Genomic DNA, 60948 nt, shown 5'->3' with positions numbered 1-60948 from the left:
GGTAGCGCGATTGTGTTGCTGCTAGCTTTCCACTGGGAGGAAGCGACCCATTTCCCAGCAATGGAACAATAGAGTAATGAAAATGAAGAACAAGTCGCGTAAGGCGAAAATACAATATTTAGTCAAGTAGCTGTCGAACTCACAGAATGAAACTGAACGCAACGCAACGCAGCAAGACCGTATACTCGTAGCATCGTCACTCCACCGCCCGTGGCAAAGGCAGTGCACGTGGAATTGACAAGAAGAGCGGGGTATTCGTTGCGCTGAGAAGGATAGCACGCTTTTCTGTACCTCTCTTCGTTTTAACTTTCTGAGCGTGTTTTTAATCCAAACATATCATATCTATATATTTTTGGAATCAGGAACCGACAAGGAATAAGATGAAAGTGTTTTTAAATTGATTTCGAAAAAAAAAATTTGATAATAATTTTTATATATTTAATTTTCAGAGCTTGTTTTTAATTTGAATATAACATATTTATATGTTTTTGGAATCAGCAAATGATGGAGAATAAGATAAACGTAAATTTGGATCGTTTTATAAATTATTATTTTTTTTTACAATTTTCAGATTTTTAATGACCAAAGTCATTAATTAATTTTTAAGCCACCAAGCTGAAATGCAATACCGAACCCCGGGCTTCGTCGAAGAGTACTTGACCAAAATTTCAACCAATTTGGTTGAAAAATGAGGGCGTGACAGTGCCGCCTCAACTTTCACAAAAAGCCGGATATGACGTCATCAAAGACATTTATCAAAAAAATGAAAAAAACGTTCGGGGATTTCATACCCAGGAACTCTCATGTCAAATTTCATAAAGATCGGTCCAGTAGTTTAGTCTGAATCGCTCTACACACACACACACACACACACACACACACACGCACAGACACACATACACCACACCCTCGTTTCGATTCCCCCTCGATGTTAAAATATTTAGTCAAAACTTGACTAAATATAACAAGTCGCGTAAGGCGAAAATACAATATTTAGTCAAGTAGCTGTCGAACTCACAGAATGAAACTGAACGCAGCAAGACCGTATACTCGTAGCATCGTCACTCCACCGCCCGTGGCAAAGGCAGTGCCCGTGGAATTGACAAGAAGAGCGGGGTATTCGTTGCGCTAAGAAGGATAGCACGCTTTTCTGTACCTCTCTTCGTTTTAACTTTCTGAGCGTGTTTTTAATCCAAACATATCATATCTATATATTTTTGGAATCAGGAACCGACAAGGAATACGATGAAAGTGTTTTTAAATTGATTTCGAAAAAAAAAATTTGATAATAATTTTTATATATTTAATTTTCAGAGCTTGTTTTTAATCCAAATATAACATATTGATATGTTTTTGGAATCAGCAAATGATGGAGAATAAGATAAACGTAAATTTGGATCGTTTTATAAATTTTTAATTTTTTTTACAATTTTCAGATTTTTAATGACCAAAGTCATTAATTAATTTTTAAGCCACCAAGCTGAAATGCAATACCGAACCCCGGGCTTCGTCGAAGAGTACTTGACCAAAATTTCAACCAATTTGGTTGAAAAATGAGGGCGTGACAGTGCTGCCTCAACTTTCACGAAAAGCCGGATATGACGTCATCAAAGACATTTATCAAAAAAATGAAAAAAACGTTCGGGGATTTCATACCCAGGAACTCTCATGTCAAATTTCATAAAGATCGGTCCAGTAGTTTAGTCTGAATCGCTCTACACACACACACACACACACAGACACACACACAGACACACACACGCACACACGCACATACACCACGACCCTCGTTTCGATTCCCCCTCGATGTTAAAATATTTAGTCAAAACTTGACTAAATATAAAAAAGACAAGTCGCGTAAGGCGAAATTACTACATTTAGTCAAGCTGTGGAACTCACAGAATGAAACTGAACACACTGCATTTTTTCACAATGACCGTAGTCCGCCGCTAGTGCAAAAGGCAGTGAAAGTGACGAGCCTGTTCAGCGCGGTAGTGGTTTCGCTGTGCTGCATAGCACGCTTTTCTGTACCTCTCTTCGTTTGAACTTTCTGAGCGTGTTTTTAATCCAAACATATCATATCTATATATTTTTGGAATCAGGAACCGACAAGAAATAAGATGAAATTGCTTTTAAATCGATTTCGGAAATTTCATTTTTATCATAATTTTTATATTTGTAATTTTCAGAGCTTGTTTTTAATCCAAATATAACTTATTTATATGTTTTTGGAATCAGGAAATAATGTAGAATAAGATAAACGTAAATTTGGATCGTTTTATATACCAAAACAAAATTATTAGAATTTTCAGATTTTTAATGACTAAAGTCATGAATTAATTTTTAAGCCACCAAGCTGAAATGCAATACCGAAGTCCGGCCTTCGTCGAAGATTGCTTTACAAAAATGTCAATTAATTTGATTGAAAAATGAGGGTGTGACAGTGCCTCCTCAACTTTTACAAAAAGCCGGATATGACGTCATCAAAAGTATTCATCGAAAAAAAGAAAAAAAATGTCCGGGGATATCATTCCCTCCAAGCTGAAATGTAATACCAAAGTCCGACCTTCGTCGAAGATTGCTTTGCCAAAAATTCAATCAATTTGATTGAAAAATGAGGGTGTGACAGTGCCGCATCAACTTTTACAAAAAGCCGGATATGACGTCATCAAAGACATTAATCCAAAAAATGAAAAAAGTCTGGGGATATCATACCCAGAAACTCTCATGTCAAATTTCATAAATATCGGTCCAGTAGTTTACTCTGAATCGCTCTACACACACACACACACACACACACACACACACACACACACACACACACACACACATACACCACGACCCTCGTCTCGATTCCCCCTCTATGTTAAAACATTTAGTCAAAACTTGACTAAATTTAAAAATGAAGGGAAGGGTTTTCATATGCACTGAAGAAGGCTGTATGCACTTTCTCTCTTCCCGATCTTTCAACGTTCATGAAGTTTTAAGCATGCTGGGAGACTATAAAACTTTCAAAGAAGCAAAAAAGGGAAGTACTTCAAAGTTGTCAAACAACACAATTAATGTAAAAATAGAGAATTCAAGGTGCCATACTTCGCAGGCATGGGGTCAAACAGTTCATCCGTTGCAAACTGATAAGGCTTGCATAGACAATGTGGGTCTTGACCACTACTCGAGGCTACGTGCTTCAGTTTCAGTTTGTGTGTGTGTGTGTGTGTGTGTGCGTGTGCGCGTGTGTGCGTGTGTGTGTGTGTGTGTGTGTGGTGTGTGTGTGTGTGTGTGTGCGTGTGTGTGTGTGTGCGTGCGTGCGTTTGTGCGTTTGCGCGTGTGTTATGTTATGTTTAACTTCACTTTACTGAATTATTTGTGTGTGTTTAACTTCATATACGTGGCGCGACAAAAGCAAATGTAATGTTCATATATTGTGCACACTTTGTATTTTGGTTTTTGTGCATGAAATAATTAGTTTGGAATTTAAAAAAAAACAAAAATTCAAAAAGCCGTTTTAAATAAAGCGCGTGCCGCATCCGTCCAGGCGTGAGCAGACTTGACGTTATTGTTGCAACTTTTCGCCCCCAAACGGGTGTGGTTATTTGGGAAGTAATTACAGATAGTTATCGATGTTGAGGGCATGACCTGGTTACCTCAACAAAGGTGTGCTGTTGATCTGTATCTACGCGCGTCACCAAAAAAGTACCTGTGCCTGGTACTGTCATTAATGATCAGGTCCGTTCAATATCACCAATCTAAAAGAAAGTAAGTTAGAAAAAAAAGACAAAATGAAAAAAAATTAAGACAGAGAGAGAGAGAGAGAGAGAGAGAGAGAGAGAGAGAGAGAGAGAGAGAGAGAGAGGAAGACAGACGGACAGGCAGACGGACATAGAGAACAAGTACAGACAGACACAGAGGTAGGCAAAGAGATAGACAGATACACACCCACACCCACACACACACACACCCACACACACACACACACACACTCGCACACACACACACTCGCACACACACACACACACACATGCATAAGGTATTTAATTTATCTCAGTAACAAATACCGAAAGTAAATCAAAAAGTACTTAAAATATGTAAAACAGAATGAGGATGACAACACACGCGCAAACGCACAAACGCACGCACGCACGCACACACACACACACACACACACACACATATATATATATATATATACACATATATACACACACACACACACACACACATGCATAAGGTATCTAACCTATCTCAGTAACAAATAGTTTATTGTTCCAATAACTTAGCCTATACAGTATTGTCAACGTTGGTATCGTGAGTGTTACTGTCGGCAACTTTAAAATCGTAGTTAGTTTATGTTCTCGGCAGTTTGTAGGTGTCTTACTGATTGCTTTTTGAATTCTTTATTTTTTTATTTTTTTGTTTCTTTGCTTGTTTGTTTGCTTGGTTTGTCTGATTGTTTGTTTACATGTTTGTTTGTGTGTTTGCTTGCTTGCTTTTCTGTTTGTCATATGCATTTATTTATAATTGTATATCATTTGAATGGAAGGACAGGTTTTAAGAAAAGGTGTAGTGTTAAACCACTATCCTTGTTAAAAAAGGTTCCATCATCATCATCTCCCCTCCCCCCCCCCCCCCCCCCACCCTCCCCTTTTACTACCTGCACCCGTTCATGCGTGAGGCTCAGGCAACACACACAAATTTGGTTTAGGGTAACGTGACCAAAAAATTAGGGTCGGTAGGTAGGCTTTCTTTTTTATTTTATTTTTAATTTGCTTAATTTAGTCGAGTTTGAAGGAAGTTACTTCCCTTAGTCTCGGTATGGTTCGCAAAATGTGCCCAACGTTTTTAGTGGGTTTTTTTAAATAAAAAAAAAGGTTTTAGGGTCGGCGAAATAGAGCTATCTGGTGCATCCTGAGCCAATAAATTACCTCTTTTTTGGGGTGGTGGGGGGTGGGGGGTGGGTTACGTAACCCGTGTAGCCCCCCCCCCCCCCCCAGATCCGCCCTTGTTACACGGTGTGGATACTTGTTCAGTTGTTGAGACGAATGCATGGCGATTTGCATGCTCTAGTGACTTGGGTAAGTTCATAATATCTTATTAGAACTACTAGTATTTATTTTTAGTTTACTTCTTCCCTTTTAATTTCCCCCCTAGCTAGCATAAAGCCGAAATGTTATCTAACTTCCTAAATGATCGGCACCAAGCAGTTGTAGTTGATGGTCACCACTCCTCCCACGTCAACATCAGGTCAGGAGTACCTCACTGGCTCAGGGCTCTGTATTCCAAGTATTGGGCCTCTGTCTATTTCTGGCCTACATCAACGACCTTCCAGACTGACAAACTGACAGCAATGGCACGATTGTTTGCGGACGATACAGCAGTGTACAGGGTTGTAGCCAACAGAGAACAACAAGACCATGCAGCTACAGCAAGACCTCATCAGTATGGGACCCATACAACCAGAAGAGCATCGAGAAGCTGGAAGCCGTCCAGAGACGTGCCGCCCGCTTCGTACTCAACCGCTACCACAACACGTCAAGTGTGAGCCGGATGATTGACCAACTGGGCTGGCCGTCTCTCGAGCAGCGTAGAAGAATCACGCGCCTGGGGGTCCTCTACAAGATTCATCATGGACTAATTCAGTGCCCAGTCTTCAGGAGCAAGCTAGTCCCACCCCCATCACGACAGCGCCGTACCCACGATCAGCAGTTCTGCCTCATAAATACCAGAACTCAATACAGAGAGGGCTCATTTCTACCGAGAACTGTGAGGGACTGGAACCGCCTTCCCAATAAGACGGTGGAGGCGGCAACGGTTGATGCCTTTGTGTCGCGGGCCTACGCAAACTAAGTCACAGTTTTCTCAACAAAAAATAGGCTTCTACGGACATGGACTCTTTGCTATGATTTACGGACTATGACAATGATAATGATAACGACCAGAGTACGCAAATGGACTGTAACAAAGCACTGGTCCCTTTTCATGCCATAATGATCATTATCATGATCGTGGGCATCATTGGAAAGAAGAAGAAGAAGAATATATACCCAATCAGCCCTGAAAGTCCAACAAATGGTTAAGCTCTTATACTCGATTGTTTTTGGTTAGTGATTCTGAAATTGTGAAAATGTACTAGCCAGAGAGCAAACTTTACTACAAGCATTTGTTTCAGCAACTTTACTCGCATTTGGCGAGTAGATGAACATTTCTACTCGCCAGTTACATGTTTCTACTCGCCACTTTCACTTTTAGGCCTGTCACGAGTGTCAACTGTCATGCTGTGAGGATGCACTGAAGTTGATGTACCCAATATAACTCTATGTATATTATTACTGCAAGGGCAGTAAAAATACGGAATGTCAGATCAAAGATGTATTTTTTTAACAGTAGAGAATAACTGAGGCGTTTGCTTGATTGACAATGATAAGTGCATGTTGTTCAAGTGACAATGAAAAAGACAGAGGAATGACGTTCACAGTAAGACAATTAAATTAATGTATCCAACCTACTTTGCTAATATAATACACTGTAGGTGGAATTCCAAGGACATCTAAATCACACTTTTCTATGTTGTGTTTTTCCCTCAAGCAAACTAGTACATGTATACTTATTTTGAGGCATGATTTTCTCATAAACACCTCGCTTGTTACAGGTATGGAAGCCGAGAATCTAGACGACTCCCAACTGCAGACCACTTTGACCTCTGTGCTGTGGAGGATCGTCACCATTCAGTCGACAGAGAAGTCATGTTTGCAGAGATTTTACGCAAGGTATGCCATAATTCTGTCGAAGAAAAGTATAGTCTGGCGGGCATCAAGTCATCATAATCAGTAAATCACAGAATGCAACACCTATTGCAACAATCATTCGAGCAAAAACCAATTACGTATTTGTGATCAGTGCAACAAAGGGGTGTAAATGCCCTAAATACATGTAAGGACTGGGTGGCCGAGTGGTAACGCACTTGCGAGAGGTTGCGAGTTCGACCCTGGGTCAGGGCGTTAGCAATTTTCTCCCCCCTTTCCTAACCTAGGTGGTGGGTTCAAGTGCTGGTCTTTCGGATGAGACGAAAAACCGAGGTCCCTTCGTGTACACCACATTGGGGTGTGCACGTTAAAGATCCCACGAAAATATGCATCCTTGACAATTAGGTTTTAAGTTTTGCGCGCACGCGTGTGCAAAACAGACTTTAACAATTTATTCGCCCAATGACAAAATCAGACAGTTAAAATTAAAAAAAAAAACACACACACACACACAAGGCACGTTTAGATTTGAAATGTGTGCACACACAGCACAAGAGCTTTTCTGTGCCACGTCAACTTAATAGAACATCAAATATTTCTGATGTCTTGGCTCTGTCCCTGATGCCAATATTAGGAATATATATATGCGTTATATGGGGCATAACATTCACACAGCTAGGTGCGGCACTCGTTAATTAGTTCTCTTCTCAAATTGAATTGTGATTGCTTCATTGTCTTTGATACTAATAAATATGAGTATTGTTTGAGAAAATAACTGAATGATCAGCAGGTGGATACAAAACAATTGATTACGATAATATATTTTTTCCAGATTTTATGCAAGTGTGTGTGTGTGTGTGTATGTGTATGTGTGTGTGTGTGTGTTTCTTTCTTTCTTTATTTGGTGTTTAACGTCGTTTTCAACCATTCAAGATTACTATCGCGACGGGGAAAGGGGGGAGATTGGATAGGGGAAAGGGGGGAGATGGCATAGAGCCACTTGTTAATTGTTTCTTGTTCACAAAAGCACTAATCAAAAAATTGCTCCAGGGGCTTGCAACGTAGTACAATATATGACCTTACTGGGAGAATGCAAGTTTCCAGTACAAAGGACTTAACATTTCTTACATACTGCTTGACTAAAATCTTTACAAACATTGACTATATTCTATACAAGAAACACTTAACAAGGATAAAAGGAGAAACAGAACCGTTAGTCGCCTCTTACGACATGCTGGGTAGCATGGGGTAAATTCTTTCTCGTCCCAACCAATATGGGACTCCCCCTAACCCGCGGGGTGTGTGTGTGTGTGTGTGTGTGTGTATGTGTGTGTGTGTGTGTGTGTGTGTGTAAGTGTGTGTATGTGTGTGTGTGTGTGTGATGTGAAACACAAGTGCAAAAGTATGCAGCTTCAGATCAAAGTTGCACCATGCAGCTGTCTTACCTTTCTATTTTACCAGTTGCATTCCACTTTGCCGAGTGGGGTATTTCTGACCTTACTCTCACACATTCAAACCACAATAACAAATCACAGAAAATCTTGTGTTGGGAGAATACCTTATTTTTTAATACAAGCCCTGCTTAAGGTATCAGAAAGGACGACCTTAACAAAACTGCTATGCCAAATACATAGTACAGTGGTCGCCGCTTAATAAAGCCACTTCTGGACCGACGAAAAATGGCTTTAATAAACGGCGGATTTATTAACCGGCGGTCCAGGAATACGTCATTTTCGAAAGAAAGAAAAAAATCTTCTCTTTTGTTTACGTCACTCAGTCACTTTCTTTTGTCATTTACACTTGTTTGAATCTAAACAAAACTTCACGAAGGATGTGGAACTTTTGTTTTAATTATGTACATGTACGTGTACTTTGATCACTTCGGTACATCAATAATTTCACTGTCACCGTCACGAATCATTACTCGGCAGAGAAGAACGATTTTATGAGTGTTTGTTTGTTGGTCGTCTTCCACATCAGAACAAAATAATGTGAGTTTTAGTCACAAACTACGTGATTTCTCTGAGAAAACTGGCTTTAATAAGCGGCGGGTTGGTTTTATTAACCGGCTTTTTCTAATACATAAGATATAGTGAAAACTCCGGACCGTCTGAAATCGGCTTTTATAAGCGGCTGGCTCTATTAACCGCGGTTTTATTAAGCGGCGTCCACTGTAGTAGTGACTAGTAGTACTGACAACATTATTTTGTACATGTGAATGTCGCTGACAGGGCAACCACACAAATCCTCATCTACATTAAAACACTAAGTTCAGTCATGACTGCATGCAGTACATGTTGTATCTGACATAAATAGCCACAAGATCTATGAACATTTGTCTGCATAAACACCGGAAAAAGTGACTGTATATATAAATGTACATGCAGTTACAAAAACATTCAGTCATCTGCATATAAAAACTCGTCCAGCATTGACGATATAAATACATGCATATCAACAGACACTGTCCCGAACATATGCCATTTTAAGAACATTCATCTGCATAAAAGCACATAAAATGTTGACAATAAATGCGCAGGAAAACACACTGTCCGTTACACATGCAAGCACAAGATCAGCATTCATATGGGTAAGGAAAATAAAATAAAATCTAATTCTAAGTAAAGACAGTAGAACCCGCCTTGTAAGACCTCAAAAGTATCGGTAAATTAGGTCCTAAGGCCAACACAAAAAAAATAGGTGTGGTTAAGGTAACATAGCCAAAAAAATAGGGTAGGAAGGTAGGCAATCACTTTTTTTTTTTTAATTTTTTTTTTCTAATGTGTACAAATTAACCCTACTTGATAGGGAAATAAGTGTGCGACTCGGGCGCTTTCGCTTTCATTGCGTTTTCTGCACTCGTTTTCTTGTTTTTGTTGTTGTTGTGTGTCTGTGTTGGAGACAGAATACTTTGAATGTATGCATATGGATAGTCATTACAGGAGGTACATTTTCAGAATTTATGAAAAGACAATCTGAGAAAACAGGGTCTTCAAAGGGAGGGAATCTTAAAATGAAGGTAAATTTAGGGAGGTTATGAACAGGAAATCTGAGAAAACAGGGTCTCAAACGAGAGGGAGTCTTAACTTGGGGGTTTTAAAAGGAGAGTTCCACTGTAATGACTATCCATATGCATACATTCAAAGTATTCTGTCTCCAACACAGACACCTTCATCTGCTTAGTAAATTATATCTCCTTTTGAGACCCCCAATTTAAGACAAAACAGAGTAGTACACAGGATGGAAAGGTCTGTGAAAGAATGCACCATATTTGTTTTAACAGTTAACAGTAATTTTTTTCATTCAACCATTGTTTTTTATAATGTTTTTTTTTAAAGAACACACAAAAAGGAAACGAGATGATCACAATGATGAATCCATTTTTTCTGAAATCTTCCACTTGACACCATCTGATGATTCTGGAGAAAAAAAGACAAGTCATATTTTTTCATCATGGCATTCATAGCTACCGTAGTCCCCAATACAAAACAAAATGTGCAAGTAAAGCATAACTTCACACATATTCACGCACGCACATATGCATGCATGCACGCACACACACACACACACACGCACATTGTAATGCACACACCCATGCAGATACGTATACTTCAACATCAACACTGATTCTCTTTTCCTGTTGACTTTCTCTGTTAGGTCTGAGATATTGCTAAATACAACAACAATAACTAAACAAAACGCCTTACAAATTGACGTCAGCATATTCATGTGTCCCCAAAACCCGGCCATTTTTGAGTCACTTGAGAAAAAGTGACTCTATGTAATCGGTCAGTGTTAGTCTGTCCGGCCGGCCGTCCGTAGACACCACCTTAACGTTGGACTTTTCTCGGAAACTATCAAAGCGATCGGGCTCATATTTTGTTTAGTCGTGACCTCCAATGACCTCTACACTTTAACGATGGTTTCGTTGACCTTTGACCTTTTTCAAGGTCACAGGTCAGCGTCAAAGGAAAAATTAGACATTACTTTTCTCGGAAACTATCAAAGCGATCGGGCTCATATTTTGTTTAGTCGTGACCTCCAATGACCTCTACACTTTAACGATGGTTTCGTTGACCTTTGACCTTTTTCAAGGTCACAGGTCAGCGTCAAAGGAAAAATTAGACATTTTATATCTTTGACAAAGTTCATCGGATGTGATTGAAACTTTGTAGGATTATTCTTTACATCAAAGTATTTACATCTGTAGCCTTTTACGAACGTTATCAGAAAAACAAGGGAGATAACTAGCCTTTTCTGTTCGGCAACACACAACTTAACGTTGGGCTTTTCTCGGAAACTATAAAAGTGACCGGGCTCAAATTTTATGTGAACGTGACTCATTGTGTTGTGAATAGCAATTTCTTCCTGTCCATCTGATGCCTCATATAATATTCAGAACTGCGAAAGTGACTCGATCGAGCGTTTGCTCTTCTTGTTACTAAATGTATGTGAAGAATGAAGCAGTATACTTAGAGACGCAAATCAACAATCCTGCATACATTCTGTAATGACTCACCGACTTTCTTGTCTCTCTGAAGTTTCAGCAGATGTTGGTTCACATTGTTTGCTGCACTGAGGTGTAAATTCTCTGCCACACCCTGGTATAAAAAAACCAAATGTGTCAAATAAACTTTCTGTTTGTAATCTAAGTTCTTTCCCGATAGATTGTGAAATGAAAAATTATTACTTCATTCAGCAGTAAGTTTTAGTCTTCACTGAAATAGGATGCTTTTGACGTGATATGCAAAGTTTATTTTCACAGGGTCAGGTCAAGATAAACTTAGTCCCAACTTTTTGTAGCATATGGACACAAGACAGACAGACACCTGCCAGTCCGCACGCCTGCCCAACCACCTACACACACACACACACACATAAACACCTGCAATACATGTCTCACCACATGGACTTCTTCTTCTTCTGCGTTCGTGGGCTGAAACTCCCACGTACACTCGTGTTTTTGCACGAGTGGACTTTTACGTGCATGACCGTTTTTTACCCCGCCATTTAGGCAGCCATACGCCGTTTTCGGAGGAAGCATGCTGGGTATTTTCGTGTTTCTATAACCCACCGAACTCTGACATGGATTACAGGATCTTTTTCGTGTGCACTTGGTCTTGTGCTTGCGTGTACACACGGGGGTGTTCGGACACCGAGGAGAGTCTGCACACAAAGTTGACTCTGAGAAGTAAATCTCTCGCCGAACGTGGGGACGAACTCACGCTGACAGCGGCCAACTGGATACAAATCCAGCGCGCTACCGACTGAGCTACATCCCCGCCACACCACATGGACAAATTTGACAATCTGTATGGAACACACACACACACCTCAACCCATCCCCATCCACAACTCCAGCGCTGAAAGTCCACAAAGAGGGGTACTCGCCTTTGGCTAGTACTTCTCATAATTTACTAGCCAGAGAGCAAATTTTACTCACCAAACCAACGTTTGTTTCAGCAACTTTACTCGCATTTAGCGAGTAGATTAACCTTTTTAGTCGCCATTTAAATGTTTCTACTCGCCATTTTACTCGCCACTCGCAGGCCTGAACTCACCACATAGACAATTTTGACAATATCCATAGGCTCCATGGCCGTATCTTTGTTGGCTTTGAGACAGGCGAGGATCTGCTGTTCCCTCATATTGCGATGATTGATGTAGCCCTGAACTGTTTCCCCGGGGTTGTCAATCACATGGCCGTGACCAGGATAGATGGTAGAGGGACCGATGTTCAGAATGTCGTGCAGACTCTTCATATAGCTGTGAAGATCTTCCACAACCTGGCAGAAAGAATTTACAAAAAATTCTTTTACTATGGTGCATGTTTTATTGTTTTGTCAATGGTCACTTGTTTGTTTCTTGTGAATGCTTCGTTTTGTGGCTGATAAAAAGTTCCATAAATGTACCAGTCTTTTTATTTTATTTTGAGCTTTTCTTTACTTGTGTTGTTCTGGAGCATATACCATTAACTCTCCTGCACAATACAGTGTTCTAGATGATCGAACGTGTAGCAAAGACCTGTACGCGTACGTGTAGATATTGCGTCACCCATGACTCACTTTTTTTCTCCAATGTTCCAAATGCATACATTCTTTTGCTCAAGACTGCAGATCTTGGCAAACGCGTGACATAAAAATAGATTTGATGACGTTACCCGTACAGGTTCCCGTAGACGTGCTGAAAAGTTCCACATCTAGATCTGTCTAATGAGACATAGACAGCTGATGACACTTACATGCCTAATTTAGAAGGTTTTCGAGACGGCTTCACTTTCAGGATTGAATGAACATTCTCTCTTTTTAATTTTTATAGTATCTCTCCGGGCAACATCTCATCAAACAGTCATTACACTTATCCATCAGATCACATTCTCAAAACAAGTAAGGCCTTGTAAATCAACTTCATTTTGTCTAGATGGTGAATCAGTTTACACTATATACATCAGATTACATTCTCAAATTAGGTAGGGTCTTGTAAATTAATTTCATTTTTTAAATGGTGAATCCCACCGCGATCCTTCTGCAGGGACTCACATCCATGAGAGATGGCACAGGACAAATGTCATGGACAATGCAAAAGTGATAGGACATTTGTCCTGAACAAAAATAAATCAATAGCACTTTTTTTTTCTGACACCAATTTTCGTTTTGGCGGCATGTTGCTTTTTCGGAAAAAACGCGAAGGGAGACAACTGTCAAAACCGGCTTGGAGCATTCAGAGTTGCGACCCTTGGAAGCTCTTCTCTATAAAAATTTTGTAAAAAGCACATAAATTCTCCACAAGTTTCGTCTGCTTGGAGAGACACGTACATAGCTTCGCAAAACATTGATATAATAGTAAATCAAACTACTGTATATTGGAAAGTATACTGACAATGTCCGGATCAAATGAAAGCATAATCGGACAATGACCACTTTGTGACAAAAACAATAGGACATATGTCCTCTTGCATGAAAAATGTATAGGACATTTGGAAAAAATATCTGTGTATGTCCGATGTCCAATGTGAGCCCCTGCTTGGGTTCTGTCAACCGGTTCTGCTGCTTTAGGAAGAGATTCTCACCGTGGTTGTTCCTCCCAGTATAGTGTCACCACTGAACACTATGTTGTCTTCCAACAAATGCAGGATGAAGTGATCCTCCGTATGCCCTGGGTTGAAATGCACCCTGCAAGAGAATCACAAAGCTATCTTTAGCACACAGTGGAACCCCCAGTCTGTGCCCGAGTTCTTAAAAAGGAGGGAATCTTAAAATGGAGGTAACTTTAAAGAGGTTATGAAAAGAAAAAAGAAAAAAAAGCAAGGTCTTACATGGGAGGAAGTCTTAAATTGGGGGATCTTTAAAAGGGGTTCTTCGGGCGGGGATATAGCTCAGTTGGTAGCGCGCTGGATTTGTATTCAGTTGGCCGCTGTCAGCGTGAGTTCGATCCCAGGTTCGGCGGAAATTTATTTCACAGAGTCAACTTTGTGTGCACTCTCTTCGGTGTCCAGACCTCCCCCCGTGTACACTACATTGGGTGTGCACGTTAAAGATCCCACGATTGACAAAAGGGTCTTTCCTGGCAAAATTGCTTAGGCACAGTTAATAATTGTCTACCTATACCCGTGTGACTTGGAATAATAGGCCGTGAAAGGTAAATATGCGCCGAAATGGCTGCAATCTACTGGCCGTATAAAATTTCATCTCACACGGCATCACTGCAGAGCGCCTAGAACTGTACCCACGGAATATGCGCGATATAAGACTCATTGATTGATTGATACTATAGCTGCCCAGATTCTCTTTCTTCTACGTCAGAGTTTGACATAATGGTGTGAATACGTATCACCATACACATGCACAGTCTATTCTTAGAAGCTGCATGCTCAGTTTGTACCCCCTGCAGTACTGAGTAGTCATACATTCACTAACTCACTCTGCCATTTAACTATCAAATTCTGATTCCTCTTTTCTCAACATGCATTGTGGCGCATGTACAAAGATGAAGCTTGCTCAAAGTCACTTGAAAAACTGACAACTGTTCTTCCCTATATAAATATGCCAAATGATTTGAAACAACAATACTATATATCTACAGTGAAACATAATATAAGATAATAAGAAATATCGTCCTACTATCTTCCCCACCTGTCCCACAACAACTTTTAATAACAAGAACAATTCACAACAACAACAAAAACAATGATAAACAAACCTCCAAGAAACACAGGATCAGAAAACAATGCCTACTTTAATGTGGCCCCCTCAGTGTGGAAGGTATGTTGATCTTTGATGAAGGTATAGTCTGTTTCTTGGAGAGGAACATCAGGCACAGACAACCTTTTTATCTTGGACACTGCATATTCTGCAAAGAACAGCAGATACTTAGTTGAAGGATGGTAAGTTGACAGACAGACAGACAGACAGACAGACAGACACACACACATATTGTCATAGACACACACACACACACACACACACATACACACACACACACACACACACACACACGTTTGTTAGTTTGTTTGTTTGCTTAACGCCCAGCCGACCACGAAGGGCCATATCAGGGCGGTGCTGCTTTGACATATAACGTGCGCCACACACAAGACAGAAGTCGCAGCACAGACTTCATGTCTCACCCAGTCACATTATTCTGACACCGGACCAACCAGTCCTAGCACTAACCCCATAATGCCAGACGCCAGGCGGAGCAGCCACTAGATTGCCAATTTTAAAGTCTTAGGTATGACCCGGCCGGGGTTCGAACTCACGACCTCCCGATCACGGGGCGGGCGCCCTACCTCTAGGCCAACCGTGCTGGTCACACACACACATGTACACAAACACACACACATAAACACACACACACACACGTACATACAGTGTCTGGCCACACACACACACACACACACACACACACACACACACACACACACACACAAACACACCTGAATACCATGTTTTCTGTACATGTAACAACAAATTATCAACATTACAGTGGAACCTCTCTTTTGAGACCTGCACAAATCTTAGAAAATCAGGTCTTAAAAAGGAGAAGTCTTAAAATGATGGTAAATTTACAGAGGTTATGAACAGAATTTCTGAGAGAAAAAAAACAGGGTCTTAAAGGGGGGGGGGGGGTTCCACTGTACTAACTTTGTCCAAAAGCATGGCAGATGTCATCCACTCCCCCAACATGGTCTGGGTGCCAGTGTGTGATGACAATTTCTTGCAGCGAAACTGAGAACTGTTCCAGTGCCGACTTCAACTGGCTGATGTACTGAGGTATTCCAGAATCTCCTGTGTCTACCAAGATGCGTCTTTTTTCAAAGAAGAAGAAAAAAAAAGTCTTGGATTACGTACACAATTTTGTTTTCACAGTGGTGCAGATTGTGTGAATGAAATACTTGTTTCTAATCAAATCTTTTAATCGTTTTAATTTGATGTGTTTGTGCAATATTGTTTTGTGATTGTAGGCCTACAATTTCTGTTTTATTAAGACAGGCAATAAAGTATTTGTTCTCACTTCTTGTTCTTGTTCTTGTTCTTGTTGAGCGTACTAGAGAAAGATCGACAGACAAAAATGAGTGAGTGAGCAAGCAAGAGAGTGTGACAGAGAAACAATGTCTTGTTCACAAACTTTGTATGCGCTACCGTCAGTGTCAGTGTCAGTGCCATGTAGTGTTGTGTGTTTAGTGCTAAACGGATCTGTTCCAATGGAACTTCCATTGAATTAGAATTGAAGGGGCGATAAAATTAAACAAATCTTTTCCAAATCAAGGTTAATCATATAATCTAAATCTAAACGTTGTTATTAATACTAGTAGTATTAAATGTACCTGTTGGTAAGCATACTGTGCAAGTGTGTGTGTGGTGTGTGTGTGTGTGTGTGTGGGGGGGGGGGGGTTGTAGACGGAGTGTGCATGTGTGTGTGCGTGCGTGCCGCACGCGAATGTGTGTGTGTGTGTGTGAGTGTGTGTGTGTGTACATATGCGCATGTGATTGTCTTTAAGTGTGAGCATGTGCGTATGACAAATGAAGAGTGTACTACTACTAGGCGTTTGCCACAACTTTCACTTTCAGCAGTGTCATGCCAGAGGACAAAGTCCATGATCTTTTGATTTTTTACACAAAAAGTAACGAAAACAAAACTTAAATCATAGAAAAATATTGAGAAGTTACCTTTTACCCGTCCCTACCAAGTATGTATTTGTACCCTGCAATCGATGAGCTCCCGGATTACATCCCAGAATTCGTATAACACGTTGAGAGAGCTGCTCCAGCATTGGAAGCGCAGCTGCTGCGGCCATTTTTGTTTACCGAAAGTGTCGTCTGCTACAATCGATTTGACGAAAGTCCCTAAGATCAAGCATTTTGGTTTAGTATGAATTGGTAGCAAATGTGCTATGTTTTTGTCAATACAAACCATATCAATTGTCTTTTTCTTTTGGTTTAGATTTCTAATAGAAAAGTCTAATGAAATCTCGCGATATGTCGTCACTTCCGGTGCTTGACCGATACTTTGTCAGGATGTTTTCGCTTTCCTGACAGAATTTTTAACGTGTTCAGAGAGCTACAACAAACAAACAAAATGGAGAATCAGAGGTACAGTTTGTTTATGATATTCGGATTAAAGTATTGCATAAGGCGATGTATGGCGAGTTTTTAGATAGACGAAGAAGTTAACGCAAATAGTACGTTCTTGTCACAGGCCGACTCTTTTTCAATCAATACCTGCTGAAAACAGAATAGGTTGCACTACATCGTTTCTCGCTGCCTCATCAAGAATTTTAGGTAGCCTACGATGAAATTGATTATCTACTGCTTATTATGTAGAATTCGTACTTTACTTTGTCATCAAGTTTTAGTGCTTACAATGGTACTTCTTCCTTCCCGGAAACGTATATCTGGGTGCAAACATCAAAAGAAAGTTTCGAAATCAACTTTGTGCACACCCAACACAATAAAGTTAATTAAGTTGTGTACTCTTGCGGTTCGACTGTTTTGTCTATAGTATGTATATAAATACCGGTAATCTTGAACTTTAGCATGTTAAATTCATAGCTCAGAATTCAGAGGCATTTAAAGTCTTCAAATTTGTAGAACCTGCACTTGTATTGTAATCCTAACAAGTAATTTTAGATCCCTTTGAAGTTACAGAATGAACTCCGATGAACTGTACGAATGCATTTCGTTTACATGGGTCAAAGAAGGAATTATCCGTATGAGCGGACGAGGGAGATAACTCTTTCGTGTAAATGATGTCCCATGGTTGACCACGTACGCCATTTTTGGTGCATTTTTGTCGATTGAACAACCAAATTAATTAATTATGATTAAGTTTGGAGCTCAATCCGTCAATTAATTTCACGACAAATGTTCTTTGGCTTGCTTACATGGACTTGTATCATAAATAAGTAAAGAATGTCACTGGATTCTGAGCTATGAATTTAACACGCTAAAGTTCAAGATTACCGAAATACCTACCTTTTCTAAATAGCAAATTTAATTAAAGCTGCACTAGAGAGTAGAGGGGTGTCCCAGGCATGAGCAAGATCGGTCGCCCACTCCACAGGCGCCCAGAAATGAGAGTGGGCGAGTAGAAAGTCTTACAATGATCGCCCATTGGCGGTTTCCTTCTTTCTTCCATGTAGCGCTGGAACTGTTAACTGGTGTATCGGTACAGGTGCTTGCAAAGACCTGCTCGCCTTTCACCACATTTGAATGGATGGAATCGTTTTGTTCTTTGGTGACTCATTTTTGTGGGCGAGTGAATTTGTTTGTGGGCTAATCAATTTTGAAATTCACTAGCCCACAAGGCGAGTGAAAATGTTGGAACTTGCTCATGCCTGGTGTTCAGTGCGGACTAACCGAATTGAGGATAGTTACCCTGTACAGGGATTTCCTCACTAACTTGAAGAAGAAGAAGAAGAAGCGGTGCAGTCACACAATATGATGAATTTAATTGTAGTAGTAACTAGTAATAGTATTGTCCAAACCAATTGTTGTGGAGATCGCTAGATACCACTGGAATCGAATAGAAGGATATAGAACATTATAGAACTTACTTTGATTAAGTGCGCAGTCACTCATGACGTAAGCGTAGACGCTCATCGAACAGACTGAACTGTGTAGATCTAACCAGATTAGTGTCGATGTTTCCCGAATATTCTCGTATGTCCATTAACTATATAAGTAGGGCTGCGCACACGTATTGTTGTTCTTTACCAGTCTTGCACTTGTTCTTTCTTACACTGTGCTGAGAGATATTGTCACCGTTGTTCCAGCTGTTAATAAATCTACAGAACCTACACAAATCGTTGTGTCTCCTTTGCGACTGAGAGTGACGAAAGGAAAAACACGACAACTGGCGTCGCCGACAGTTACTTCCCTTGTCTATTCGGAGTGACTTATTACTGCAAAATGACGGAAACAGAGCAGCTGATAACGCTTCTAAGGGAGCAGTTGGAGCAACAGCAACGCCAGCACAAGGAAGATATGGAGCAACAAATGCACCAGATGGAGATGATGATGAAAGTGTTCAGTGGTGCCGCAGCTTCTGCCAGGGAGGAAAGCTACGACGATCCGAGTGCTTCGAATCTACGTTTTCCCATTACTACACAGGCAGCTGCAATCCCATCTTTTGTTGCGTTTGATGCAACATCGGAACTGTGGCCTGACTACTGGTCAAGATTTTGCACGTTTGTGGTCGCCAACTCCGTGCCGGAGCAGCGCAAGGCTCAAGTTTTCTTGACGAATCAGACTGCTACGGTCTACAAACAACTGGCAAATCTGGCTACTCAGCAAAATCCGCCCAAGGACATCAACAGTTTGACAATGGACGAAATTGTCAAATTCATGAAAGAACAGTTCGACCCGAAACTCTTCATAGTGCGAGAACGTTTCAAGTTCTGGAGTGACATGAAACGGAAGCCAGGCGAAACTCTCCAGGAGTTAGCAGCGCGCATACGCCAAGACGCCGCTACCTGTGACTTTCCTTCGATCAAAAACCCACAAGACGAAGCTCTGAGACAGAGATTCATATGTTCTGTCAACAATGAGGCTGTCTTAAAGGCTCTATTCAAGATCAAGGACACAGAGCTGGATTTCGCACGTGCTGTCCAAGTCGCGATTGAGACTGAAGACGCAGCGAAGGTTGCCAAGGAAACTGTCTACGGTTCCAAGACCATGCCAGTCAACAAGGTCCACCAGAACAAGACTACGGGTCCACGAAAGAACCACAAGCAGTCTAATTCCACAGACAGGAAGTGCTACCGATGTGGAAAGGCCCACAAAGCAACAGACTGCCCCTACAAAGAAGCCAAATGCCGATACTGTGACGTCACAGGACATTTGGAAGCTGTCTGTAGAAAAAAGCAACATCAGAATCGGGAACGACATTCCCAGGCTTCCGTGAAGAGAGTCACGAAAGCAGAGCTTGTCAACGCGATCCTCGGTGAAGTTTCCCAAGATACTCCTAGGTTGGATGTACCCATAACAATCCAGGACCGACAGTTCACCATGGAACTGGACACCGCAACTACGGGAAATTTTGTTTCTCTTCCGGTCTGGAGACAACTAGGAAAACCGAAGCTGGATGACGTCACACATCGTTACGAGTCTGCCAGCAAGCACGACCTGCCCGTGCTGGGAACTTTCATGGGCCAAACCAAGGATCCAGTGACTGGTAAGCAAAGCTCAATTCCGTACATCGTCACCAAGATCCCTCATCTGAATCTGTTAGGACGCAACGCAATCCAGACTCTGGGAATTTCTGTGGACAATGCTCTAGGACTGAGGAGCATAGAGAGTCACGCAAAGAGTGAGGGTGCAAAACCTACGCATCCAGCGAACTCCAACGCGCCTTATGCTGCCCTGCAACGAGATTGTCACAGACTGTCTGATAAATTCCCAAATCTCTTTAAACAAGAATTGGGATGTCTCAAGGACTTCGAACTGGACGTGAAGTTCAAGTCTGATGCGAAGCCGGTTTTTCACAAGGCACGTCCGGTACCTTTCGCTCTTCGTGATGACCTCGCCAAAGGCTACGAAGAAGGCATCGCCAAAGGAGTCTGGAAGCCAGTCCAGTTCAACGAATACGGAACGCCAGTGGTACCAATTCGTAAGGCACAAACCTCGGGCACCCTGAAGCCCAAGCTACGGATCTGTGGTGACTACTCAGTGGGCATCAATGATCAGCTTGAAGATCACCGTCATCCAATGCCACTCCCAGAGGAACTGATGCAGAAGCTAGGAGGTGGATTCGGATACACCAAGATCGATCTTGCTGATGCCTACAACCAGATCAAGCTGGCACCAGAGAGTCAACGCAGGCTAGCCCTCAGCACTCACCGTGGGGTACTCCTGCAGCAACGACTTCCTTTCGGGATAAAGTCAGCACCTGGTTACTTTCAAGAGATCATGGAAAACCTGACCTGTGATCTACCTGGTGTTGCCGTCTTCCAAGATGATATACTCGTCAGCGGGAAGGACGCCAACGACCACCTGAGCAATCTGGAACGTTTGCTCACTCGTCTGAACGACAAAGGACTCAGATGTCGTCGTGAAAAGTGCGAGTTCGCACAAGCCAGTGTGGAATACCTTGGACATACCTTATCGGCCGAAGGGATCTCCAAAGGATCGAAGGTCGAGGCAGTTTTGAAAATGCCAGCCCCTACGGACGTCTCAAGCTTGAAGTCTTTCTTGGGCTCAGTTCAGTTTTACGGGAAGTTCATCCCTAACCTGGCCAGCATGGCAGAGCCGCTCTACCGTCTGACGAAGAAGGCGAACCCCTGGAAGTGGGGAGATGAGGAACAGGCAGCATTTGAACAGTTGAAAAATGTGCTTTCCTCGGATCAAGTTCTGGTACACTTCGATCCAAACAAGACTTTGGGACTAGCTTGTGACGCGTCCAACGTTGGAATTGGAGCAGTCCTATTTCATCGCTATCCAGATGGAAGCGAGCGCCCAATCGCCAACGTGTCCAAGACTCTCACGGCTGCAGAAAGGAACTACAGCCAAATCCACAAGGAAGCCCTGGCCATCATCTTTGGCTTGCGGAAGTTCTACCAGTATCTCTACGGACGTCAGTTCATACTGGTGACAGATCATAAGCCGCTGACATCACTGTTCGGACCGAAGAAAGGGACCCCACTGCTCGCAGCTAACAGACTAGCTCGGTGGGCCCTGTGGCTGAACCAGTTTAACTACACCATCGAGTACCGGAAAACAGCGGATCATGGCAATGCAGATGCCCTTAGTCGCTTGCCATACGGAGATGACATCGACTTCGACAGGGAGGAAAGTGGTGAAGACATGGACATGGTGTGTGCCATCAAGGTTCTCAGTCTTCAAGTCCAGCCTGTGGATGCCAATATCCTCCGTCAAGAGTCAGGAAAAGATCCAGTGATATCTACTGTGATGCGCTACGTCCGTGAAGGCTGGCCACCAAAGAACGCTGAGATCAATGAAGATGTCAACAAGTTCCGGAAGTTGTCGGACTCTCTCAGTATCTGCCACGGATGCCTCGTCCATGGATCGAGAGTGGTGATTCCACAGAGCCTGCAGTCCAAGATCCTTGATCTGCTGCATCTCGGACACTTCGGCATGGAACGCATGAAACAGTTGGCAAGAACTGCTGTTTACTGGCCCGGTATCGATGCTGCTATTGAGATGGCTACTCGACGATGTGACTCGTGTGGTGAACATCAGAACAAGCCATCCAAGCCTCCAGTTCACCCATGGATGCTACCAGAAAAGCCGTGGAGCCGCTTACACCTGGACCATGCAATCAACTTCATGGGTAGAGACTGGCTGGTGATCACGGATGCTTACTCCAAGTATCCATGCATTCATCCTACGTCATCCACGTCCTCTAGAGCCACTCTAGACCTGCTGGAAGAAGATTTTGCTCATTTTGGATTGCCTCACACACTTGTCACTGACAACGCGCCGACCTTCACTTCTGAAGAATTTCAGAGCTGGTGCAAGGAACGGGGGATCACGCACCTGACAGGGGCACCATATCATCCTGCTACCAATGGAGCCGCCGAACGTTTGGTGCAGACATTCAAACAAGCACTGAGAAAATCTTCTTTGCCACCAAAGCGTGCTCTTCAAGAGTTCTTGATGCAGTACCGGAGAACGCCGACATCCTGTGGTTTCTCTCCGAGTGAACTCTTGAATTCCAGGCAGTTACGGACAAGGATCGACACTCTGCTGCCCTCGCCAGCCCACATCGCTCAGGGCAAGCAATCCAAGGAGGCATCCAAGTCTCAGATGACTCCAGACTTGAAAGCTGTCGTCAAGGTAACCAGACAGTACAAGGCCGGAGATCCTGTGTATGCTCTGTACCATGGACCTCGCCGAGACAAACAACCCCGATGGGTACCAGCAGTCATCAAGAAGTCTCTGGGTACTCGCTGCTTCAACGTCATGGTCATTCCTCATGGTCCAGTATGGAGACGACACTGGGAACAGCTACAGCCACGCTACACCACTGAGGAAGACAATGAACCTGGTGAGGAAGTGGACACTGTTTCTGAACTTGTAACAGATCACCCCATGGAGATCTTGGAAACTGTGCCACAAACTCGGAGACAGACCAAACCCAAAGGTACTCCATCCGTTCCAGAGTATGGACCAGACAATCCAAGACGGTCAAAGAGAACACGCAAACCCACAGAGAGACTTTGCTGTTGATGCTGGAGGAGTAGCATCAGTTTAGGTGGGGAGGTGTTGTGGAGATCGCTAGATACCACTGGAATCGAATAGAAGGATATAGAACATTATAGAACTTACTTTGATTAAGTGCGCAGTCACTCATGACGTAAGCGTAGACGCTCATCGAACAGACTGAACTGTGTAGATCTAACCAGATTAGTGTCGATGTTTCCCGAATATTCTCGTATGTCCATTAACTATATAAGTAGGGCTGCGCACACGTATTGTTGTTCTTTACCAGTCTTGCACTTGTTCTTTCTTACACTGTGCTGAGAGATATTGTCACCGTTGTTCCAGCTGTTAATAAATCTACAGAACCTACACAAATCGTTGTGTCTCCTTTGCGACTGAGAGTGACGAAAGGAAAAACACGACACCAATGTAGTGTAAGAATGAATCTGTTCCATGTGTGAGTCTGTGTGTGTCAACTATCATGTAAGATTAAACTATTTGCAAACTTTGACAAATGCATCAGTACAATTTGTTGTTTTTTGTTGAACAAATGAATGTCATAACTATGTCTGATGTTTCACAGTGAGCTTAAGAAGCTGAGCGACGAGAACTTGGCCAAGCAACCGGATGAAGTGTTTGACATTATTTGTAAAATAGGAAGAGGGTAAGGAAAGAAAATCGGACTGTGAACGGATACCTCGGCATTTGCCTGTGCATCGTGCAAGCTTTATTTTGGTTTCTCTTTTGTTTCAGTTTGGCTTCATGTAGATATATTGAAAAACCAGAAACAAAACATCAGTGTTGCATGTTAAGTGTTAATTTGTTGATATTAAACGGAGAGAAGAAGTTTGTTCAAAACGTGACATTTTTGGGATGGATATTTTCACAAAATTTACAAACGGGTCAAAACTATTTCTGTTGGGTTAGAAATTAAAAAACACAGTTCTCCAAATTATTGACATGTGACACTGCAGAGACATTAGTTGATCTGCAAGATGTTTATCTCCCAGTTTCTGGTTTTTCATTGTAACATTTTTGTGCTTGGTGAATGTTTTTGCAGCCTGGAGAGATAAGCATTTAGACAGAGCAGGATTCCAGTTTTGCTGAATGTTTTTCATTCTCCTGATAATTTCTGTCTTACTTTTCTTTGGAAATTCCACAAGCCGTGGAGATCATGTCTTGCACAGGGAATGTGGATTATAATTGTGTAAATCGTTAGTCTGAATCACAGTGATTGGACTTCTTCACAATTTCTGTAAAAAAAAACATGAAAATTCTGTGTGATGAAATTTGTGACCCCATCTTATAAAATGTACACATTAGAAATGTTCAGTCGTGAGACTGAGAGATTGAGACTAAACTCTTTGTTATTATTATTTCATGTGCTGAGAAAATAAGGACTAATTTCTATGAAAAAGTCATTTGTAAAAATTGTCATAATTGACAGTTATTATTACGTGATGTGTACATATTTGATGTTTCTCCTCTCTTTCTTTTAGTTTTATATTTTTTTGAGATATTTTTGTAACTTGTTAACTCATGGTAGAGTTTTACCTAGATTTACTAAGCAGATTTAGCTAGTTAAAAAGATTTTGCTTAGAAAGTTAGATCTCAACGGTAGATCTTGCTTACATTTTGATGAAGACCTGTAGATTTTGCTCAAGACTTTTTTTTAACTTCAGCAAGTTTGAGAAAGTAAATTCACATGTATAAAGAAATCCATCTTAAAATGTGAAACATGTTGCATAAACAGTTTTTAAGCAAGGGACCCTAGTTAAAGTTATACAAGCATTCTTTTCCTTCTGGGTATCCTTTTCATAGACAACAAATTGCAAAGAAGTCTATGTGATTTATTTGTTGTAATAAAGCGTTGATGTCTAAATTTATACATTGCTTTTTCAATTGTTGTAGCAATCAGATGTAGGTTATTGTTTGATTATACATAACAGCATATATTTAAATGCGACTGTGTGTATTTTGTAAGATGGAGTCAAAAGTTTTCTGCGCTTATTTTATTGCATCTTGCCCCCAGCTGAGAGTAGTGCCACCATTTTGATTCAGTATGTCTTGCATCATGGGAAGCATGGCATTTTTGGCAAAATTCCAGTGATTCCTGATCATCCATTCCTTTCTTTTTGTGGCCTTAATTTTGTGTGTTGCTTTGGAACCTGATTGGCAGCCATGTTCACATACAAAGGCAAGACACATTCTTTGTGTTCTTTCTGATTTGAGGGTTTATGGCAAAGGTTTTTGACATGAAAAAAATGTGGTAGAGGCATGGAGAATCTTCCATCGAGATTAAATAAATAAATGAACAAAACAAAAACAGTGAATGGTTATTTTTGAGTCACTTGAGAAAAAGTGACTCTATGTAATAGGTCAGTGTTAGTCTGTCCGGCCGGCCGTAGACACCACCTTAACGTTGGACTTTTCTCGGAAACTATCAAAGCGATCGGGCTCATATTTTGTTTAGTCGTGACCTCCAATGACCTCTACACTTTAACGATGGTTTCGTTGACCTTTGACCTTTTTCAAGGTCACAGGTCAGCGTCAAAGGAAAAATTAGACATTTTATATCTTTGACAAAGTTCATCGGATGTGATTGAAACTTTGTAGGATTATTCTTTACATCAAAGTATTTACATCTGTAGCCTTTTACGAACGTTATCAGAAAAACAAGGGAGATAACTAGCCTTTTCTGTTCGGCAACACACAACTTAACGTTGGGCTTTTCTCGAAAACTATAAAAGTGACCGGGCTCAAATTTTATGTGAACGTGACTCATTGTGTTGTGAATAGCAATTTCTTCCTGTCCATCTGATGCCTCATATAATATTCAGAACTGCGAAAGTGACTCGATCGAGCGTTTGCTCTTCTTGTTTCTACAGCATTTAATTTTAAACATGTTATACTCATATTCATTCTGAACTAGTCGCACATCAGTCAGTTTAAACAATTATACTAAATTGCACTTTGCAATGTCATAAAGACTTAACTGACAAGTAATGTAAAGACTAATCAGGCATGAAAATAGCGATTAGAAACATGTAAATGGCGAGTTGAAACATGAAAATGGCAAGTAGAAACATAAAAATGGCGAGTAGAAACATGAAAATGGCGAGTAGAAACATGAAAATGGCGAGTAAAAACATGTAAATGGCAAGTAGAAACATGTAAATGGCAAGTAGAAACATGTAAATGGCGAGTAGAAACGTGTAAATGGCGAGTAGAAACATGAAAATGGCGATGGCGAGTAGAAACATGTAAATGGCGAGTAGAAACATGTAAATGGCGAGTAGAAACATGACAAGTCGCGTAAGGCGAAAATACAACATTTAGTCAAGTAGCTGTCGAACTCACAGAATGAAACTGAACGCAATGCAACGCAGCAAGACCGTATACTCGTAGCATCGTCAGTCCACCGCTCATGGCAAAGGAATCGCTTGACAAGTGGCCCCCTTCATCCCCCCCTTCCTCGTCCTGATATGGCTCTGCGTAGTCGGCTGGACGTTAAGCAACAAATAAACAAACAAACAATCATGGCAAAGGCAGTGAAATTGACAAGAAGAGCGGGGTAGTAGTTGCGCTGAGAAGGATAGCACGCTTTTCTGTACCTCTCTTCGGTTTAACTTTCTGAGCGTGTTTTCAATCCAAACATATCATATCTATATATATATGTTTTTGGAATCAGGAACCGACAAGGAATAAGATGAAAGTGTTTTTAAATTGATTTCAACAATTTAATTTTGATAATTTTTATATATTTAATTTTCAGAGCTTGTTTTTAATCCAAATATAACATATTTATATGTTTTTTGAATCAGCAAATGATGGAGAATAAGATGAACGTAAATTTGGATAGTTTTATAAAAACAAAATTTTTTTTACAATTTTCAGATTTTTAATTACCAAAGTCATTAATTAAATTTTTTCCCCCGAAATCGGCGTATGCTGCCTAAATGGCGGGGTAAAAACGGTCATACACGTAAAAATCCACTCGTGCTAAAAACATGAGTGAACGTGGGAGTCTAAGCCCATGAACGAAGAAAGAAAGAAAGAAAGAAAGAATTAATTAAATTTTAAGCCACCTAGCTGAAATGCAATACCGAAGTCCGGGCTTCGTCGAACAAATGCTTGACCAAAATTTCAACCAATTTGGTTAAAAAATTAGGGCGTGACAGTGCCGCCTCAACTTTCACGAAAAGCCGGATATGGCGTCATCAAAGACATTTATCAAAAAAATGAAAAAAACGTATGGGGATATCATACCCAGGAACTCTCATGTCAAATTTCATAAAGATCGGTCCAGTAGTTTGGCCTGAATCGCTCTACACGCACGCACACACACACATACACACACACACACATACACCACGACCCTCGTCTCGATTCCCCCCTCTATGTTAAAACATTTAGTCATAACTTGACTAAATGTAAAAATGGCGAGTAGAAACATGAAAATGGCGAGTAGAAATGTTGATCCAGTCGCCAAATGCGAGTAAAGTTGCTGAAACAAATGGTTGGTTTGGCAAGTAAAAAGACTAAAATTTGCTCTCTGGCTGGTAAATTATGAGAAGTAGTAACCAAAGACTAGTGCCCCATTTTGTGGACTTTCAGCGCTGCTAATTAGTAATTATCCTTGAATATGCGTTGATAGATACTGCTTGGATTTATTTTTCTGTATGTATTGTATGACAGCAAATTGTCAGTCATCCAGCTGTGAACAAAAAAATAGGCATGTGATGAAACGTGAAATCTCAGGTTTCAAAGCAATTTTCCTTGTGTCTTTCGTTGCATCTCTGTGCATTTCGTTCATGTTTGTGTTGTGGACTGCTGGTTTGCCTGTATGTAGATGGCTACTTTATTTTTATTTTTGTCTCCCTTTTTATGTCTGCTTGTGATCATGGGCATGCTTTTTGAGATGGTCTGCTTCCGTTTGTTTGTTTTCCTGTGCTAGAAGTGACAATGAGATTTGGCGCCTCAGTGAGGAAAGCTTAACACGGCCCCCAGAGGAGGTCTTCGACATTTTGGGGAAGTTGGGCGAAGGGTAAGAACGTCACAGTGCTCATGGCGAGTTGTGCACCTGTCAAAGTCTGAGAACTTGTTGTACTGAACTGTATTTGTATTGGTGTTGTCAACATACCCACGCATGCCTTTCTGTTGTACCGGTATTAATCACGGTGTATTTAAATTGAAATCAGTTGTTTGATGGATGATTGTCTGGTGCTTGTAAATTATGCACCAAATGTGTAGCTTATGAAAATCTAAGCCGTACAAGTTTAAAAGCATTAATTTATAATGATTATTCATTTTTGAGGCATCAATTACCAAAAGCCTATGTTATCATTCAGCTGGCAGTTTGGTTTATCATTGAAGTCTTTGACAGTCAGCCTCTTGTGTTTCAGTTTATGACCAACTTTAGAATTAGATATCAGACTAATATTCAATCATTTGTAAACTTCAAGTTCAAATTACCTCTGATGACATTGACATTGATTCTAAGCTATAGATTTAAATTACTGTATCAGAAGAGATGAAGAAGCTGCAAATTTGTCATACAATCACTTGTTATTGTTAGTACTTGTTTTGGGTTATTGACAATCATAAGGCCAACAACAAAAAAATAGTCTGTTTACGGTATCCCGACCGACCCTATTTTTTCGCGCGACCCTAGACTTTTTTTTGGCATTTGGGGAGGGGGGTAGGCTGGTTTTTTTGCAAAATAACTTAAAAATATGTTTTTTGGGGAATAAAAAAAAATACCGACCTACCGACCCAATTTTTTTTGCCTATGTTACCGTAAACAGACTATTTTGTTGTTGTTGGCCTAACTGAACATTCAGGGGTTTGGAAGCAGGGTTGAAGGAATGGTTAAAGATATGGACACAGTGTAGTTAAAGTAACAGTGCTTGTTTATTGGGTGGATATGCCATGTATCATGCTGAATGATATGACAGTTTGAAGTTAACAATATTAACATGATGATTGAACTGTCCACTGTTTTTTCTTATTCATATGACAGTAGTGTATACATGGGAAATTGCCTTAATTGCACTCATACATTGAAGGGATCATAATCCTGCAAGACCACATCCAGCCAAATTAGTTTAAACTTACCAGTAGATACTAGATAAGACCGAAATTATAGAGGTTTTTTTTCTCAACTTGAAGCATGCATTGACTGATGCAGGTGAAATGTTTTGTAGGAATATAGGAAATGTGTATGTGTGTTCATTATAAGGTGAAGGATAGTTTACCAAAACTGTAAGTAAATGTAGGTACAAAAGTAGATAGCTGAGTACAACTGTAAGATTATACATGGATTTATAACAGGATGTATACAGTACGTTTAGGAAGTAATTTTGCACTGTTGGTTTGCTTTTACAAATACAATTCAATCAATTTCTTCCTGCATTTAGTTTCTCTTCAACAGCAGTTGTTTAGCAACAATATAGGCATGATAGTTGATACTGTTCAGAATAGCAGGCTGTAGATGTTTTCAATGATTCTTAATTTGCTTGCTTTGCCTGTGGTTCTCTGTCCTAATTGCACCTTTATTTTTACGCATAATTAGCAGTTAATTGCACTTTTCTGCCATTTTTTAAGTCACTAATATATGTAAAATTATATTAACGTCAATTTTATTAGCAGAACTTGCTTTTTTCTTTTGACCAACAAAAATGTGTAATTTGGTGATTACCTCAGGATTGTGGAGGTCTTCAAACAAGATATTTGACTGGAGAAAAAAAGCTAAATGAGACCTTCGCAAATACACATTCATCCTCCTTCCTGATGTGTCAGAATGTCCCCAGCAGTGTAGAAAATACTCTTAGAATTTATTTTATTTTTTCTCTTCCGCAGGTCGTATGGTCTTGAATCAGTCTTGATTTTAAAAAAAAGATTTTAGTCTGAAAAGGGGTGTTCCACTATATTCTGCCCTCAGTCATGCTATCTGATATCCACTATATTCTGCCCTCAGTCATGCTATCTGATATCCACTATATTCTGCCCTCAGTCATGCTATCTGATATCTCAAAATGTCCCCTGGCTAAGCAGTGTAGAAAATACTCTCAGAATGTAGTTTTTCTTGAGAAAAACAAGGCACCTTACATATTCTGCCTTCAGTAAATTGAGTAATGCTATCTGATGTGTCAAATTTCTCTCAAAATACCCCCAGAAGTGTAGAAAATACTCTCCCAATATTTTTTTCTCCTCAGAATGTTGTTTATCTTTAGAAAAACAAGGCACCTTACATATTCTGCCTTTAGTAATGCTGTCTGATATTTCCGAATGTCCCTAGCCGTGTAAACAATACGTTCAGAATGGTTTTTTTTTCTCACAATGTTATTTATCATGAGAAAAACAAGGCACCTTACATATTCTGTCTTCAGTAACGCTATCTGATATATATGTCAAAATGTCCCCTGCAGTGGAGAAAATACTATCAGATTGTTTGTTTTTTCAGTAATGCTATCTGATGTGTCAAAATGCCCCCAGAAGTGTAGAAAATACGCTACAAATTTTGTCTTTTCATCAGAAATGCTGTCATATAAATCGGAATGCCCCCAGCATTGGAGAAAATACACTCAGATTGTTGTTGTTTTTTCTGGGGGGTTTCAGTAATGCTATCTGATGTGTCAAAATGTCCCCGGCAGTGTAGAAAATACTTTGGAAAGTTTTTTTTCTTCAGTAATGCTATAAATCAGAATGTCCCCAGCATTGGAGAAAATACGCTAAAAATGTTTGTTTTTCTTCTGTAATGCTATTATATAAATCAGAATGTCCCCAGCACTGAAAAAAATATGCTAACTAAAGTTTTTTTCTTCAGTAATGCTATAATATAAATCAGAATTTCCCCAGCATTGGAGAAAATACACTAAAAATTTAGATTTTTGTGCCCGTTAAAAAAAAAGGGGTTAAACTTAAAGGTAAAAAAAAATCAGGGTTGAAGCAGGCTGCAAATGAGGTCCAAAAATAACCTCCTAGATTGTTTTATTTCTTTCTTCTCTTGCGCAGGTCGTATGGCAGCGTGTTCAAGTCGCTCCACAAGGAGACGGGCCAGGTGCTGGCCATCAAACAGGTGCCCGTGGACACCGACCTGCAGGAGATCATCAAGGAGATCTCCATCATGCAGCAGTGCGACAGCAAGTACATCGTCAAGTACTACGGCAGCTACTTCAAGAACACAGACCTATGGGTGAGTGCGAGGGATGTCTAGGGATCGCTTGAACCAGAAATTTATTTATTTATTTTATTGTAGTGGTAAACCTCTGAAAAGACTAGGAATAAAATTGGCAACTCATTTTGCATACCCAGTTGATATGTCATTTGAATGGTGTTTTTTCCACCCAACAAATATACAGTGGAACCTCAATTTAAGACTTCCTTCTTTGTAAGACCCTCCTTTCGCGGATGTTCTGTTCATAACCTCTGTAAATTTAAGGCCTGATTTTTGAAGGTCGTAAAAGATGGGTTACACTGTAACCGAATGAATTTGTTTGTCTGGTTGGGGTAACAGAGTGACAGGTTTCTGCGAAAGCCAGAATTTGAAAATGGCTAGTACAATTACTAGCTGGCATTTCTGGCCTGTGTTAGGAATCTACGGTGTGTCTTTGTTTTGAGAGAACTCTTTCATGGGTGGGATTCTTCCGGTATATGCCGGAAATCCGGAATCGTAACGTCTGTGGTGACGTTTTTTGGGTTGTTAATTATACAAATCCTTCGGCGTCTGGGGGCCCCCAGACCCCCCCTTTTCATGACATTTTTCAGTCCCACTCATGCTTTTTTGACAGGCGCACATGGTGTTACAGAAGTGATGCCTCCTGTGTTGGCTTCTGTTAATTTTTATGTTTGATGGATTGACTGGCAGCTGTGATATATGGTGAATGTTTGTTGCTACAGATTGTGATGGAGTACTGTGGTGCTGGCTCAGTGTTTGATGGTGAATGTTTTGTTGTTACAGATTGTGATGGAGTACTGCGGTGCTGGCTCAGTGTTTGATGGTGAATGTTTTGTTGTTACAGATTGTGATGGAGTACTGCGGTGCTGGCTCGGTGTTTTATGGTGAATGTTTTGTTGTTACAGATTGTGATGGAGTACTGCGGTGCTGGCTCCGTGTTTGATGGTGAATGTTTTGTTGTTACAGATTGTGATGGAGTACTGCGGTGCTGGCTCAGTGTTTGATGGTGAATGTTTTGTTGTTACAGATTGTGATGGAGTACTGCGGTGCTGGCTCAGTGTTTGATGGTGAATGTTTTGTTGTTACAGATTGTGATGGAGTACTGCGGTGCTGGCTCAGTGTTTGATGGTGAATGTTTGCTTGTTACAGATTGTGATGGAGTACTGCGGAGCTGGCTCAGTGTTTGATGATGAATGTTTGCTTGTTACAGATTGTGATGGAGTACTGCGGAGCTGGCTCAGTGTTTGATGGTGAATGTTTGATTGTTACAGATTGTGATGGAGTACTGCGGAGCTGGCTCAGTGTTTGATGGTGAATGTTTGATTGTTACAGATTGTGATACAGTACTGCGGTGCTGGCTTAGTGTTTGATGGTGAATGTTAGATTGTGATGGAGTACTGCGGTGCTGGCTCAGTGTTTGATGATGAATGTTTGATTGTTACAGATTGTGATGGAGTACTGCGGTGCTGGCTCAGTGTTTGATGGTGAATGTTTTGTTGTTACAGATTGTGATGGAGTACTGCGGTCCTGGCTCAGTGTTTGATGGTGAATGTTTTGTTGTTACAGATTGTGATGGAGTACTGCGGTGCTGGCTCAGTGTCCGATATCATGAGGTTACGGAACAAAACAGTGAGTTGCAACAAGTTGACCTATGTCACTGTCGGTCACAGTTTGATAGAGAAAACATTTGCAATGTATTGATGTAAGGCCATTTGGAGAGATGAATGAACATGGACCCTGCAGAACATAAATGTTAACATCTGTATTTGTTGTTTGCCTGTTTGACTTTAATACCTGATATGCTTCAAATGAATTTGTGAGAAAATTAATTATAATAATAAAAACACTGTTTGTATGTATTTAGTTGTTGGCTGTATTTGAGAGCAATAGTTTGGGGCAAAAGGGACACTTATATCTGAAGATATCAATTGTCACTTTACTTATAGCGTACTATTCTTTAATATCTGAGAGTTTCTCCGCTTGATTACTAACATCATTGCATCTTTTTTTTTAACAGCTTGTGGAGCGAGAAATTGCGACAATCCTGTACTACACACTGAAAGGTCTGGAATATCTGCACTCCCGACGGAAAATCCACCGAGATATCAAGGCGGGAAACATTCTTCTGAACAACGAGGGTCACGCCAAGCTCGCCGACTTTGGCGTCGCGGGTCAGCTGACGGTGAGCATTGCATTCTGCGGTTGTGAGTTAAGATTAAGAAATGTTGATTTTGGGATTTAGTTGGGTCATATCCAAGGATTCCGTGACCGTTGAGAGCAAAGGTCCGTTTCTCGATGGATTTGACTTCTGTGAAGGTTAAATAAAAATTTTAGAATGGGTGTACCTCCTGAAAGTGTGGGCATAACTTGAGAGCCCCAAATTCAAAATGGCCACCAACGGCCAGTATGAAAATTAACTTTTTACTGGTTTGGCTTAGAATGCTGCACAAAACATGTTTTCTAGGATAGTTTGGCATGGGGAATTCATATTTGGTATTATGTAAATGATTTTACCTGTTTTTGATGTCCAAAACCAAGATGGCCGCCAATTTTCATGTCCGAACGGTCACTTTTGCAAAGTCTTGAAAGGTCCTTCCTAGTGGGCCGTAATGTCCGTTTCTCAGTTGATTTGGCTTCCTTGAAGGTTAAATAATGTTTTTATCCTGGATGTCTTTTGCAAAAAATGTAGACACGAAGGTACGAAAGCCCCAAATCCAAAATGGCTTCCAACGACCATTATGAAAATGAACATTTTACTATCTAGTTGATGGAGCATACACTGATTGGGTCTGTGTCTAGTGGGGTCTCTACACATCTTCTGTATCTGTTGAATCTCCAGGCTCGCTCCTCTCATCATCACTTCCACTTTCATCTGAATAATCGCGAAGTGTGAGCTGTTGGGGCAATGGGGGTTGGGTGTAGCGTACTGGTCGGCACTTCCCATCCACAAGTTCCCAGCCGTGCCCAATTGGGGATGGATGGTCAAACAGGTTGTAATGAAGTTGGCAATATGTGATATAATTTGTCCTCTCCACATGGAGATTCAAGGAGTCGTCATCGGGTGGGAGGCGGAATGTACTTTTCCTCTTCATCTTGTGCCACTTGGAAGCTCTGGCCTGCCCGCAGGTAGCATCTGCACTTTCACCATAGATGCTGGAGAGAACAAAGGACTTCATGTCAGCTTTTGCACTGTTCTCTAAGTCGGGGCTTTCGCCGACTCGTTCCAGGAGTTCCCTTGCCTCAGGATTAGTCATCGCCGTCTCCATCACAGTCTTCTTCCCATGGCCATAGAATCCTGAGGTATGATCACTTCCAGTGATCACATGGAGAGGTATGATGATCTGTGAGACTTCGTTGGACAGCATGTCACTGCAGTTGATAAAAGCATCTTTGCGTTTAATCAGCAGATCACCAGGAAGTTGTTGTGAGAGATATGCTCAACCTGTGCTTTGTTGAACAGCTCCAACATTTTGCTCTTCATAGTCTTGCGGAAGGATCCATCTACGTTGTACAGAGACAAGTGACCTCAGTGCAGGTGATGACGTGTTAAACGGCTGAGCGTTGAACTCTGTCATGCAGCCCTGCAGGTCCTGAATTGCTTTTTCGTCCTTTTTCATCCTTGCTGGCTGGCACTCAACATGTTTTCTGTGGCTACGCTCAGCCGTTTGACACCTCATTACCTGCACTGAGGTCACTGCAGTCTGGCCTGGTTGCTTCTCCAGAACTTGTTCAAGACCTCAATACTGCATTTGCAGACGGACAAGATCAAGTTGAAACCCTCCTGAATGACAGGGTATTCACCAAGACAAAGCTTCTCACTGCTACCATCCACAAGAATAAAAGGCAGACATTCGCCAGCGAGCGGATTTGTGCATCAGTTGGTGCGTCTACAAAGGTGGCTCAGATGGAAAAGTCGGGACTTGCGGCCCTGGTGGACCTCGTGGATGGTTCAGGCATGTTCCAACTTGAGCAAGTACTTGAGGGGAGGGTGACCGAGGAATGCTTGTCTCTGTACAACGTAGATGAATCCTTCCGCAAGACTATGAAGAGCAAAATGTTGGAGCTGTTCAACAAAGATCCAGTTGCTCAAAAACCACAGACCTACATCAGCATTGTTGACATGGGGATGATCTGGCGGTTAGCCACTCCTACACCTGATGACCGAGAGGCTAGGAAGCGTGATGGTTCGCACTACAGCTGGAATGACTATCTGCATAAGATATGCGCGATCATCTTCTCACGCCATGCTAATGCAAGCCCCTACATCATCCTGATCAATGACAAATATGACCTTCCCTTCAGCATCAAGGACGATGAACATGATCGACGGGCTGCAAAGCATGGACATATTCCAAATGTGTTCCCTAAGCCCGAAGACACTTTCCCAGGTGCTGCTGAATTCAACCAATTCATGGTCAGATCAGGAAACAAGGTCAGATTGCAGAAGCTCGTGAAGAAAAAGTTGGAAGCAGAAGTTGCTCGGGTGGGGTGTGAGGTCATTTACTGTGAGGGTGAAACAGCAGTGAACCTGTCCACTGGGGTGGCAAATGGGGACTATGTCTTTAGACATCCAGAGGCTGATACAATGCTGCTCTCTGCCTATGCCAAGCTCAGGACAGGAAACTACAGGGGGACAGTTGTACTTGACAGCGAGGACACTGACGTATATGTTCAAGCAGCATATCTCTCACAACAACTTCCTGGTGATCTGCTGATTAAACGCAAAGATGCCTTAATCAACTGCAGTGACATGCTGTCCAACGAAGTCTCACAGATCATCATACCTCTCCATGTGATCACTGGAAGTGATCATACCTCAGGATTCTATGGCCATGGGAAGAAGACTGTGATGGAGACGGCGATGACTAATCCTGAGGCAAGGGAACTCCTGGAACGAGTCAGCGAAAGCCCCGACTTAGAGAACAGTGTAAAAGCTGACATGAAGTCCTTTGTTCTCTCCAGCATCTATGGTGAAAGTGCAGATGCTACCTGCGGGCAGGCCAGAGCTTCCAAGTGGCACAAGATGAAGAGAAAAAGTACATTCCGCCTCCCACCCGATGACGACTCCTTGAATCTCCATGTGGAGAGGACAAATTATATCACATATTGCCAACTTCATTACAACCTGTTTGACCATCCATCCCCAATTGGGCACGGCTGGGAACTTGTGGATGGGAAGTGCCGACCAGTACGCTACACCCAACCCCCATTGCCCCAACAGCTCACACTTCGCGATTATTCGGATGAAAGTGGAAGTGATGATGAGAGGAGCGAGCCTGGAGATTCAACAGATACAGAAGATGTGTAGAGAGACCCCACTAGACACAGACCTAATCGGTGTATGCTCCATCAACTAGATAGTAAAATGTTCATTTTCATAATGGTCGTTGGAAGCCATTTTGGATTTGGGGCTTTTGTACCTTCGTGTCTACATTTTTGCAAAAGACATCCAGGATAAAAACATTATTTAACCTTCAAGGAAGCCAAATCAACTGAGAAACGGACATTACAGCCTACTAGGAAGGACCTTTCAAGACTTTGCAAAAGTGACCGTTTGGACATGAAAATTGGCGGCCATCTTGGTTTTAGACATCAAAAACAGGTAAAATCATATAATTAATACCAAATATGAATTCCCCATGCCAAACTATCCTAGAAAACATGTTTTGTGCAGCATTCTAAGCCAAACCAGTAAAAAGTTAATTTTCATACTGGCCGTTGGTGGCCATTTTGAATTTGGGGCTCTCAAAAGTTATGCCCACACTTTCGCGAGGTACACCCATTCTAAATTTTTTATTTAACCTTCACAAAAGTCAAATCCATCGAGAAACCGACCTTTGCTCTCAACGGTCACGGAATCCTTGGATATGACCCAACTAATTTGCTAGCATGGAGTAGTTGTACTTTATTTGTCGTACTGGTATTCTTGCTCTTTCATCATGGTTGAATGGATTTTTTTCTGGTTGCCTTGTTGTGACTTTCACCATTCTGGTTTGAAGTCAAAGTGAAGGCTTTGAATATATGAGATGAGTTTTTTTAAGCAATTTATTAAACCGTGTGCTGCCATTCTTTAATTTTATTTTTATCATATTTCCTGTGTTCAGTGTTCACGTCTGATAACTAGTGTTCAGCACCCTTGCTACAGTAAACTTACAGAAAGATTCAAAGCAGTGCTGAATTAGCTGACTATACAGTAGTTCCCTGTGGGTCTTCACTGTGTAGCTTTCTACTACTTTATAATGCTTTTGAAACAAAAAGAAAACAACAGAAACCAGTTTGAGTAAATTCTTGTAATCTTAATCAAATTTGTGGCAGCCTGTCACTGACTTCTTCAGGATGGTCATAAGTAAGGAGTCAATGATTTTAATAATGATTTTACTCTGTTTGATAGTTAAACGTTCTTGTGTTCATTTTATCTGATGAAATTTCATTTGTTTGAACAGGACACGATGGCAAAGCGTAACACTGTGATAGGCACGCCGTACTGGATGGCCCCTGAAGTGATACAGGAGATCGGCTATGACTGTGTGGCTGATATATGGAGTCTAGGTATGACATTGGGTGGATGTTCTTTTCAAAGTCCCTATAACAGTTAAGATTGCCATTCATATCTTTCAGGAGACAGGTAAAGTAACTTTTAGTGGACAGGTAAATGTTAAAATTTCATTGCACAGGTAAAGTTCAAATCAGTTGAATAATCTGAAAAACAGGATCACGATTTATCTGCCGTGTCGCCGTTATCTTCATCAGCATTTTACAAGTTTAATTTTCTTTTACACATGACTTTTTTTTACTTGAATGATGCTATTTTAGTAATGGAAGGCATGAATGAATTTGTTTGAAACGGATGGGGGTTGCACATGAGATTCAACTTTACCTGTACTTTGCGACATCCTGTAATTTGCTCTTGGTTTATTTTTTTAAGTTTATGCAGCTAGGTGGGGGAGAGAAAAAAACATCCACATAGTGATTTGTTCACTTTTTGTTTTGATTTATTTGATTTTGATTATCTTGTGTTTGTTGCAGGGATCACTGCCTTAGAGATGGCAGAAGGCAAGCCTCCTTATGGTGACATCCACCCCATGAGGGTCAGTTGATAGCTCTACAACCACATTGTTTGCTTTTCCCATCAAACGTGGCAGCACACACACTTCCATAATAATATTATGATGTTCAAAGTCAAAAAAACAATGAAACTAAGCATGTTTGAAGACTAAGTTTAAAGTTGACCAGACTGTTCATTTTTTGTGAAAAATTAATTTTGTATATACCGAGTAGCATTTCTTAAGAGTAGGCTGCGACTCTCGACTCACCGAGACTTATGTTACAAGGTAAAAGATTTGGGCGGAGAGAGTGACGGGTGTTTGTCTGTAACACAGAGTGGGTTATTGTTGCTTGTAAGCTCAGGTCTTAGATTATGCAATTGCAGTGACAATTTCACGCTCTTACAAAAGTAAGAGTAACAACTAGCATGGTTGATTATTTTGCAATATTTTTTCGCAGGCCATTTTCATGATCCCGACCAAGCCGCCCCCGTCCTTTCGACAGCCAGATAAGTGGTCGACAGAGTTCATTGACTTTGTCTCCAAGTGTCTCATCAAAAACCCTGAGAACCGCGCCACAGCTGTTGAGCTGCTGGAGGTAGGTTTGTTTTTACATTTGTGTCAACAAGCATTTCAAGTATTTGTCTTGTGCTTTTTGAGTATTTTTGTTATTTTTTTCTCTCTGTGAATTACGCAGTAATATAGAAACGTAATTTCATCCGAACACAAGCACGCACGCATGCACTCACTCACTCACTCACTCACTCAAACACACACACTCAAACACACACACTCAAACACACACACTCAAACACACGCACACACACACACACACACACACACACACACACACACACACACACACACACACACACACATGCATAGAGTAAATAATTCATACTTACTTGTGCTCAGACAAAAGAAATCAGTCTAGAACTTGTCTTGAAGTTGCTCTTCCAAGGACAACAATTTTGATTCTACATTCTATGTCTTTTTTCAGCACGACTTCATCAAGAAAGCAGAGGCATGTGAGATCTTGCAGGAGATGATTCGTGAAGCCAAAGAGCTCCAAGAGCTCCAGAACCAGGCCTTCCTCAATGGGGATGAGTCCGTAAGTAAAATAAAAAGTCATTATACAGTAGAATCCCCCTTTTGGTAACAACCCCCCCCCATTTTAAGACTCCCTCCCTTTTAAGACCTTGTTTTCTCAGACTTTCTATTCAGAACCTCTGTAAATATAGCCTGCTTTTCAGACCCCTTCTTTTTAAGACCTGATTTTTGGAGGTCTTAACTCTTAACGTCCTGCAAGGGTTTTAGTAGGTCCTGAGGCCAAATCCCATAAGGATTTGGAAAAAATGGACCAAATCAGGGTCTGTTTATAAAAAAAATCATAACTTCTATGTTTGTGGATGGATTAACTTCATGGGTTTTTTTTTGCATATTGAGAAATGAATGTAGTTTTTAGAATTGTAAGGTTTGTGATTTTTGTTTGATGTTTACCTGCCCTAAAAATAAACCCATGGTGCGTCAGAATCGATGACCGCGTCGTCGTCGGACGATTCCTCTGAACTCGAAGCTTGAAAATCACTCAAGTCACTGGTGTTAACACTGGACACTTCTGATATCGAAATATCGCTCTGCCCACTATCGGCATCACCGATGTGATCTTGTATGTTTTCGCGGAGATTTCCGGGCTCAAACCCGTGAAATGGCGCATCGCTGTCACTGGTCTCCAGTTTGAATTCAGCACAAGGTTAAAAAAAATCCGAAGAAAATCGCTTCAGAAAAATAGAAATGGGATCCAAAAACTCCCCACAAAATTCCAAGCCTGCCACTAGCACATGGCGATTGTGACTCAACCGGTCTCTCGCCGCAGGAGAGCTCAATTTAGTGATTCTCTCCCTTGAACTGATGTGACCATGAGACGTGCGGTATAGTGTGGTCTTGGATTACGGGCGACGTGCGGTATGGTGAGGTCTTGGATTACGGGTGACGTGCGGTATGGTGCAGTCTAGAATTACGGGTGATGTGCGGTATGGTGCGGTCTAGGATTACGGGCGACGTGCGGTATGGTGCAGTCTAGGATTACGGGCGACGTGCGGTATGGTGAGGTCTAGGATTACGGGCGACGTGCGGTATGGTGCGGTCTAGGATTACGTGCGGTATGGTGCGGTCTAGGATTACGGGCGACGTGCGGTATGGTGCGGTCTAGGATTACGGGCGACGTGCGGTATGGTGCGGTCTAGGATTACGGGTGACGTGTGGTATGGTGCGGTCTAGGATTATGGGCTACGTGCGGTATGGTGCGGTCTAGGATTACGGGCGACGTGTGGTATGGTGCGGTCTAGGATAATAAGAGTTAAAAGGGGGTTCCACTGTATGGATAACGTGTGTTCGGAAGGCTGGTATAAAACATTGGCTGAGGTGGGTAAGGGAAGGTAGAAAATCCATTTATGTTTGCATATGTGGGGAAGGGGTCTGAAGGAGCAGCTTAGAGGGTACGGGCAGAGAAGAAAGTTGCACATTTGTAGGACAGCAGAGCTTCCAACTGCTATGCTTTCAGCGTAGTTTGCTACGTTATAAGAGCAATTAAATTACATATTCTTACTCCAATTCTTATGAATGCATTGACTTCAGTCCCACATGCTAGATGTCGAAAAAAACCACTCAAATTACCTGCCCTTAGTAGGGGGGTAACCAAGCTAAAAGCGACGCCATAGCCGTTGCTATGGCCTGACCTTGCTCAGTTACCCATAACACCCTGCGCACCACGCGAGCGCCAGCATCCGTAATAATCATTCTCGACTTTCGACAACACACGGTGGACGTGTCGGAATTTTGTCACTCACTTTTGGCCTTCGCATGCCTGCTCGTCCGTGAGACTAGCTGGTTTCCTGTGGGTCTACCTGTCCGTCTACCTTTTGGTGAGATCTTTCCTGTTTATGTTTGGTATAAATGTTGATAGCTTTGTGTTGAACACGCACGCAGAAGTTTTTCGTTCTGGGTGACTGTTTTTCGCCGGTCTTAAAATGGCCGACAACAAAGCTAAACTTGGCGCGAGACTGGAAGGTGACAAGGCTCTTAGCCCGTTTAAGAAAACTATACCTAAGAGTAGCCAAAGAACTTTGATTTGCCTATTATGCGGGTCGTAGATCCGTCAAACAGCACTTCTTTTAATGTTCCTATCCCTCCGAGGGCGGGTTCAGTTCTTTCACAGCTCGCTTCCCCTGTTGGGGTTAATCAGCCTTTAGGCTCCTTATAGACTTTTTGTTGGATCGTCGTCGGTGCGACTGATGGGGGGGGTGGCCGTGTGGCTATTCTTTCCCCTTTCTCTGCGTAAGAGGAATCAGTCAATGTCCTCCTTTTGGGGGGGACTTAACGATGTTTTGTGTCTTTATTCTCAGCTGTTTCAGGCGCGATCGGCGGTTCCCGCCCTCTCGTTCGTCAGCTTCGCACTGTGGTCTAGTGCAAATGGCCTGTTCGGTTCAGCCCGTTTTTTGCCTCTGGTGGCTCTGGGCTGTTCTCGAGCACCCCCTCCTTTTAGGAGGGGGGGCCTGCTCCCTGCCTGCGTTTAACCACTCTGATTACCTCCGGTACTTCACAGTGTATTACGCAGCCCCCCGCCAATGGGGGGGGATAGGGGGGGCGCTCCTGCGTCGCACCGTCGTCTGGTGCAAATGGCCAGTTCGGTTCAGTCCTTTCTGCCACTGGTAGACTGGGTTGTTCGCGAGCACTCTCTCCTTTAGGAGAGGGGGCCAGCTCCCCGCCTGCTTTGGCCGCTCGGCTTGCTTTAAAACCGCACTGCTGGGTCGGTCATGCAGCCCCCTTACCGTGAGGAAGAGGGAGTGGGGGGGCACGGTAAGTCACGGCCTGGCCTTGGTCCATCCCTGTCCCATTGGGGGCAGGGGGCTGTGTCAGCTTCTCACTCTTTCCCGCCCCCCGGGCGCGTTAGGGTGGGGGGGGGGTATGTACGGCTTTCCAGGCTACGTTACATACTCCTTCTCTGCTCCATTTGGGACAGGGGGGGGGGGGGGGGGGGGGTCAGTGGCTCACTCTTTCCCGCCCACCGGGCAGGATCGGGTGGGGGCTGGAGCAGCGTTCCACCCTTTCCCTCCCTCTGGGTTGGACGGGGTGGGCGCTGTTGGACTGTCTTCACAGTCTGTGCCTCTATTGTCCTGGCCCGACAATCGTTCTCCTCCCCTATCGAGGAGGGTGGGCGGTGGGCTATAGGACTACGGCAGGTGGACGGAGGGGGGTCGGCCGTTTTTCGGTTCGTCTCTCTCCGTCGCTCTTACTGCTGTGACGAGCCACCCCCCTCCCCATCTGGGGCATGGCGTGGCTCAGGCCTTTCTACACAGCGGGGGTGCTATGTACGGCTTTCCAGGCTACGTTACATACTCCTTCTCTGCTCCATTTGGGACAGGTGGCTGTGTTTGCTGCCCGCGCTTGTCGCGGGTAGCGGTCGCGAAGCAATGAGCTTGACTCTCTTTTGTTCTCGGCAGGGTGTCTCGCACAGTGGTCAGGGAACAATGAGCTTTGCTCCGTTTTGTTCTCTGCACAGGCTGTGCCGGCTGTCTACCTGTGGCAGGCGGAGACAGAACATACTCTTTCTCTCCAGTCTCCCATTCTTTGTATTCACAATGGTCTGCGGGGACTCGGCTATAGTATCGCCTGGCCAGTGGTCATTGTCCTTAGCCAGCATAGGCCACCCCCCCCCCCCCCCCCCCCCTCCTAGGGGTGGGTGAGTGATAGGGCTACTTGACTTCGGCAGGTGGACGAGTGAGGATCGGCCGTTTACGGCCGGGTAAGACGCGCCGGGCCCGGCTTTGTCTTGTTTCCCCACTCTCTCTCCTTCTCGGCAGGGATCTGTGCCAGTTACCAACCCCTCTTCCCCCCACCTCTTGTTCAGGTGGGCGGTTTGGGTTGGCAGTCAGAGACTGATCACGCTTTTCATCCACACTCTTGGCGGTGTTATCGGCAGGAGTTTTTAGTGCGCGACCTCCCCTGTCTCCCCTCCTTTTGTGTTTTACACAACTGGTGGTTAGGTTTCGGACTCCTTGTTTGAGGAGGGAGGAGTGTATAGGGCTGCCTACTGGTTGTAGGCTTCCCATACATAGAGCGGCTGCTGTTGCAGTTTACTTTGTCCCGGATAGGTTGGGGGTGTCTCTCTTCCTTCCTCTTCCGGGATGGTTTTGGGTTTTCACAGGCTTTCTCGCAATTGTTTCATTTGCTGAGTCTCTGGGGATTGCCTACCACATGCCACACTGTTTGGCTTGATCCGCACCTTAGGTTAGTGGTCTTCAGCCTACACCTTTCCCGCTGCTTCATACGCAGGGAACTGCTGGCTTCGGGGTTTCAGGCTGCTTCGTCCTCACTTTTAGTGCGGAAGAAGATAGCAGGGAATTTTCAGGCTCAGGGTCTGATCCGGACTTTTTTATTGCCAGGGGCTAGTTTCCTGGCTTCGCTTACAGACCACAGGGAACATGGGGTTTTCATGATGTTACTCCTCCCTCTCCTCTCTGGAGGAGCTAGGATGGCATGGTTTGGAGTTTTCGGCTTTGGCTGAGACTCTCTTCTGTGCTTTCTTATAGGCAATCTTATCCTCCCTGAACGCTCTTTTGGGTTAGGGAGGATGCCTTGGATAAGGCTTTAGCCAGGCTGCTGGCAGCTTGGGCTGGGGTCGTCACCGAGCGGAGGAGTTTCTCGGTGACGTTTTAGGCCCACACTGTTTTTGAGTCACTTGAGAAAAAGTGACTCTATGTAATCGGTCAGTGTTAGTCTGTCCGGCCGGCCGTCCGGCCGGCCGTCCGGCCGGCCGTCCGTAGACACCACCTTAACGTTGGACTTTTCTCGGAAACTATCAAAGCGATCCGGCTCATATTTTGTTTAGTCGTGACCTCCAATGACCTCTACACTTTAACGATGGTTTCGTTGACCTTTGACCTTTTTCAAGGTCACAGGTCAGCGTCAAAGGAAAAATTAGACATTTTATATCTTTGACAAAGTTCATCGGATGTGATTGAAACTTTGTAGGATTATTCTTTACATCAAAGTATTTACATCTGTAGCCTTTTACGAACGTTATCAGAAAAACAAGGGAGATAACTAGCCTTTTCTGTTCGGCAACACACAACTTAACGTTGGGCTTTTCTCGGAAACTATAAAAGTGACCGGGCTCAAATTTTATGTGAACGTGACTCCCAGTGACCTCTACACTTTGACGTCTGCTTTGGTGACCTTTGACCTTTTTCAAGGTCACAGGTATGTCTTGAAGGAAAAAAATTGAAATATCATATCTCTGAAACTATTCATCGGATTTGATTCAAACTTTATAGGATTATTCTTTACATCAAATTATTTACATCTGTATTGTGTTGTGAATAGCAATTTCTTCCTGTCCATCTGATGCCTCATATAATATTCAGAACTGCGAAAGTGACTCGATCGAGCGTTTGCTCTTCTTGTTTTGATTGGTGTGGTCCCCTTTTACAAGGGGTTTGATTTCACGCTGGTTGCGGGAAGCAAGGGTCAGGCTTTTTCGGGGGTTGTTAAAACCTACTCAATAGCTGGAATCTTTTCCTTCCTTGTTGGACCTCTGGCAGCGCGTTTATGCGCTCCCGGTTACAAAGGGGTGTTTTGGTTCAGTGTCTCCTCCCTCTCTGCGGGAGGTGGGTCGGCATGGGCTAGAGCTTTCAGCTTTGGCTGAGATTTTCCTCTGTGCTCTCACATGAGCTTTCCTTCTGCGTTTCTGCACACAGGAAAGGGCTTGGTTTCTGGAGGGTGTTGGTCTCTGGACGATCTCGGGGGCTGGTTGAGCTTTTTCAAGGTCAATCAGCTTGTCAGCTGCACTTTCTTTTGGTGTTGAACCAGGCTTTTTGCCTGGTGCTCTCAGTAACCAGGCAAAATTCCGAGCTGTCTTTATCCCAGGTTTTTACCTGGGCATGCTGTTCGACTTTGTCTCTTGGAGGGTTTGTTCTTCACACAAGAGAGAATAGGGAGGCTTTAAGCTCTTTTAACTGCCAGACTGGCACGAGAGCAGGCCTCTGCGGGGTCTTTAGACCCGGTCTTCGGTCAGACGGTATCGATAGCTATGCTGGCCCTCTAGTCTTTCCTCAAGTTTTTGGGGGGGTTCGGCCTCACAGGTCTGGGACATGAGGGTCCTCCTCCAGAGTGGGTTCCCCCACGCGGGAAGGTGGCTGGAATCCTTTTGGATCGCTCAGGGTTTTTTTTCCCTAGCTTTGTTTCCCCCCGGACTTAGACCGCTTTATGGATGCGTTTTCGTCTGGATGGGGCCTGCACTGGCAATCGCAGTCTTGAGGCTGTGACGTAGACGCAACTCCTTGGGCTTCTCTTTTGCCTGGGGTTAGGAGCAGTAGCTCTTAGTCTACTAGCCTTTCTTTTGGACTATTTACAGGCATGTCCTGTTGCATTCGGGCAATTCTTCTGTTGCTTCTTATGTTGACTAGCTGGGAGGAGCAAGTTCTCACTCCCTGTCAGACAGAGTTTAAGGGATTCTGATTGGGGTTTCACACTAAATCATTTTCTCAGGGGAATATCTCCCTGGCCAGCTCTGCGATCTGGCCGACTCACTCAACAGGTCCTCTCAGGGCTTGCACGGGGGTTGGCCCATCTGCTTACGGGTCTGGAGGCGGGCTGTTTGTGTTTTAGATCATGGGTTCTGACTCTGGTCTTTGGGCATGAAGCATTTATTTCCTCCACTTTATCTGTGTATGCTCCTTTTTTGGCCTCCTTGGCCAATTGGGGATATAGAGCGGGGGTGCATCTCCTTAGCGCCCCTCTCTCAAGCCAGGTGGTTTTATTGAGTCACTTGAAAAAAAGTGACTCTATGTAATCGGTCAGTGTTAGTCTGTCCGGCCGGCCGTCCGTAGACACCACCTTAACGTTGGACTTTTCTCGGAAACTATCAAAGCGATCGGGCTCATATTTTGTTTAGTCGTGACCTCCAATGACCTCTACACTTTAACGATGGTTTCGTTGACCTTTGACCTTTTTCAAGGTCACAGGTCAGCGTCAAAGGAAAAATTAGACATTTTATATCTTTGACAAAGTTCATCGGATGTGATTGAAACTTTGTAGGATTATTCTTTACATCAAAGTATTTACATCTGTAGCCTTTTACGAACGTTATCAGAAAAACAAGGGAGATAACTAGCCTTTTCTGTTCGGCAACACACAACTTAACGTTGGGCTTTTCTCGGAAACTATAAAAGTGACCGGGCTCAAATTTTATGTGAACGTGACTCATTGTGTTGTGAATAGCAATTTCTTCCTGTCCATCTGATGCCTCATATAATATTCAGAACTGCGAAAGTGACTCGATCGAGCGTTTGCTCTTCTTGTTTCACTTCTGTTTCAGTTTTTGGCTTTGGGCAGCTGGGCCTCTTCTTTGAGGTTCCGGCGTCTTGGCTATCTCAGCTGTTTTGAAACAAATAGGCCTCTCTTCAGTTGCTCATGGCGCTCTTGTGGGCATGATCAAAGGACCTTGTTTTATGAGGTTTAGAGGCTCCCCCTTGTTTAGCGCGTGGGACTTTGTTCTACTTACTCTGGGCCTCAGCCCTATAGGGCAGTGAGGCGCATGCGTTTTTGGGGTTTGCCAGAGGATGTAGCCTTAGGGCTTTTGGTTCCGTTTGTTCACGGTTTTTGGCCAGGTTTTGGGGTTTCAGAAACCTGGTCAATCTCCTCTGGTGTTTGATTCCCTCCTCTCGGGAGGATTCTCGCTCCGGGAGATTCGGATTTTCTAACTGTCTGGTTAGACTTTTTAAATCCCTTTTTGTCTTTACTGTCTTTTGGAACCACGAGCTTTCGCTCAGGTTCTTATTTCTTTACAATGGGGCGAAAGAGACATCTTTTATTTGTCTCTCTCTAGAGGCTCTGCTACATTCATAGGACAGTCCTATGAGTGGTGCGTTTTGAACAGGGTGGGGGGGGGGGGGGCGTTCAGTCCTCCCTCTATTCCCTTTCAGGCGTTAGGGAGTCCAGAGTCTGGTGTTCTTCTCTGGCTGGTGGTGTTCCTCTCGCCTATGCGAAGTTTGCCAACAGCTCGGGTACAGATTTTGTGCTTCCTTTATTGCCGTGTTGCGTTCTGGTCGCCTAGGCGAAGCTTTGCAAACGGCTTACTGGAGATCAGATGATGTGTTCATCGGTTTCTATCTTCGGGATATCTCCTGCACGCGGCTAGACGGCTCCAGTTCATTGCTGGCTTTAGTTGCTGCAGGGCAGGTTCTTACAAGGACATAAGTAGGTTCCCTCCACCTTTAGGAGGAATCTGCATTCATAAGAATTGGAGTAAGAATATGTAATTAAATGGAAAATTTTTAATTAAATTTTCATTTAATTAATATACTTACCCAATTCTTATAGTTAATACCCTCCCATCCATCCCCGCTGTCTTATTTCCTTGGGGTGTTTTAATAGTCTCGAATGATTATTACGGATGCTGGCACTCACGTGGTGCGCAGGGTGTTATGGGTAACTGAGCAAGGTCAGGCCATAGCAACGGCTATGGCGTCGCTTTTAGCTTGGTTACCACCCTACTAAGGGCAGGTAATTTGAGTGGTTTTTTCGACATCTAGCATGTGGGACTGAAGTCAATGCATTCATAAGAATTGGGTAAGTATATTAATCAAATGAAAATTTAATTAAAAATTTTCGATTACTAAAGATTGCTACACTTTAACAAATAATCACAAGCATGCAACAGTTCCCTCTTTTTTGTGAGTCATGGTACTCATTTCTGCTTCTCACTCAGTGTAGCGGTCACACAATTCTAACTAGCTACACTTGAGGCTTCACAAGGGTTGGCAGGTCTGGGATAGGAATAAGAGTACCGGACACAACAATAGGTAGGAGGGGAAAGAAAATGCAACAGTGCTTGACAGTGAGCATTTGAGCTTTCTAAAAATGTTATTAGAGAGTCTGTGTGGAAATGTTTTGCCTACCGCCCGCGGGTTAGGGGGAAGAATTTACCCGATGCTCCCCAGCATGTCGTAAGAGGCGACTAACGGATTCTGTTTCTCCTTTTACCCTTGTTAAGTGTTTCTTGTATAGAATATAGTCAATGTTCGTAAAGATTTTAGTCAAGCAGTATGTAAGAAATGTTAAGTCCTTTGTACTGGAAACTTGCATTCTCCCAGTAAGGTCATATATTGTACTACGTTGCAAGCCCCTGGAGCAATTTTTTGATTAGTGCTTTTGTGAACAAGAAACAATTAACAAGTGGGTCTGGGATAGGAATAAGAGTGTATCGGACACAACAATAGGTAGGAGGGGAAAGAAAATGCAACAGTGCTTGACAGTGAGCATTTGAGCTTTCTAAAAATGTTATTAGAGAGTCTGTGTGGAAATGTTTTGCCTACCCCCCGCGGGTTAGGGGGAAGAATTTACCCGATGCTCCCCAGCATGTCGTAAGAGGCGACTAACGGATTCTGTTTCTCCTTTTACCCTTGTTAAGTGTTTCTTGTATAGAATATAGTCAATGTTCGTAAAGATTTTAGTCAAGCAGTATGTAAGAAATGTTAAGTCCTTTGTACTGGAAACTTGCATTCTCCCAGTAAGGTCATATATTGTACTACGTTGCAAGCCCTTGGAGCAATTTTTTGATTAGTGCTTTTGTGAACAAGAAACAATTAACAAGTGGCTCTATCCCCCCCCCCCCCCCCCCCCCCCCCCCCTTTTCCCTGTCGCGATATAACCTTGAACGGTTGAAAACGACGTTAAACACCAAATAAAGAAAGAAAGAATGTTTTGCCTGCAAAGGCAAGAAAAGGAATGAGTGAGAAGAGATTGATTATCTAGCAGTGTGATCATGTACCGTGTGATGCATGTGCAGGATGAAGAGGGGGATGGCACGATGGTGAAAACGACAGATGAACCTGACGGTACGATGAAAGCACAAGCAGAAGGTAAGAGAACTTTGTTATGGTGGTTCCCCCAAAATCGGCGTATGCTGCCTGAATGGCGGGGTAAAAACGGTCATACACGTAAAAATCCAATCGTGCTAAAAACATGAGTGAACGTGGGAGTCTAAGCCCATGAACGAAGAAGAAGAAGAAGTTATGGTGGTGTGACATCAGTGTTTGAGCTCTTGTTGTTGTTTTCTCTTTGTGTGTGTATGTGTGTGTGTGTGTATACAAGCTCTTTTGTGCGTGCATGTGTGTTTTGATGAGGTCAAGCGGGGAAGGTAGGTGTCTTTTATAGTTGTTGTTAGCCATGGCAAACATATATTGTTAAATCAAAGTGCAGGCACAAGAGAATTGACATGCATATTTGATCTGTGTGCCAGCCTTTCCTTGGCTGCATTCATCAGAGAATAGCTTTTCATTAAATTTAATTTGTGTATGATCTTTATCTGTTCACAAATTACAATGGCACTTTTCACAGATTTGATGCAATAAAAACTCTAGACCTGAGATCGTAGCATTAGAAGTACACAGGAGAGAGTTACTAGACTAACTTGTGCAGTGTCTTCTGTTGTATGGGTACATTTGCACTGGTCACTTATGCTATGTTGTCTGTTGTACAGGTACACTTGTACCGGAGGGTGACGGTACACTTGTGGTGAACAGTGCAGCCAGCACTCTACAGTCAGAACTGGGAACCATGGTCATCAACCAAGACTTGGAAGAAGAGGAGGAGGAAGAGGATGATGGTACCATGAAACGTAAGAATCTGTGCAGTTGTTCTTTATTTTTACAAACTACAACCTCCTTCAACAATGGGTTGATTACCTCACCGGCATTTTGCAATCGAGTTTCATCACCGATTTGGAGATAAGTTCCCTCGTAATCGGGAGGTCGTGAGTTAGAATCCCGGTCGCTGCCGCCTGGTGGGTTAAGAGTTGAGATTTTTCCGATCTCCCAGGTCAACTTATGTGCAGACCTGCTGGTGACTTAACCCCCTTCGTGTGTACATGCAAGCACAAGACCAAGTGCGCACGGAAATGATCCTGTAATCCATGTCAGAGTTCGGTGGGTTAGGCCAAAAAAAAAAATAGGTCTGTTTATGGTAACCCGACCGACCCTATTTTTTTCGCGCGACCCTAGACTTTTTTTTGGCATTTGGGGGAAAAAAAAAAATCTTTTGGGTTTTTTTGCAAAATAACGTAAAAATATGGTTTTTTGGGGGGGGGGGGGGGGGGGGGAAATCCCGACCTACCGACCCTATTTTTTTGGCCTATGTTACCGTAAACAGACCTTTTTTTTTTTTTTGCCTTATGGAAACACGAAAATACCCAGCATGCCTACTCAACGAAAGCGGAGTGAAGCTGACTATGCTCTCAGAGTATAGTGTGGGGAACCCAAATGGGCAAACGAGCTCACACGTAACCAGACAATTCTGGAACGCTGAAGAAGAAGAAGGAGATAAGTTCATTATTTGTATCATAAGTGTTTGTCTGTCTACTTATCACTGTATCGACGTACTAGTAAATGTAACATTTTGTTTTCTCAAAAAGTAACTGTTCTGCTAACCTACAATTCTTGTTTTTTTTATTACAACTTCCTTCATTTTTTCCCCTCTTATCATGGCTTTGTAGGTCACAGCACAGCGACGGGGGGCAAGGAGAAGTACCGGCCAGCCTACCTGGAGCACTTTGAGAAGAAGGAGCAGGAAGAGAAGGCGCGCATGTCAAACAAAACTCAGCCCGTGGGCGCCAACCCCACCGGCCAACCTCAACCACCGCAACCCCAGCAAGTCCAACAGCAACAGCAACAACAACCCCCGCCCAAACAGGTCACCCCGCCCCACCACTTCCAGCGCTCGTTCATCGATGGAGACTTTGAATTTGTGAGTGACCAGTTGTGGGTGTTTGTGTGTGTGTGTGTGTTTGCGCGCAGTACATGCATATGTGCAGTGTATTTTAACTTTTTTCTCTCTGTCAGTGGACTTTATCTTTGATGTTATTACCGATAGAACTGGACACAGAATCTTTCCTGTACAGCATAGTTAAAACAGTTCTGTTAATAGTTAGACATGTTTTATTGGACGTTCATCTCAGAGCCGTGAGGGCTGAATCTGTCCCAAGAAAAATAGTCTGTTTAGTTACAATGACTTTAGAGTGCAAGAAACCCTTTGAACAGCAAACGACGTCTTGTTTCCATAGTTGCGGACGCTGGCGTACGAGGAGTTGGAGAAGCGACTGACTGACCTTGACCCTGAGATGGAGCGGGAAATCGAGGAGCTGCGAGCAAGATATCAAGCTAAGCGACAACCCATTCAGGAGGCCATCGACGCTAAAAAGAAAAGACAGCAGAACTTTTAGGCGGGGGTAGGGGGGAGGGGGTCGATGGGAAGGGATGGGGAGATGATAAACAATTATATGTGATCGGTGCTACACCATCTGTAGCTTTTACTGTGTGTGGCTTTTCCCCTTATGAATTTGTTTGTGCAGTTTAAAAGTTGTCTGGTATGGAACTTAAAACTAAAGAGCAGAGATTGGAAAAAAAACCATATAAAAACAAAAATGGTAAGTTTATAATACGTTTGACAGAACAAAACATTCACATTCATCATAAATACTTTGTTTTGCCTATTAAACGATTCATAAACTTACGATTCTTGTTTTGTATTCTTGATTTTGGAAGGTTAGGAGTCCAATCTCTTCCAGATTTCTGAAAGAATAGCGAAAAATTGCTGAAACTTTTTTGGTAAGAGACAGAAAAAAACAGGTTTCGTTACTTTTTTCTGTTCTTAGTTTTGTTGATATTATCGTTGTTTGTGAAACGACTTCCTTCTCATTATGTTTTTGTTATTACGCACTTGCTATTGCACTGAACATGTGTAACCCATCAGACATTCTTCAGCGGCTGTTGCTAGTCAAACGTGAATTTGGTCATCTTCGCTGACATGTGAAATCCTTCATATAGCTTGTTTTGTAGATGAATTCATTTGTTGTTTTTTTGGTGACACTTGCAGGAATGTAGAGCTTTAGTGATATTAGGTGTAAGTTGTTGAATGTGATATTCTTGTTACGTTTGAGAAAAAGTAGTAGTTTTTGTCTGGACTTCAAAAATTCTAGATGCCGTTTGATCTGGCATCTTTGAAAAACAAAGTCCCAACAAAGATTTTGATGAGCTGTCTTCCATATTTTGTTACGTACAAAGAGCCTGCTTTGTGACACTGTGCAGCTTGTGCTTTGTAGACTGAAGGAAGAAGACCCTTGTTTCAAATCAATGTCATCGTGGAATTTTGGCGTAACTCAATTCTTGGCGATTTTGATGTTTTTGAGCTTTAGACTAAGTAAATCATTCTCCAAGAAAATATTCTCTTGAATACGACTGACAATACATGATTTAAAATTATGTTATCTTTCTTTTCATGCCAGGAATGAATATAAACACTATTTCATGACCCCCCGCGGGTTAGGGGGAAGAATTTACCCGATGCTCCCCAGCATGTCGTAAGAGGCGACTAACGGATTCTGTTTCTCCTTTTACCCTTGTTAAGTGTTTCTTGTATAGAATATAGTCAATGTTTGTAAAGATTTTAGTCAAGCAGTATGTAAGAAATGTTAAGTCCTTTGTACTGGAAACTTGCATTCTCCCAGTAAGGTCATATATTGTACTACGTTGCAAGCCCCTGGAGCAATTTTTTGATTAGTGCTTTTGTGAACAAGAAACAATTAACAAGTGGCTCTATCCCATCCCCCCCTTTCCCCGTCGCGATATAACCTTGAACGGTTGAAAACGACGTTAAACACCAAATAAAGAAAGAAAAAGAAAGAACTATTTCATGATAGAAATAATCACTTTTGTCCTCCTGAGAAGCTGTTTAACATGAGTGATGCCAAAATTCCACCACGACGTTGGAATGTTGAAGGGGTTTGATTTAACTCTTTTTCTCCTGCACAAGAGCTCCTTCGCAGTTCCCATGAGATGTAATGAAGCAAGGCTCGCTCTCATCTGCTCAAGTCGTGCCGTCTCAGCATGAAAGGGAGAAGCGATTTTGCTTAGGATTGATGCCATTAATGGGATCTGCGTATGGAGCACCCAGAGGGCATTAACGCGCGCTCTGGGAGGCATTTAAACGTAGTAACGTCTCGTGTCAAACCTGTTGCTTTGACAATGACATTTATCGGCCAGCAGTGTAACTTTTTTTTGGTATGAGCATTATTTTTTTGCTTTGAAAGTTGTTCACAAAAATGTAATCATCATAAAAGTACAAAGTGATAGTGCTAATTGTCCATAAAACATTTATGAATCATGTGCTTTATTCTGGCTTCGTCCTTGTGAATAATGCTCAAAGTATTACTGCACCAGATTGACCTTCACTCTCAAGGTCAGTTGACCTGTACTGTCATGGCCAGGTGACCTTCACTACAGGTGACCTTCAGTGTGAGGGTAATTTCTCCTTTGCCATGTAAGCTTCAGGTATTAAGAAATGAGTCCAGGTTTGTTTGTAGTAATCAACCCAGGGGGTACTTTAAACATAATGTATTTCCTAATGCGGTTGTTTGGATGCTGGTGGTTGTTGAGATTCATGCTGGTTTGTGAAGAGTTGGCAAGCTAAAATTTGTAGCACCAGGCAGTAATCAAAATGTCAAAACTTCTTTCAACTTTTCCAAAACTTTGCTTTCATTTCTACAGAACTGCCAAACATTTTTACTGAGGGGGGAAACAGGACACCAAGAACAGCCTTAAACTTTGGAAAATTGATGAATTTGTTATGGCCACTTTGGCGAATTTGCTGTAGAAAAACAAATCTTAGCAACATCTGTGTAGTACAGGCAAAATGCTTCACTCAGGACTGTTAATAGTTTGTATCTGTAAGTGCCATCTCCAGCTGGAGTGGAGCTGTAGGTAGCGTCCAAGTTACTGGCCTTATTAGTTGTCCAGGTGATGCCATAAAGAAGTGGCATTTCTCAGCAGGACTCACCCATTCAGATACTTCAAAGTTTCAGCTGCTGTGACCAGCATTTATGATATAAGCAGGCAAGAGGATTTCAGGCTTCTTTTTTTCTTCTTTTTTTTTACAGTTTCATAATCTCATGTCTGATAATGTACTTCATTAAAGCTTACTAAATACTTGATTAAATAGCTACCCAGTGAGAGGCCTGGAATAAAAACCATGCAAAACAAAAATAAAGCAACAACGGAATACAGATTTATGCAGGTCAAGAATGAAAACACAAAATAAACAGAAAAAAACAAAAATGTAGAAAAGCTTCAGTCTCGTAGAATTAATTTGAGGACAGTTAGGAGAAAAAAGCATGTTTATATTCTCGCCCTACACACTGTGCCTGTGACACGAGTCTTCATCATGAACAGTGTGAACTGTGTGCGCTTAGCCATGAAAATCCAAGGGGAACGGGAAATGTCTCAAAATGTCGTTGCGTCCGTCTGATAGCATATCATCTGGAAGTAGCTGGTAACAGAACAGGGATGGCCAAATATCAACATTTTAACTTGCCAGCCGGGCGAGTAACTTCAAGAAAGTCACTAGCCCACCAGAAAGGTTGCTGGCCGGTCCGGTACATACCACAGTTGCTCCATCTGCGGTGTTAATATGGCTTTGAAACTCGATATGACAACCAAAAGAGTCACATTTGACCAGAATTTTTACTGGCCCGCCGGGCGAGTTGCCAGGCGGTTTCTGCTAGCCCGGAGGATGTTTTACTCGCCCGTGGCAATCGGGCAGAGGATTTGGCCATCCCTGCAGAACAACATTTTTTTAAGCAAGTTTACTGTGAAAGCAAAACAGAGGAAGATAAAAGAGAGTTAGGCATGCATCATGTGTGTGTGTGTGTGTTAGTGAGTGTGTGTGAGAGTGTTATTGTTTGTGTGGAGGAATGGACTCGCATGTGGGGTAATGCATGGTTTGAAACATACAGGATTTTTTTTAGAATTTGTGTGTGTCATTTTAATTTAAAGCTGTACATGTAGTGGACATTTTCCAAGATCACTTGCTTAGTTTGATTTTCGAGGTACCAATTCGGAACAGATTTGTTTTTTCGGCACAAGCTTAAGCAAGCATTGAGATTGGAAGGGTTTTTTTCTTCTGTTTCACTGCCATAGTTTCTTGCAGTAGAATTGCAAGACAATTTTATGAGGTCGTTTGAACATTCAAAAAAAAAAAAAATTTCAGTGTAAATTAAAGAGACGGATCTGAATGAAACTGAATGGAAAGTTGAATGTGTTACAAAAAAATGTTGTGGCAAAATGTATTGAAATGGTTTGCTGTGGTTGAACCATGAAGAAGTGTGACCATTGTTAGTGTTACCAATGTATTTGTTGAATCAGTGGAACCCCCCTTTTCTCCGTCGCGATATAACCTTGAACGGTTGAAAACGACGTTAAACACCAAATAAAAGAAAGAAAGACCTCCCTTTTCTGACCTCTAAATATCTCAGAAAATCATACAGGAGCAAGTCCTCACCCTTACACTGGTGCAATTCTCTAACACATGTTACTTCTTCTTCTTCTTCTGCGTTCGTGGGTTGAAACTCCCACGTATACTCGTGTTTTTGCACGAGTGGAATTTTACGTGTATGACCGTTTTTACCCCGCCATCAAGGCAGCCATACGCCGCTTTCGGAGGAAGCATGCTGGGTACCCCCCGCGGGTTAGGGGGAAGAATTTACCCGATGCTCCCCAGCATGTCGTAAGAGGCGACTAACGGATTCTGTTTCTCCTTTTACCCTTGTTAAGTGTTTCTTGTATAGAATATAGTCAATGTTTGTAAAGATTTTAGTCAAGCAGTATGTAAGAAATGTTAAGTCCTTTGTACTGGAAACTTGCATTCTCCCAGTAAGGTAATACATTGTACTACGTTGCAAGCCCCTGGAGCAAATTTTTGATTAGTGCTTTTGTGAACAAGAAACAATTAACAAGTGGCTCTATCCCATCTTCCCCCCCTTTTCCCTATCCCATATCCCCCCTTTCCCTCGTCGCGATATAACCTTCGTGGTTGAATTAAAACGACGTTAAACACCAAATAAAGAAAGAAAGAAAGCATGCTGGGTATTTTCGTGTTTCTATAACCCACCGAACTCTGACATGGATTACAGGATCTTTTTCGTGCGCACTTGGTCTTGTTCCCGCAGTGGGGCACTGCGGTTATGAAATTAAAGGCCCCTCCTGTTTTTGGAACCGCAGGAGCTTTCTAGTTTGCTGTTAGGTAGATTTTTGGTTCCTCTTTCCTGTCATGCTCTCTTTTTCTTCATGAATTCTTTTCTTTTTTCTGCCTTCTTGCTCATTCACCTGTATTTTTTCCAAAAATCTCTTCTCTTGCCGCTTGTCTCGCGATTCATGTATAGTTTAATCTGTTAGTGTTCTGATGTAAGTCCAGCAGTAGATAGGTTAAGCCTATTTTAACATACTGGAAACTGGTAATCTTCCAGTAGGTATTAATTTAGTTTTACTAAAGCCTGCTGGGACACAAGTAATGGGTTAGTGCATTTGTAAACAGGAATCGCTTGACAAGTGGCCCCCTTCATCCCCCCCTTCCTCGTCCTGATATGGCTCTGCGTAGTCGGCTGGACGTTAAGCAACAAATAAACAAACAAACAAACAAACTTGGTCTTGTGCTTGCGTGTACACACAAAGGGGGATAAGCCACTAGCAGGTCTGCACATAAGTTGACCTGGGAGATCGAAAAATCTCCACACTTAACCCACCAGGCGGCCGCGGCCGAGATTCGAACCCTCGACCTTCCGATTAAGAGGCCGACGTCTTACCACCCCGCCACAGCGCCCGTCGTAACACATGTTACATAGCCACTGGTGAATTAACCCCTTCACTGCCCACCCCGTATGTAATACGTGGTCATTTTCGGTTTGTCGTACGCCCATAACCGTATCTCGTACGTGGGATTTGTGTCAACAACATTTCAGGACATTTCTGAAAACTAAATGGGAGGTAACCACTGTCCAAGTACTTGTAGGGGTTCTAAACACAGTTCTTTCCCATAGACTGTTCGGATAAGTTACTACCACGTGTTGAAAACTGTGTTAGAAATGTAGAACTGACTATAGCATTCAGCCACCATTCACAATGGCGGCCGAAAGTCAGACCTCAACTCGTAGACCTGTTTTCAAGCGATACAGTGTTCTTTAAGCTCTACAAGAAGTGATTTATGGATTACCACACAGAAGAATACTTTTATGGGCTGTAATGTGAGTACCTGATGTTTGACACCAGTTTTAGCAGTGTTTTGTGTGGTTTTACGTGCTGCAATGTGTGTGTGTGTAAGTCCGGAAACTGTAATTTTTGACAAAAATGGTCATTATATAAATTTTTACAATAACAATCACAAAGTCCAATGATCATATAATAGCCAAGGGTATAAGCAAAACGCATGCCAAAGATCTAAGAGATATCTCAATAAATGATCGAGCAGTGAACAGATTAGTGAACCTACCGAAGAAAGCGAAATTTTGCCCTGGCACACAGCAATACCAAAATGCTGTTATACTGTGGCAGTGAAGGGGTTAACAGAGAGAAAAATAAAGAAAAACGGTCATATGTTTTCGCATCCATGGGAGGTAATCGGAACCGACCAAACAGACTGAGCCAGTAGCGCGACATATGTCGTGACAACCAGGTGACAGTATACGTAAAGTAGCGCGACATATGTCGCGACAACCAGCCTAAGGGTTAAAATGGCATATAATTACAGGGATTATGGACAGAAAGTCTGAAAAAGTAAGGTACTGTATTAAAGGGGGAGGGCCTTCAATTTGGGGGTGGAGGGGGTGGGGGGGGAGAGAGTTTTATATAAGAGGGTCTTAAGGGGGGAGTCCCACTGTACAGTGGAATCCCTCTTTCTAAGACCGCAATAAATCTGAGAAAATCAGGTCTTAAAAAGGAGGGAGTCTTAAACTGGAGGTAAATTTACAGAGGTTATGAACAGAAAATTCACGAAAACAGGGTCTTGGAGGGAGACTTAAACTGGGGGGTCTTAATTAACACTTTGTACCCCACCTATGTTGACCAAGGTTTTTTTTAGCCGAGACCAGCTGTGCTGCAGCAGGTCACTCAGAATTGTAGTAACTGTGTAGTAACTATGTATCAACACGCTGGAATGCATGTTTGATAGACGTTACAGGAAGCGACTGAAGCTAACAGTCTGAGTGGATATATCCGTACCGGTCAGATGAGTAGGTACGGATATATCCGTACCTGGGAGACAATGAGTTAAAGGGGGGGTTCCACTGTCGTAGTTTGTGCATGGCGTGATTTAATAGACCAATAACCATACATTAAGATGAAGTGGCAAATCAGGAAGGAACTGTGAAAATATAATGAAATGATATTGCTGTGTTTAAAAAATAGTTTTGTAACAGTGCTGGTTTTTTTTAAGAACAGCATATTTTCATTTTAGCATTGGTTTTATGTGTTGTATGTGGTCTGTACTGCCGAACAATTAATCAATTAATTTATCAGTCGTGCAAAATAACATTCTCTTGATAAATTAAACATGAACATCTTTCACTCTGTAATGTACAAATGACAAAAACAAAAACTAAAAACCCACCAAAAACAACTCTTGATCTATTATCTATCATATCTGCCAGCACCTGTATAATAAAGAGTACATTTAAAATCAGCCATGCTCATATTCATATACTAATTATCAAATGCCAACAACTCGCCCATTGAAAAATGCATGGTCTTTAGACTTCTGTCTTTCTGTAAACCCTCATGTATTTTGGCTGAATCTCTGCAAACATTATAACAGATACTGACATGTAGCAATAACCTTTATGCTGTTTTATATTCTTTCAATTCTTTGTGCGCAAGTAATTTACAAAGAATGTGCATCCTATTTATTAGTTGAGTACGTATGTGTGTTTTTGTTCATTATTGACCATTTTTGCCAATTATACCTTTTGAGTGGTAACAGTGGAGATACAGTGGAATCCGGGTACAACGAATCTCAAGGGAGATACATTTTAGTTCGTTATATCAGTAATTCCCTGTAGAGTTTTCAACCCTAAATGGCCTTAAGACAAGTTTTCCCACTCACCTTCAAATGATCGTCCCATCGATCTTTCCTTGGAGAGTACAATCTCTGCATGTTTTCAACAGCTTCATAATATAATCCATAGAGGCATAGTTCAAATGTTCACTTTACTGTCACAATTTTAGAAGTAAAATTTAAAAAGTCGTGTAAAAGCATGTACATATGTACATTCTGATCAATCTCCGATTTCATGGTGTCCACCAGTTCTGGTGCATGTACTACCCTGGCCAAGTTTCCTCTCAAGACATCAAAGAGACCGCCCCATAGGTTAAACTCTCCATAGGTTAAACTCGGTCACTGACCCGGGAGTGTCCCGGGTGCAGGAAGTGTTTCCTCTCTGATAAAGGGGAACCACCTCTCATAGCTAAAACTGGGTCAATGACCCCTGGGAAGAAGGTCACAGTGTCTATAAACAAGGTCACCCAGCTATCACATTGGACCTGCCTTTGATCTCGCCAATGTGCACTTGTGTTTGTGTATTTTTGTCTTTGGAGACAGTTATTGACATCAGTTCGTTGTAGCCTTGTGACTTTTAGAGACAAAACGGCTATGGGGCGATGAAAACGTGTTTGTTATAAGAGGGGTTCGTTATGCAAATGAGTTCAAAAGGTTCGTTGTGGCCGGAAAGTAACAAGTAAGAAATAGAAGGCTGTCTGCCGGGAAATCAATGGCAGTTCGTTAAAAGCGGGATTTCGTTATACCCAGGTTCGTTATACCTGGACTCCACTGTACATGATCAGTCACACTCAGAAAGCTTGCAACTGATCAGCTGCTAACATTGACTTTCCTTGGCCAAGCTCGGTGACCGTGTGATTCGTTCGTTGATGCTGAGTGAGCGAAAGGTCATAGGTTAGCCGAAAGATCATTAATGGTCTGAGAGTGCTCTGTTTATTAACAATTTTGGTACTTTCCCCTTATTGTAACTTTTCTTTCTCTTATTAAGATAGTTATCAGTGCTTGATTTTTGTGTGTCAGTTTATTATCTACAAAAAAATGTTTGTTTGATGAGGATAAGCTCATTTCATTTAGAACAGTCAGTTACTAACCCCGAAATGAGCAAGTTGGCTTTGAGAGTCAGAGTAAAAAAGCAAATGTCTTAAATTATTGCTTCGTTAAAAGAAGCGAAAGTAAGCTGGTGTTTGGAAGATGTGTCCATTGGTACAGATCCGATCTGTTTATGGCGTGGCAAGCTACGTGTATATACATGTATGTATGTAGATAGGGTGTGCAGTTGTTATGGCTACATTATTACGGAGAGTTGAAATAATGATTGCCCTATTATTATTATGATTGATGTGTACTACATTGTACAGTTGAACAAATAAAATGTACATAGAACAGAAAGTTTT

General features: G+C 42.3%; 2 protein-coding genes across 3 annotated transcripts; one reads left to right on the top strand and one right to left on the bottom strand.

Moving 5' to 3' along the window:
- Positions 1 to 8291: 8291 nt before the first annotated feature.
- On the bottom strand, positions 8292 to 17048 carry LOC138979983 (endoribonuclease LACTB2-like). Its single transcript, XM_070352749.1, has 7 exons — positions 16907 to 17048; positions 15881 to 16044; positions 14975 to 15089; positions 13810 to 13912; positions 12302 to 12526; positions 11260 to 11341; positions 8292 to 10159 (listed from the first exon to the last, which is right to left on the bottom strand). The coding sequence occupies exons 1-7, from the start codon at positions 17032 to 17034 to the stop codon at positions 10104 to 10106; spliced, it is 873 nt and encodes a 290-aa protein (XP_070208850.1). The 5' UTR covers positions 17035 to 17048; the 3' UTR covers positions 8292 to 10103.
- A 190-nt stretch (positions 17049 to 17238) lies between these two features.
- LOC138979982 (serine/threonine-protein kinase 3-like) lies at positions 17239 to 53841 on the top strand. 2 transcript variants are annotated; one of them, XM_070352748.1, is made up of 13 exons: positions 17239 to 17329; positions 23982 to 24062; positions 31415 to 31595; positions 33144 to 33206; positions 33595 to 33759; positions 38021 to 38126; positions 38604 to 38665; positions 39081 to 39218; positions 39621 to 39731; positions 49470 to 49542; positions 50163 to 50300; positions 51174 to 51424; positions 51741 to 53841. In XM_070352748.1, exons 1-13 carry the CDS (start codon positions 17316 to 17318, stop codon positions 51897 to 51899), a joined length of 1542 nt encoding a protein of 513 aa, XP_070208849.1. In that variant the 5' UTR covers positions 17239 to 17315; the 3' UTR covers positions 51900 to 53841. The 2 variants fall into 2 exon arrangements, with proteins under 2 accessions (XP_070208849.1, XP_070208848.1); XM_070352747.1 differs by lacking the exon at positions 23982 to 24062 and adding an exon at positions 28356 to 28445 and having other exon boundaries at positions 17243 to 17329.
- Positions 53842 to 60948: the final 7107 nt, after the last annotated feature.

The sequence above is a fragment of the Littorina saxatilis genome, linkage group LG11, assembly GCF_037325665.1.
Source record: "Littorina saxatilis isolate snail1 linkage group LG11, US_GU_Lsax_2.0, whole genome shotgun sequence".
Taxonomy (NCBI): Eukaryota; Metazoa; Mollusca; class Gastropoda; order Littorinimorpha; family Littorinidae; genus Littorina; species Littorina saxatilis.
Note: the sequence above shows the minus strand (reverse complement) of the source record. Positions and strands in the feature narration are given on the sequence as shown.

Coding starts and splice junctions, on each gene's coding strand:
- LOC138979983 (XM_070352749.1), bottom strand. CDS start 17,034: ATGGCCGCAGCAGCTGCGCTTCCAATGCTGGAGCAGCTCTCTCAACGT. Junction 16,045..16,906: donor TTGGTAGGGACGGGTAAAAG/GTAACTTCTCAA, acceptor CTTTGAAAAAAG/ACGCATCTTGGTAGACACAG. Junction 11,342..12,301: donor TTGTCAAAATTGTCTATGTG/GTGAGTTCAGGC, acceptor TTTTTATACCAG/GGTGTGGCAGAGAATTTACA.
- LOC138979982 (XM_070352747.1), top strand. Junction 33,207..33,594: donor TGAGGTTACGGAACAAAACA/GTGAGTTGCAAC, acceptor TTTTTTTAACAG/CTTGTGGAGCGAGAAATTGC. Junction 38,127..38,603: donor GGCTGATATATGGAGTCTAG/GTATGACATTGG, acceptor TGTTTGTTGCAG/GGATCACTGCCTTAGAGATG.